The sequence below is a fragment of the Salmo salar genome, chromosome 04 (genome assembly GCF_965601325.2).
Source record: "Salmo salar chromosome 04, fSalSal1, whole genome shotgun sequence".
Taxonomy (NCBI): domain Eukaryota; kingdom Metazoa; phylum Chordata; class Actinopteri; order Salmoniformes; family Salmonidae; genus Salmo; species Salmo salar.
In genome coordinates, this window is record NC_138294.1 from 12691607 (window position 1) to 12744755 (window position 53149).

The following is a 53149-nucleotide window of genomic DNA, read 5'->3' on the forward strand; positions in this document are numbered from 1 at the left end:
TTGTGTTGCCTGTCTAGCTAAGTAGCATGCCAACTACCATAGCCTTACTTTCTCTCAATACCTCTGGTATTTATATTTGTTAGAATAGGCCCATATACAGTAAGTGCTACAGCTTATATCTCAAAAATGATAAAACAATTGCAATAGGACAGTTATTGGTGGAGACAAAATAGGTTTAGTTACCAGTATCTTTGCTAAGGTTAGCTAATTAGCTAGCTTCATATCATTTTGATAGACTGGATCGTAACACTGACCAACCTGAACAAAAGTAGGTAAACTTTACGAACTCTTAACTGTAACTAGCTACACGTAGTTTGCCATGATGTCTGAAGCCATCGTAACCTTCCAGTCTCAGCTCTCCGGGGTCATGGAAACGGTCCTAAAGTCAGCCATATACGAGATCACCAGGCTGGTGGAGGACAGCTTCCTAGAAGAGGTGTTCCGGAGCCGGGAGCAGGTCGAGTCGCTGAAGAAGAGGCTGCAGTGGTCGGAGAACAGTCGCAAGGAGAGGGATAGAGAGGGAGGCCAGAGGGGGAAGTGTGCGGACTGTGGGAGAGCTGACGAGGAGACAAGCTCAGGAACCTCACAGACAGGTGAGGAGTGAGAGACTTTTAAAGACTATATCTACTCAACAAAAATATAAACGCAACCTGCAACAATTTCAAAGATTTTTCTGAGTTACAGTAAATATAAGGAAATCAGTCAATTTAAATAAATTCATTAGGCACTAATCTATGGATTTCACATGACTCAGAATCCAGATATGCATCTGTTTGTTACAGATACCATTAAAAAAAAGGTAGGGGCATGGATCAGAAAACCAGTCCGTATCTGGTGTGACCACCATTTGCCTCATGCAGTGCGATACACCTCCTTCACATCGAGTTAATCAGGCTGTTGATTGTGACCTGTGGAATGTTGTCCCACTCCTCAGAAAATGGCTGTGCGAATTGTCTGGATATTGGCGGGAAATGGAACACAATGTCGTACATGTCGATCCAGAGCATCCCAAACATGCTCAATGGGTGGCATATCTGAGTATGCAGGTCATGAAAGAACTGGGACATTTTCAGCTTCCGGTAATTGTGTACTGATCCTTTCGACATGGGGCCCAGCATTATCATGCTGAAACATGAGGTGATGGCGGTGGATGAATGGCACAACAATGGACCTCAGAATCTCATCACGGTATCTCTGCATTCAAATTGGCATCGATAAAATGCAATTGTGTTCGTTATCCGTAGCTTATGCCTGCCAATACCATAACCCCACTGCCACCATGGCGATCCTTGGGCTAACCTCTACTCTCTTCACTGCCTCAGCATAGGAAACATTCTGTCCCTTTCGAACGCTGGCAATCTCAACCGTCTCTCTCACAGGGCACTTGGGATCCCAAGCTGCATGGGCGTCCCCAGAGTTGACACGCGTGTTTCTCTATCCCTTCGTTACACTCTGTCTGACTATACCCTCCTGCACACTTCTCACATCGTGGGATCACCCTTCTACACACTGCTACAATGTCCAAATCCTTGACACCTAAAGCACCATAGCATGTTCGGAACATGGGCCCTCACAGAATATCAAATATAACCAAACCTGACCTTTATCAGGTAGAAACTCTGTTTCAAAGCTCAACAAGACAGACCGGGTATTCTCAGTCTCGCCATTGCCACCGGGTCTACAACTCACCAAACGGCGGGCATCACAAACACTAGGAGTATTCCTTTTCATCTGATCCACCTCTGCACTCAACGCCACCCCACTGATCACTCCTTTGAGTGGTGTCCTGCTCCAGAGAGCAAAGCACGACACAAGTTGAAACGTGTGATGCGCAGCGCCCCCTGCCTTTGGGCCGAGGATGCACAAAAACACTGAACAATTCCACTTCTCGAAACTTTCACAGATGTAACCGCTCCCAGTTTGTCCTTTACCCAACCTGACACAGCGTACGGGTCGCCCAAAAAGCAGGAATCCACTTTTTCCAAAAATCGCGCTCCTACCGGTCCAAAATCATCTCTGAATGTCTACCACACCTGTAATCGCAGGTACTTCACCCTGGTCTGACTCAACTTCAGAGCGCTACTTCACCCTGGTCTGGCTCAACTTCAGAGCGCTTCTTCACCCTGGTCTGGCTCAACTTCAGAGCGCTTCTTCACCCTGGTCTGGCTCAACTTCAGAGCGCTTCTTCACCCTGGTCTGGCTCAACTTCAGAGCGCTTCTTCACCCTGGTCTGGCTCAACTTCAGAGCGCTACTTCACCCTGGTCTGGCTCAACTTCTGAGCGCTTCTTCACCCTGGTCTGGCTCAACTTCAGAGCGCTACTTCACCCTGGTCTGGCTCAACTTCTGAGCGCTACTTCACCCTGGTCTGGCTCAACTTCTGAGCGCTACTTCACCCTGGTCTGGCTCAACTTCAGAGCGCTACTTCACCCTGGTCTGGCTCAACTTCAGAGCGCTACTTCACCCTGGTCTGGCTCAACTTCAGAGTGCTCACTACTGCTGACTGACTCATGGTTCTCAAAAGAACAAGTACATTTTATAGGTACTTTTACTTGGTTTCTATTCAGGAGACATTTTTACACTTACCCGTCATCGCACTCTGATCTGCTCAGTCTGTTGTTTCAATCTAGGCCCTTTCCTTTTACTTGAAATGAAATGTTCTCTTTGTTTACCTGTGGCCAGGAATGGAGAGGGGGCGTGGCCTGAAGCAGGAGAAGGTACCAGGGGAGGAGTGGAGCAGCTGTGGGGGCGTGGCCGGGGAAACAGCCTTCCATGATCTGGAGGAGGCTGAGGCCACCACCCCTAGGAGAACCTCTGAGGTAAGACTGACTAAACACCAGTGTTACGGAATGTTAGTTTAGAACTATATTGTACAGAACAGATTAGAACTGATTGTCAGGAAGAAAAGGGGACCATCATGTCAGCTCTGTTCAGTCACTGTCAGTTTACCCATCATTTAGTCAGAATCATTTGCTCTTACAGTCCACAGAGGTCAGAGGTCAGAAGCTGGACAGTCTGCTGAAAGAGGAGCCTCTCCACAACACTGAGTTACGGGAGAGATGGGAGTTCTGCCTGGACGGTGAGTTGAGAAGTTTACAACAAACATAACAGACAATAGCCTACCTTTTATGATGATGAGAATGATAAGGAGAGTAGCTTCTAATATGTTGTCATTGGTATTATAACAAGTCAACTTGAAACTTTAAGTTCAAATTGAGCGTTGGTTACTCTACTACAGTTTCTACTATTGCCAATGCCTCATGTCTCCTGTGTTTTTCAGGGGCCGGCGGTTCAGACATCTCGGGGCCCAGTAAGAGTTTCAGTGAGCAAGCACTGCAGCAGTGCCAGGCTGACTGGGGATCTGTTCTAGACCAGGGGCCTAAACCTCCGGGCCCCGAGGGAGACGCAGGGGACCCCACCGACCCTCTCTACCGCCCTCGTTACAGCATGAAGGAACTGGTGGGCGGCTTTGAGAAGTCTGGTTGCGACGGTAGTGGTGGTGGCGGCCATCTTGTAGACATAGAAGGGCTGGATAGGTTTCCTGGTTCTCCGTCTCGTCTGGGGGCACTGAGCTACGGAGCTGTGGGTCACTACCAGGTGGACCTGGGGGGGTCTGAGGGGGGAGACCATCACCATCGCTCCCAGATGCCTGACCCCCATCAGAGCCAGAGGGAGCAGGTGGGGTCGCCAACGCCATCCCCCCACCCGGAGGTGGGAGAACGGAACTGCCTGTTGATAAACGAGGAGGGGTACCTGCAGGACTCCAGTGTCTTGTACCCCGAACATGGTGTGCCGGAGTTGGGTAGTAGAGCTGGCCACAGTGTGCTAACCTCCATCCACTCTGGAAGCTCAGCCCACAACAACAACACAGAGAGCCTGTATGGTGCTGCTGACAACTTTGGACACTCTTTAAACCTCAGAGATCATTCACAAGAACAGGTAAAAGGAGGAGGAGGAGGAGGAGGGGGGAGGTGTCATGCCTGCAATCAATGCACCAAGACCTTCCCAGATTCCGTTTCCCTGAAGGCCCACAAGCAGAAACACGAAATGGGTAGAGGGTTGAGCACAGGGTCAGGGTCTGGACCTCCATACTTGCGCACCCAGTGCGGTAAGATCTTCACCCAGGCCTGCAACCTCAAGGTCCACCAGCGGGTCCACCAGGCAGAGGGACTCCACCTCTGCAGCCAATGCGGCAAGGGCTTCACTTCCTTCTCTGACCTGAAGAGGCACAAGTGCAGCCAGATGACAGACAAGCCCTACTGCTGCTCCATCTGTGGGAACAAGTTCAATCGGCTCTGGAACCTCAAGCTGCACCAGCGCATTCACACACAGGAGAAACCTCACCGCTGCACTATGTGTGACAAGCGCTTCACACGGGCAGACAATTTGAAGGTGCACCAACGTATCCACACTGGGGAGAGACCGTACTGCTGCGCTGTATGTGGACTCCGCTTCAAACAACTGGACCATCTGAAGTCGCACCAGCGCAAACACAGGCCGGATCTCCTGAAATGAATTTGTTTAAAAAATATATACAGTACTATTCAAAACTTTTTGGACACACCTACTCATTCAAGGGTTTTATTTATTTGTACTCTTTTCTACATTGTAGAATTAGAGTGAAGACATCAGAACTATGAAATAACACATATGGAATCATTTAGTAACAAACCAGCTTCACCTGGAATCTTTTACAGCAGTCTTGAAGGAGATCCCACATATGCTGAGCAATTATTGGCTGGTTTTTCTTCAGTCTGCGGTCCAACTCATCCCAAACCGTCTCAATTGCGTTGACGTCAGGTAATTGTGGAGGCCAGGTCATCTGATGCAGTACTCCATCACTCTCCTTCTTGGTCAAATAGCCCTTAGACAGCCTGGAGGTGTGTTGGATGATTATCCTTTTGAAAAACAAACGATAGTCCCACTAAGCGCAAACCTAATGGGATGGCATATCGCTGCAGAATGCTGTGGTAGCCATGCTGGTTAAGTGTGCCTTGAATTCAAAATAAATCACATACAGTGTCACCAGCAAAGCGCCATCACACCACCTCCTCCATGCTTTACGTGGGAACCACTCATGCGGAGATCATCCGTTCATCTACTCTGCGTCTCACAAAGACGGACAGATTTCCACCGTTCTAATGTCAATTTTTTTGTGTTTCTTGGCCCAAGCAAGTCTCTTCTTCTTATTGGTGTCCTTTTGTAGTGGTTACTTTGCAGCAATTCGACCATGAAGGCCTGATTCACACAGTCTCCTCTGAACAGTTGATGTTGAGATGTGTCTGTTGCTTGAACTCTGTGAAGCATTTATTTGGGCTGCAATTTCTGAGGCAGGTAACTCTCATAAACCTATCCTTTGAAGCAAATGTAACTCTGAGTCTTTATTTCCTTTGGCGGTCCTCATGAGAGCCAGTTTCATCATAGGGCTTGATGGTTTTTGCGACTGCACTTGAAGAAACTTTAAAAGTTCTTGAAATGTGCCGGATTGACTGACCTTCATGTCTTAAAGTAATGATGGACTGTTTTTTCTCTTAGCTTATTTGAGCTGTTCTTGCCATAATATGGACTTGGTCTTTTACCAAATAGGGCTATCTTCTGTATACCCCCCACCTTGTTACAACACAGCTGATTGGTTCAAATGCATTAAGAAGGGAAGAAATTCCACAAATTAACATTTAACAAGGCACACCTGTTAATTGAAATGCATTCCAGGTGACTACCCCATGAAGCTGGTTGAGAGAATTCCAATTGTGTGCAAAGCTTTCATCGTTATAAAGGGTGGCTACGTTGAATCTCAAAGATAAACAAATCAAAAGGTATGTTAACACTTTTTTGCTTGCTACATGATTCCATATGTTATTTCATAGTTTTGATGTCTTTATCATTATTCTACAATGTAGAAAATAGTAAAAATAAAGAAAAACCCTTGAATGAGTATGTCGTGTCGTTGACTATCATTAAATGTGAAGACTGTTTAATATCAAATCAATTCTCTATGTAATTTCATTTCGCTATTATACTAAACATGTAACTTTAACTAAGAAGTCGGGGCACCACAGGGAACATGTTTATAGAGTTTCAATTTCCCGAATATAACTCTTCAGATATTTTCATATCTTATCAAAACAGTTGCTTATTAATGAATTTTGACCTCATCAGTCTCATTACTGAACGTCGCAAACCCTTAGATATCTGCACGAACCCTAGCATAGAATCATGAATACGCGATGTATAAATTTGGCTTAATTATTTATTTACTAACTTACTCAATCACACAATTACATAAACACACACAAATAGTTCATACATTGGTTACTAGATGATACAAAGAAAAAGTCCCTAGCGGACAAAACTGATATGACGCTTGGTAGACAAAGGAAAGGGGTGGGAACCGCTCAAGAGCGGGAAACTCATAGAAATTGCTAATACTTTGAACATGAACAACCGCTCATTCTAAAAGAAATTGCAATTTACATATTTCCGAGTGTATGTTTTGTGCTTTAGTTTGTAGATTCCATTGCCATTTCAACGTGGGAATGATCTCCACATTCTCTGGTCTTGTCCTTTGGGAGAGTTGTAGTTCTTAACCATTTCAACATGTAGCTACCGCTTCATGTTTTCTGATCTAATGTACATTTTGTCAGAAGTGGTTTTATACTCTGTAGAAAAGGGGGTGTTCCATGACGCTGTGTCATGGCTGTGCTCACGGGGGCGTGGCCACTGACTAGTTAAACTTTATATGAAAACCCATACTCTCATTTAGAAGGCTAACATCACACTTCATCTTTTCACAAATAGATTAATATGTAATCGTATACGTTTCACAACATTTAGATGTAAACCCCATAATTGAGAAGTGTATGCAACCAAAGACACAGTAATGTGTGTTTCCTGTCCTTCATGAGATCACCAAATGAAAAACACTCTACATGACTGTCCCTTAAGTGTCCATGGACCATTCCCACATTCTCAAAAATATAAATATTGTTTAATTCTCCCATTTTGGGGATTAGGAGTTTTGGCAAGGATATTGTATTTGTTCTCCATAGGCTCTCCCTTCATCCTGAGAGTTTCTACCAGGAATTTATGACCGTTGTAAAACCTGATGTGGGACAGAGAGTGCGAGGGGGAGCCACGATATATACCCAAAAGGGCCACGTCGTTACAGTCCCCCTCTGGTGGGTTCAATCTTGTGATTATCCTGCAAGTTGCAAACCAACATAAAAATAACGACCACGTGATGTCCTGGTTCTGGATCATCGTTGCAGTCCCCCTCTGGTGGTTGAACTTGGTAGGCTCTCTGAGAGCGGAGCAGTCCACCACAAGGATGGGCAGTGGATGTCCAGTTGGTGATCGCCGTTGCGGGCCCCCTCTGGTTGTCGACCCGCGTAGGATTTCTGTAAATGGAGCAGGCCGCCACAAGGATGGGCAGCGGCTGTCCAGATTGGGATCGCCGTTCCGGACTCGTCGTCTGGTCGTCCAGGCTGCTGGATCTAGGCAATAACTTAGGAAGATGTTAACAACACACACTCATGAAATACAAAATTACATTTCTTCCCAAATGAGTGGCGTTGAGGCACTAAGCGATGGTTGTATGGGGAACTTGTTTATGACTCTATCACTTCCTAAGTGTCAACAGAAATAAAACTAAAAGAAATTAAAGCAAAACCAAAAGATATACAAAATATAGTCATCACACCAAAATCATCTAATTGAACTGTATTCTATATATGTCTAAGGTCCTGGCAAAATGACCCTATCATGGCATTGTCTAATGTCATATCTAAGGTGTTCCTAATTTGTAGTGTGTTGCTTAGGGCACTATCCTAAATTGATAACTACATGATAAGTATACAGCTGGAAGGCACCAGCTTCGGGCAGTCTACCTTGGATGACCTATGGACCTCTGTGGAGAAACTGGTGAGTACTGTAGCTGTAGAGTCAAAATGTTCAACTTTACTAAGGCTGGTATTTTGTTCAGACCCTTAAGTGTTCCGAGCATAAATCCTCATTAAATGTTCCATTGTACGTGTGTGTTTGTGCTTACACGAGCGTACATACCAAGGGAAAGAAACCAAGTATCCGGGTAGGCTACAACCTGTTCAGAATGAGTCTGAAGTCATCAGATAATTTCCAGGTCAATGCATGGAGGTCAGTAAGAATTGATGTCGACCTCAAGACCGGTTTAGGTGGACCTGTAGTAGTTTTACTACACGTCAATGTGTCTTACACCATTGTAGTGGTGATAGATATGAAGGAGTCCATTTCATAGCTATGTTATCCACGGAGGAGCTAACATCACGACGGAAGTACTCTCTAAGTACTGAATCAGTCGTACGCGGTGTGATCATGGTTCATAACTTCTAATAACTTTCCTCCTGAATGGTTGGTTCTATTTTTCAATAGAAAAGAAAAACAACGAACGGCGCACAACCGGTCAGGCGCTCAAAACAGCTCTGGTTCATTTAGAGTCCACTGAAAGAATGTTCTCATTCTTCCTCGTTTTACAGAATACAAGCCTGAAACAATGTCTAAAGACTGTTGACATGTAGTGGAAGCCATAGGAACTGCAATTTGGGTCCTATCCAAATACATACTGTATAGGCATACAATAGAAAAGTACATCAAAAATATCCCACTTCCTGGATGGATTTTCCTCAGGTTTTTGCCTGCCATATCAGTTCTGTTATACTCACAGACATTATTTTAACAGTTTTGAAAACTTTAGTGTTTTCAATCCAATACTACCATGCATATGCATATCCTAGCTTCTGGGCCTGAGTAACAGGCAGTTTACTTAACCCAAGAGAGGTTAAAATAAATATTGTGTTGCAAACATTAAAAAGGAAATACATATTGGAATACAAAAGTCAATAGAAAACTACAGCAAGATAAAGGAATGACTTGTGATGAATGCATGAAGTACTATATTTGGTTGTTTCTTACCCAAGAGAGGGAAGACAGTGTGGTCGGAGAAGGCACTGTGACTTGTGACCATACATGGTTGGTTTTCCAATCCATCAGTGGGAGTAACCGATCCATCAAGTCTGCTCCGAGTAGCAGGGGTTCAGATTCGAGGCTGGTAACATACACAGTGTGAACAAGTGATATGTCCTGGAAGTCTAGTTTCAGCATGATTCTCAATGTGAGAGGTGAGGTAGTCTGAGTGAAACCTCGAAGTGTAGAATCGCATCGTTCCACTTTTAACCAACGTTTAGTTGGCTTCAAAGCCATTTTGAGATCATTGAACAATGTTAGAGAGGTGAGCGATATTGTCGCGCCCGAATCAATTAGCACATGACAAGTTAAGCAGTCCACCAGGACTGTTTCCAGGTAAGGTCGTTTAGAGTCACATTTAGTGGACACATTCCCCTCAAAGTGGAGTGGTCATTCGCAACGACGAGATGTGCCATTTCTGTTCAAGGTGAAAACAGATCGACTTCTGATTTTGAGTGGGCTTTGTTTTAGTGAAGCGTTGACCTTTTTCTTCGCAACCTTTGTATCAGTCTATAGACACAGCCTGTGGGCTTGTTTCTTGATCGAGCGGGCCCTGGATAGGGTCTCGAGTGAGAGCGGAAGAAATTTGTAACTTGCTAAGGGTGTTAATTCCTGCGGACCTAGTGTCCGGCAATTCCCTGTCTAGTCCTTGTGACTTATCTTTTACCCTTTTCTAAAAAAAAATCTCGCTTTAGTTCTTCACATAGTGGCGCTTCTAGAGAACATTGGTCTACTTTTTGATCGTCCTTTAACCCTTTGTTACCCTTGTGCTCTGACACTTTGTTTTGGTTGGGTGCAGGAGCGTAGCGAACAGGTCGATTGTAGCGGTAGTCGTTTCGATGGCGACGTACTTTACAGTTATTTCGACCGCGTGGTTATTGGATTCGTGGTAGAAACCGTTGTTGTGTGTCATCTCTCAACGCTCCAATACCTGATAATGCACCCTCTAACTGGAGTGAGTGCTTCTGGTCAAACTTCAAAACCGAGTTGTCAGGGCTCTTAGCATGGCGAGCTTTTGATGCATCAAAAGCTGTGCTTCAAGCTCTCTGAGTTGTAAGATAGGCAAGCCAATGTGGGCTGTAGGGCTCAAGTAGGTAATGAAGGTGGGATACATGTTCAACAGAAACATTTGTTTGAATGGTAACAGCTCTTCCATTCCTGTTTCAGTGAGTAGGCCAAACTAAGCTGAATGAAGCCTATGACAGTAAGCTTGTGGGTGTTCTTTCTGAGCTTGATTGACGGTGTTAGCCAGTGAGCTATCGTGTTTGCGAGTTGCAGAACCACTGAATTCTAATTTCAAAGCTGTGGCAAGTTTAGCGTAGTCGTTTAGCACATGTTGCTGTTGTAGACCAATGAACCTTGTCACGTGTCTATTCCACGTTCACTTCAACAGGTAAACCCTGTCAGAACCTGTAGCGTTTGGGTAGCCATCCAATGCGTCAGCTAGGAACGTCTCAGTATTGTTTGGCTGACCTGGAACGGGGTCAAAGGTGGGGAAATTCTTGATGAGTTTGTCAAGGCGTTCTGCGCCAAGCGGGCGGAGAGGGTTGGCTTCATCCTTTGGGGAAATCGTGGGCGAAAGGCCAAGAGGAGAAGCTTGCCTTTGTTGGCGAAGAGGCGCCATATTATTCAGTGCTGAATGGCCAAGAGGAGAAGACTGAGGGACACATGAGGGAGGCAAAGTCTGAAACCTACTATCGTCTTCACTCCTTTGAGTACCGGGCTACGGTTGCTTGGTTGGGTAGTGACATTGTAGTGCGTGACCGTTCTGGAATTCCACCAGATTGTACCTAAGGGTGGTATTCTGCTGCATTGCAGAGTCCACTTGAGCGCTTAGAGTACTGATATTGGACACATGAGTGTCGCACTTGCTCCTTTTGGTCTCATACTTATCTGTCATGGTTTGCAGACTCCGCTAGTCTAGAAATCACTATTTCCATCTTCATCACCTGAGTTCTCTCATCATTCATTAGGTCAGCAACTTCAATGAGTTCTGCTGATTTGTCATCCAACTTAGTCATTGTGTTCATTAACTGATCGTCTTTGGTCTGCAGCATTTGGAGTAGAACATTGTTACTTTGAATAACGTTCAATCAAACTGCATGCATGTTATCAATTTGCTCACTCCTGTTAGTAGATTACTCGTCGGATTTATCTAGTTTGGTGTGGACATCGTCATATTTAGTGTTGGCTAAATCGAGTTGTTCCTGTAGAAAACGATTTTGTTGAAGAGTTTGTGCTCGTTCGTCGTCATAAGTTTTAGCAATTACATTTAATTGTTCAGTTTACAAACGCAGTTCCATAGCTAGCAGAATGTTTGTTTTTTCTGCTTTTGTCATTAGTTTCGCAGTTCTCTCCACCTGTCCCTTTATGTCTATCGTTTCCTGCTCGTGCTTCGGCTAAGCACTGCAATATTGGACTGATGCCAATCTTGGATGGCAAGACATCAGGACTATACTGGAGAGAACCTTTACAAGGCCTGCGCCCGATGGTTGATTTTTGGAGAGCATTTGTAGTGATTTCTACTGTTTTTCAGCTAATGGCATAGTTAGGGTTGGTATCGCTGCTGAGGTCAGAAGTCAAACCTTTGTGAGTGTTCACTAATTAGTGGGGGAGTGGGGACCACCCCCTCATAGCTTGCACATTATTTGAAAAAATTGAGAGAACTGTTCCTGTTTTATTTTCAAAGTTTGGGTTTGGAATTCGTTGGAAGCTGCAAAATCGATTGAATCTATTTGTAGGCGTTAATGAACCATCACTACTGAATCCGTAATGTGGGAGTTGAACGTGAATTAATTTGCAAAAGCAAATGTAATTGATTAATCGATAATGATTAACCATACCTGGATAGGCTATCTGGGAATTAAACTTTGATTAACCTGAAAGTGTTGCTTCATCTAGGTTAATATGAAAAGGTTAAAATGTCTCATTTACTTGGAAGAACCTGAAAAGGTATGTTCGACAATTTAACTTATTCAATTGAATGAGGCGACGATATCCAATCAATTGAGATTGTCTGGATTATCATAAGTGTAACCAGTAGTTCAAATGTTAGTGTACATTCAGCTGTTTGTTGTTTTCCCCATAACCTGCCCTGTCTGGAACTGTGAGGAGTAACAGGGTAACAGACGTTGCTAGCTACCATGACAAAGACCAAAGGCAGTTGGAGTACTGTTGAAAAGAGTGGTGGCTCTCTATCACACGTGAAGGATCTTTTAAACGAACAAAAAGAGACCTACAAGCAGTTGTTACAACAACAAGAAAATTGTTTCAAGTGTTTTGTCCAAATACTAATAATAGAATGGACGACCTGACCAGAAAGGTCCAGGACCTGAAGAACAGTTTACAGTTCTCCCAGGGTCAGCTCGATGGGTTGAAACAGGAGAAAGGCAAGATGACAGCAATCTATAAGTCATTGAGAGAGGACATCAGTTCTGTGTGTGAATCCATAATAGCAATGACAGATAAATCAAGGCAGAACAACATGGTTGTGGACGGAATTGCAGAATCTCCACATGAGACGTGGACAGAGTCTGAGGACAAAGTGAGGGAAATGATCTCTGAGAAATTTAAGATGGACCACAGGAAGATTGAGGTGGAGTGCGCCCACAGGACTGGAAAACCCACCACCGGCCCAGGTGATAGGCCCAGGCCGATAGTGGTCAAGTTCCTGAGGTTCAAGGACAAGGTAGCTGTTCTGGAAAGAGCCAAGAACTTGAGAGGAACGTACATCTTCCTTAATGAGGACTATCCTGAAGCTGTGTGCCAGAAGAGGAAAGAAATGATCACAGCCATGAAAGCTGCAAGAGCGCGTGGGGACATTGCGTACATCCTCTATGACAGGCTCATTGTCCACCCTCCCTCCCAGAAGCCTGGAAGGGATGAGAGAGCCAAGCCTATGGTTCGAAGCCTCAACCATGCAGCGCGCACACACACACCAATTGATTAATGGACTGCTGATTTATATATATTTTTCTCTTGCTTTGTCTGCTCTTTTCATTATTTTGTCTATCTCTGATAAGCTACCCAGGAAAGGGCTGAAAAAAGCCCATATTAATATATGTAGCCTTAGATAGATTTTTATTTGGATTTCGTGTAATGGACATACACAAAATAGTCCAAATTGGTGAAGTGAAATGAAAAAAATAACATGTTTAAAAGAAAATAGAAATAATTCAAAACAGAAAAGTGGTACGTGCATATGTATTCGCCCTCTTTTGCTATTAAAGCCTAAATAAGATCTGGTGCAATCAATTACCTTCAAAGTCACATAATTAGTTTAATAAAGTCCACCGGTGTGCAATCTAAGTGTCACATGGTCTCAGTATATATACACCTGTTCGGAAAGAGTCCCAGAGTCTGCAACACAACTAAGCAAGGGACACCACCAAGCAAGCGGCACCATGAAGACCAAGGAGCTCTCCAAACAGGTCAAGTACAAAGTTGTGGAGAACTACAGATCAGGGTTGGGTTATAAAAAAATATCAAACTTTGAACATCCCACAGAGAACCACTAAATCCATTATTAAAAAATGGAAAGAATATGGCACCACAACAAACCTGCCAAAGAGAGGGCCGCCCACCAAAACTCACGGACCAGGCAAGAAGGGCATTAATCAGAGAGGCAACAAAGAGACCAAAGATAACCTGAAGGAACTGCAAAGCTCCACAGCAGAGATGGGAGTATCTGTCCATAGGACCACTTTAAGTTGTACACTCCACAGAGCTGGACTTTACGGAAGAGTGGCCAGAAGAAAGCCATTGCTTAAAGAAAAAAATAAGCAAACATGTTTGGTGTTCGCCAAAGGCATGTGGGAGACTCCCCAAACATATGAAAGAAGGTACCCTGGTCAGATGAGACAAAAATGTAGCTATTTGGCCATCAAGGAAAACGCTATGTCTGGCACAAACCCAACACCTCTCATCACCCTGAGAACACCATCCCCACAGTGAAGCATGGGGGTGGCAGCGTCATGCTGTGGGGATGTTTTTTATCGGCAGGGACTGGGAAACTGGTCAGAATTGAAGGAATGATGGAAGGCGCTAAATACAACTAAATTCTCGAGGGAAACCTGTTTCAGTCTTCCAGATATTTGAGACTGGGACGGAGGTTCACCTTCGAGCAGGACAATGTCCCTATGCATATTGCTAAAGCAACACTCGAGTGGTTTAAGGAGAAATATTTATATGTCTTGGAATGGCCTAGTCAAATCCTAGACCTCAATCCAATTGAGAATCTGTGGTATGACTTAAAGATTGCTGTACACCAGTGGAACCCATCCAACTTGAAGGAGCTGAAGCAGTTTTGCCTTGAAGAATGGGCAAGTATCCCAGTGGCTAGATGTGCCAAGCTTATAGAGACATACCCCAAGAGACTTGCAGCTGTAATTGCTGCAATCCACTGTATAGTGGCTATATCCAGGAAAGCCAAAGTTTCAACAGCTGGGCCTAAAATAGTGTATAAGAAATAATACAAAATATTTTGCTGTGACTCTTATGTGGATGATGTTAAAAATACTTGTTGGTCTGATGTGATTAATGAGGAGCATCCAGACACTGAACTTGATGAATATATGAAATTGCTTCTTCCAATTATTGATAAACATGCACCTGTTAAGACTGTTAGAACTGTTAAGGCTCCATGGATTGATGAGGAATTTAAAAACTGTATGGTTGAAAGAGATGGGGCAAAAGGAGTGGCTAATAAGTCTGACTGCACATCTGACAGGCTTGCTTACTGCAAATTGAGAAATTATGTGACTAAACTCAACAAAAAGAAAAATAAACTTTATTATGAGGCCAAGATCAATGATAAAAATAATTATGGGAAAAAAACTTTGGAGTACTTTAAATGAAATTATTGGCAGAAAGACAAATTCAACTCCATCTTTCATCGAATCAGATGGCTTATTCATCACAAAACCATTTGATGTTGCCAATTATTTTAATGATTATTTCATTGGCAAAGTGGGCAAACTTAGGCAGGAAATGCCTACAACAAATAGTGAGCAATTGTATTCATGCATAAAAAACTAATAATGAAAGAAAAGCAGTGCTAGTTAGAATTTTGTAAAGTTAGTGTGGGAGAGGTGGAAAAATTATTGTTATCGATCAATAATGACAAACCTTCTGGCATTGACAATTTAGATGGAAAGCTACTGAGGATGGTAGCTGACTATAGCCACTCCTATCTGTCATATTTTTAATCTGAGCCTAGAGGAAAGTCTTTGTCCTCAGGCCTGGAGGGAAGCCAAAGTAATTCTGCTACCCAAGAGTGGTAAAGCGGCCTTTAGTGGTTCTAACAGCAGACCTATAAGCTTAGCAAACTGTTGGAAAAAATTGTTTGACCAAATACAATGCTATTTCTCTGTAAACAAATTAACAGACTTTCAGCATGCTTATAGAGGGCACTCAACATGTACTGCACTGACACAAATGACTAATGATTGGTTGAAAGAAATTGATAACAAGATTGTGGGAGCTGTATTGTTAGATTTCAGTGCAGCCTTTGATATTATTGACCATAACCTGTTGCTGAAAAAACGTATGTGCTGTGGCTTTTCAACTTCTGCCATATCATGGATTCAGAGCTATGTATCTAATAGAACTCCAAGGGTTTTCTTTAACTTTTTTTTAGGTATGGGGGCAGTATTTTCACTTTCGGATGAAAACTGTGCCCAGAGTAAACTGCCTAATACACGGGCCCAGAGTCAAATATTTGCATATTATTAGTAGATTTCGATAGAAAGCACTCTGAAGTTTCCAAAACTGTTTGAATGATGTCTGTGAGTATAACCGAACTCATATTGCAGGCAAAAACCTGAGAAAAATCCAACCAGGAACTTGTAGTTTTTCTTTCTAATCCCTATCGAAACTACAGTGTCTGTGGGGTCACATTGCACTTCCTAAGGCTTCCATTGGCTGTCAACAGCCTTTAGAAACGTGTTTCATCTGTCTACTGTTACTGGGCAGAGAATAGGCGCTCAGTCAATCAGTGGACTGCCTGGGAGCAGTGAGTTGTTTACTGCGCGGGCACATTGGCGCGCCGCTCCTTCTTTTTCTTCTGTAATGAATACGCTATTGTCCGGTTGGAATATTATTGACGTTTTATGTTAAAGACCCTAAGGATTGATTGTAAACATCGTTTGACATGTTTCTAAGAACGGTAATGGAACTTTTTGACTTTTTGTCTCTGGTTTTATGCTCGTGCATTTTGCCTTTGGATAGTGATCTGAACGCGTGAACAAAAGGAGATATTTGGACATAAATATGGAGTATTTCGAACAAAAAGAACATTTGTTGTGGGAGTCCTGGGAGTGCATCCCGACGAAGATCAGTAAAGGTAAGGGAAGATTTATAATACTAATTCTGATTTTAGTTGACTCCAGAACTTGGTGGGTAACTGTATAGCTTGCTTTGATGGCTGAGCCCTGTACTCAGAATATTGAAAAATGTGCTTTCGCCGTAAATCTATTTTAAAATCTGACACAGCGGTTGCATTAAGGAGAAGTGTATCTATAATTCTTTCAATAACTGTTTTAAAGTTTATCAACGTTTATGATGAGTATTTTTGTAAATTGATGTGCTCATTCACCGGAAGTTTTGAGTGGCAATACATTTTCTGAACATCATGCGCCAATGTAAAATGTTTTTTTTTGGGATGTAAATATGAACTTTATCTAACAAAACATACATGTATTGTGTAACATTGAGTCCTGGGAGTGTCATCTGATGAAGATCGTCAAAGGTTAGTGATTAATTTTAGCTGTATTTCTGGTTTTTGTGATGCCTCTCCTTGCTTGGAAAATGGCTGTGTGGTTTTTCTTGTGAAGTTGATGTCCTAACATAATCTAATGTTTTGCTTTCGCCGTAAAGCCTTTCTGAAATTGGACACTGTGGTTGGATTAAGGAGAATCTTATCTTTAAAATGGTGTATAATAGTTGTATGTTTGAGAAAATTGAATTATGAGATTTTAGCTGTTTTGTATTTCACGCCCTGCTATCACATTGGCTGTTGGCTAGGGGTTCCACTAGCGGAACTCCTGTCCATAACAGGTTAATGGAAGCTTCTCTAATGTCAACCATGTGAAGTGTGATGTACCGCAGGGCAGCTCTCTAGGCCCGCTACTCTTTTCTATTTTTACCAATGACCTGCCACTGGCATTAAACAAAGCATGTGTGTCCATGTACAGTGAGGGGAAAAAAGTATTTGATCCCCTGCTGATTTTGTACATTTGCCCACTGGCAAAGAAATGATCAGTCTTTAATGGTAGGTTTATTTGAACAGTGAGAGACAGAATAAAATAAAAAAAATCAGAATTCATGGTCAAATTGCTGCAAAATAAACAGTACTAAAGGACACCAATAATAAGAAGAGACTTGCTTGGGCAAAGAAACACGAGCAATGGACATTAGACCGGTGGAAATCTGGCCTATGGTCTGATATGTCCAAATTTGAGAGTTTTGGTTCCAACCGCAGTGTCTTTGTGAGACACAGAGTAGGTGAACGGATGATCTCTGCATGTGTGCTTCCCACCGTGAAGCACGGAGGAGGTGGTATGATGGTGCTTTGCTGGTGACACTGTGTGTGATTTATTTAGAAAGGGCTATTTGACCAAGAAGGAGGGTGATGGAGCGCTGCATCAGATAACCTGGCCTACACAATCACCTGACCTCAACCCAGTTGAGATGGTTTGGGATGAGTTGGACCGTAGAGTGAAGGTAAAGCAGCCAACAATTGCTCACCACACGTGGGAACTCCTTCAAGGCTGTTGGGAAAGCATTCCAGGTGAAGCTGGTTGAGAGAATGCCAAGAGTGTGCAAAGCTGTCAACAAGGCAAAGGGTGGCTACATTGAAGAATCTCAAATATAAAATATTTTTAGATTTGTTTAACACTTTTTTGGTTACTACATGATTCCATATGTATTATTTCATAGTTTTGATGTCTTCACTATCATTCTAAAATGTTGAAAATAGTAAAAGAAATAAAGAAAAACCCTTAAATGAGTAGGTGTGTCCAAACTTTTGACTGGTAGTGTGTGTGTGTGTGTGTGTGTGTGTGTGTGTGTATATATATATATATATAAGTGTACAAAACATTATATATATATATTAGTGTACAAAACATTATATATATATATTAGTGTACAAAACATTATACATATATATTAGTGTACAAAACATTATATATATGAACAGGCAAAGCGTCATTATTTATATATATATAGTGAGGGAAGAAAGTATTTGATCCCCTGCTGATTTTGTAAGTTTGCCCACTGACAAAGAAATTATCAGTCTATAATTTTAATAGTAGGTTTATTTGAACAGTGAGAGACAAAATAACAACAACAAAATCCAGAAAAACACATGTCAAAAATGTTATAAATTGATTTGCATTTTAATGAGGGAAATAAGTATTTCACCCCTCTGCAAAACATGACTTAGTACTTGGTGGCAAAACCCTTGTTGGCAATCACAGAGGTTAGACGTTTCTTGTAGTTGGCCACCAGGTTTGCACACATCTCAGGAGGGATTTTGTCCCACTCCTCTTTGCAGATCTTCTCCAAGTCATTAAGGTTTCGAGGCTGACGTTTGGCAACTCGAACCTTCAGCTCCCTCCACAGATTTTATATGGGATTAAGGTCTGGAGACTGGCTAGGCCACTCCAGGACCTTCATGTGCTTCTTCTTGAGCCACTCCTTTGTTGCCTTGGCCGTGTGTTTTGGGTCATTGTCATGCTGGAATACCCATCCATGACCTATTTTCAATGCCCTGGCTGAGGGAAGGAGGTTCTCACCCAAGATTTGACGGCACATGGCCCCGTCCATCGTCCCTTTGATGCGGTGAAGTTGTCCTGTCCCCTTAGCAGAAAAACACCCCCAAAGCATAATGTTTCCACCTCCATGTTTGACGGTGGGGATGGTGTTCTTGGGGTCATAGGTAGCATTCCTCCTCCTCCAAACACGGCGAGTTGAGTTGACGCCAAAGAGCTCCATTTTGGTCTCATCTGACCACAACACTTTCACCCAGTTGTCCTCTGAATCATTCAGATGTTCATTGGCAAACTTCAGACGGGCAGATATATGTGCTTTCTTGAGCAGGGGGACCTTGCGGCGCTGCAGAATTTCAGTTCTTCACGGCGTAGTGTGTTACCAATTGTTTTCTTGGTGACTCTGGTCCCAGCTGCCTTGAGATCATTGACAAGATCCTCCCGTGTAGTTCTGGGCTGATTCCTCACCGTTCTCATGATCATTGCATTATTCTGTTATTCTGTCTCTCACTGTTCAAATAAACCTTCCATTTAAAATTATAGACTGATCATTTCTTTGTCAGTGGGCAAACGTACAAAATCAGCAGGGGATCAAATACTTTTTTCCCTCACTGTATGCTGATGATTCAACCATATATGCATCAGCAACCACAGCTAATGAAGTCACTGAAACCCTTAAAAAGAGTTGCAGTCTGTTTTGGAATGGGTGGCCAGTAACACACTGGTCCTGATCATCTCGAAAACTAAAAGCATTGTATTTGGTACAAATCATTCCTTAAGTGCTCAGCTGAATCTGGTAATGAATGGTGTGGCTGTTGAACAAGTTGAGGAGACTAAATTACTTGGCGTTACCTTAGATTGTAAACTGTCATCGTCGAAACATATAGATTCAATGGTTGTAAAGATGGGGAGAGGTCTGGCCGTAATAAAGAGATGCTCTGCTTTTTTGACACCACACTCCAAAAAGCAAGTTCTGCAGGCTCTAGTTTAGTCTAATCTTGATTATTAAACGACTCTCATCCTGAATTCAGTTCTGCTGCTCTAATGATCGCTCCAGAAAAAACGTTAGTGGGCGTGTCTTTTGGCCGGAGTGATGTGTATGGGTAGTCAGACTAAAGCCAACCGACCAAACTAGAATAAGTATATTTTCTGTTCATCAAGCATCATGCTTGCTTTCTCCCCCAATCACTCACCATATTATAACCATACATTTTCTTACTGTACATAATACTTTATGTTAACTGAATGGAAAATCTTACCTGAACTTTCATCATTGTGTTTCATGGAGTTCTATGGTTGGTCTTTTTGTACAATAAGCATTATACTCCCCATGTATTCAGTTAATATCTAATTCATGAATTCCATTGGTAAATAGGTTTTTAACCATTTCTATATCTTACCTCTATATGTTTTACCTTAGATGAAGTGAAGTAATAATTCTCTTTCCCACACTTATGTACAAGTTGGCACAAACAAAGGGTTTAACTTGTACCAGAACGCCAAGGTAACCTGTATAAATGACTATTCCCCCGCAGCTCTCACATCTGTAGCCATGAAATGCTTTGAAAGGCTGGTCATGGCTCACATCAACACTATCATCCCAGACACCCTGGACCTACTCCAATTTGCATACCGCCCCAACAGATCCACAGATGACGCAATCTCTATTGCACTTCACACTACCCTCTCCCACCTGGACAAGAGGAACACCTATGTTAGAATGCTGTTCATTGACTACAGTTGTGTTCAACACCATAGTTCCCTCCAAGGTCATCACTAAACTAAGGACCCTGGGACTGAACACCTCCCTCTGCAACTGGATCCTGGATTTCCTGACGGGACACCGCCAGGTGCCCAGGTAGGCAACAACATCTACCACACTGACCCTCAACACGGGGACCCCTCAGGGGGGCCCCCATCAGGCACCTTCCACTGACACGGCCTGGTATAGAGGTCCTGAATGGCAAAAAGCTTGGCCCCAGTGATGTACTGGGCCATATGCACTACCCTCTGTAATGCCTTGCGGTCGGAGGCCGAGCAGTTGCCATATCAGGCGGTGATGCAACCAGTCACAGGATGGTCTCGATGCTGCAGCTGTAGAACTTTTTGAGGATCTGAGGACCCATGCCAAACTTTTCAGTCTCCTGAGGGGGAATAGGCATTGGCGTGCCCCGTCGATGAGAATGGGGGCATGCTCGGTCCTCCTTTTTCTGTAGTCAACAATCTCCTTTGTCTTGATCATGTTGAGGGAGAGCTTGTTGTCCTGGCACCACACTGCCTGGTCTCGGACCTCCTCCCTATAGGCTGTCTCATTGTTGTCAGTGATCAGGCCTACCACTGTTGTGTCGTCGGCAAACTTAGTGATGGTGTTGGAGTCGTGTCTTAACCCAAAATAGGTTACTCCAATATTGCCATTGTTTTTAAAATGTAATGTAGGCAAACAAATGAAAACCCACACGTAATCCACAAGTAAAACGTACACGGTTTCACAGAAATGCTCAGATGAAGGTAAATGTTTGAAATTGGCAGATCTATGGCTGATTTAAAATTAACACTTAAACCATGTTACTTTATTTGTGACATAGGCACTTACTATAGTAATTTATTCATGAACATTACACAGCCTTGCAGTCTACCTTTTGGGGTATTTTGTACCAGTTTACATCTTTTGAGACAGGCATGGTCTTCAAGCTACAGAAGATGGCAAAACATTTATTAATAATAATAATTGATTGGGCTTACATAGCACTTTTCTAGACACCCAAAGCTCTTAACAGTTTAAGGGGGAACACACCATCCTAACCTTATTGTATTGTCCCATCCACCACCTCCCATCCACAAAATTAACAATTTTACATGAGTATTTGTTTATTATTTTTTTTACAGATATTTTGTTTTAATATACATTATTCATACACTTGACATACATGTTACTGATAGGAATACAGTTTGATAAACACAGTACACCTACAATGGTACTCATCATGACGTGCTCTGGTAAGTGCTGTTGGATGTTTAGTGACCACAGAGTTAGGCCACCCGTCTAAAGTCCCACCTTCAATTTTATTGAGTAACATTCCGTTGTTAGTTAGTACAGTATTTAAAAAATAATAATAATATGAACTGGCGCACACCCAGAATAATAGTTTGTGTGGAGGTGCTGACTAACGGCGAATAAACTATAAGCTATCAAAATAAAGTCGCACACTCCATGTGTAATCTCCCCGCAATTTAATGGGTATTGACCAACGTTTCGGCATCACTGTGCCTTCCCCAGGGTGAGGCATCACAGTGATGCCGAAACGTTAGTAAATACCCATTAAATTGCGGGGAGATTACACATGGAGTGTGCGACTTTCTTTATTTTGACAGTTAGTACAGTATTAAAATGAAATGTATTTAAAAGTGTACGGTATAAATTCCAATGATCTGTCTTTGAACTTTCTGCCATTTCAGCAGCATTTTTCTCTTTGGCTTTTGTTTGTCCGTCTTTCCCCTCGTGCCATTCAGACGTCTTTGTGCCCACATCTTGAAAAGGAACACCATTGAATGGGAGACTTCTACACTCCCAACTGAGGTTTTTTTTCCTGCCAAAGACTGTGCATCTGTTTGGTTGGGTTTGAGTAGTTTGGCCTTCTGATTTTGTGTTGGTGGTAACTATACTATTGTTTCGAATATAATGGACATGATTGATCAGAACACGTCTTCGGTTTTCAGTAGTTATCACAGCCACAAATGACAAATTATTATATATTTTTTTGTGGGGGGGGGGGCTGGTGTTCTATAATGACATTTTTTAAATTGTATTAACAGGAATGTCCCTGTATTGATGTGTAATATTGTTATTATTGTTAAAATTAAAATATGTAAGATGGCGGAAGTGGATGCCGAGTTCGAATCGAGCAGCGCGTCGATCAAAGTTGGTGAAGATGAATGTTCTGAATGGATAACAGTACTGTCGAACTTTAACAAAAAGGAAATGGTCTATAATTGGAGTGGAGGACACGTGTATGAATGATATTGAATCGCTTCTTGTTGGGATGCGTTTGTTAAGCAAGGATGTATATGTGGGAGACCCGTTTGAGGTGTAACAAATTGTGAAGTAGGCCTATGAGTGACCAAGAGTGGTCTTATTATGATTAACTGTATTTATGAAGAACATAAGAAGATTGCAGTGGGCCTCAAATGAATCCGGACAACATACATTTTGTGCTTTAAACTTCGGGTGACGACATATGTTCAGGTTGAATACCTGAAGATAATTCCTGGTGTGGTTGGTGCCCGGCGTCTGACCCGCTGGGTGAATGGAGAAAAAGAAGAAAGTCTGTCGGTACTGGTTTTAAAAAAAAATAAAGAACACCTACCTATGCATGTGAAGGTTGGTTATGTAAGATGTGCTGTAGGAACTTTTGTCCCCAAACCACTGCAGCTTAAGAATTGTAAAGGATTTGGCCATGTTTCAACGGTGTGTAGAAGGATGGTGTTGCAATTGTGGTGGGGCTCATGATCCCGACTGCCCTGTATACAGAGTGAAATAGGTTGAGGTTGCAAAAGTTATCAATCTCCTATGCGGAGATTGTAGCTCAGTAGGTAGCTCAGTAGGTAGAGCATGGTGTTTGCAACGCCAGGGTTGTGGGTTCGATTCCCACGGGGGGCCAGCACAGAAAAACAAAAAAAAATGTATGAAATGTATGCATTCACTACTGTAAGTCGCTCTGGATAAGAGCGTCTGCTAAATGTAATGTAATGTAAAAATTAAAATAATTGAGAACAATTGATGGTAGTGGAGATATGATAGTGGAAGCACCACAGCCTGTAGTAAATGTGTGCTGCCAGTCAAAAGATGCTGTGTGTGGAAAAAAGGTGGATTTTGTGGCGTTCATTGCCACAGTTATAAATTGTGCTGCTCAAGTCTCAAAGAAGTCTAAGAAACTGGACATTATTGTGGCTGCTGCAGAAACGTTTTTTTGGACTTAAGGATTTTACATCTTTATTATTTTTTATGTTTGGTAGTTTGTTACGCTTTTTGGGAATCCTGTTTCCATCCCTTACAGTAGGTGGCGGGATGCAGATTCAATTGTGCAATCGCCAATATACCATAGAAGAAGATATTTTATATGCGTGTGTGTGGGATGAAAATGGCCGCCGCTAACATGGCGAAAGAGGGTTTTCAAACCCAGTTCGCCTCTGTTATGGAGAAGGTGCTGAAGACGGCAGTCATGGAGACAACGCAACTTTTCGAAACAACTATTGAGGAGCTGCGATCTGAAATATGCAGAATTAAAGAAGAGAACAAGGACCTCAAATCGAGGATTCGATCCCCTGAAAATGCGAAGAAATCGACGGGTGAAAGTGAAAGACAAACCGCAGAGCCTGGAACGAGTCAAAGAACAAACTCAAATATCGGCAAACGTGACATTGGTGTCCAATGTGGTGAGTAGAAAACGGGTTATTTGTTCCCTCCAAACTGTTTTGTTTTGGATTTAAAATTAGTAAATATTGTACAAATGCAGGTTTGCAACAGAATTGGTGGAATGAATACACCTTTGGACAAGCTAGCTAAACTACGTTCAAGTGATCACACATCCTGATAGCTAGCTATTTAGCTGAGCATATGAAGGCTCGAAGTTGAGAATATTTAACAAAACTGCTTCATGTACCTATGTTTAATAGACTAGAATATTAAACAGAACATGTTTGAGAGGTGTAGCCTATATTATGCATTCATAAATTACTGATAACCTTAATAATGCTAGTCACTTTGCAACACAGGATGTTGTCATGTCATCAGCTGGTTTGTAATCTTCACCTCTACATTTCTAGATTTCCTTGTCTCCTAACCACTCTCTCCTAATCTGGTATTTCCAGTTCTGACAGTGCAAGCTTTGCCTCGGTCTGTCACAGACCTGCGTGAGGAGGACCAGTGGACGGAGCTGCACCGTGGGGCCTACGACAAGGAGGACAACCCACAGATGGCCTTTGTACTGATCAAACAGGAGGTGGACTGGGTAAGACAGGGCTTCTAGCTGTCCCAGATCTGTGGGTGCTGTCTTGCCAATTAATCTACCTCTATACTCAACTTGTTGTTGTCACCACAGTGAAAAAAAAAAACCTTAACACTGCTCTCCCTAGAGTCACGTGTGCATTTAAGCGTTCATATTGACCTCACAGCCTTCGTCAGAGTTTCTGTTGACCCTATTGTGGTTGACTTTCCCATTCACCCCCCCCCCCCCAGGAGGCAGACTATTCTGATGACTACTCCCCCGGGTACATACTGCTGAAGCAGGAGGGGGGAGAGCCCCCGACTCTGGTCCGCAGACAACCTCTCAGAGAGTTACCAGGCAGAGGTAGGAACTAGGGAGACCTGCTTCTGAATCACACATCTTATTACAATGTAATAATCAATATTGGGATGAGAACCAGGCTCTAATAATATCTATAGTAATCTCTCCACTGTTATTCTCTCTGTCTTTTGTTCTTTCTGGCTCTCCCTTTCAACTTTCCCCTCTTACTTTCTCTGTCCTGTCAATCTCCCTCCCTCTGTAGCCCTGGTCCCACCTGGAGCTGTCAGTGCCCTGGTCAACCGTTACAGCCAGGAAAGGCCTCCCACCACCCAGTCTACCTCAGCAGAGCCCCCCCTCCAGGGAGATCCAGACACCCAGGAGGCCCCCCAGGCTCTCAGCCCATCCCAGCCCAGGACCAAAGAGGTTAACAGTGGCAGTGCAGGCCAGGCCCCTGGAGCAGAACAGCAGTCACTGGTAATACCAGCAGCAGAGTCTCCATCAACATTAGACCTGACAGAATCTCCTCAATCAGCAGCCACTATCCAGTCTACATCAACTGTTCTGTCTACTGTAATGGCCCAGTCCACGGTAACTACTCTGTCAAAAGAAACTGTCCAAACGACCACAGCGGTCCAGTCGACTGTAGCGGTGAAGTCGACAGCAGCAGCGTCAGAGCGCCCGCCACCTGTCCTCTCTGGGTTACCCAGAACCCCTCTTCAGGATACACAGCCCAGCCCCGTACCCCCTCATCCACCCCCATCTCCTCAACCATCACCAGCACAGTCCCACACAGACGTTCTACCTATAGCTCATCCAATAGCAGTGCCCTCAACACAACCAGCTAGGCCTACAGCTGTACCTGATGGACCACCGGCCGCACCACCAACACAACCACAACCCCCTACACTTTTGGAGCAGCCGGGTGTTGCCACGGCAACTCCGCCAACGCCGGTCCAGTCCGCTCAGTTGCTGACTTTGTCTGAAGAACCTGCCGGCCCCCCTGAGGAGCAGGTGTCATTGGTCACTGAGCATGTGCAACCCTCCCCCACTCTGCCATCACCGAAGTCCCCTGCTGTCCCAGAGAGGACGTCTGATGAAGCCCCTGTACAGCTGTCAGCCCCTGCTGTAACCACACCCTCTGGCCCCTGTCAGATGTTTAAGACACCGTTTTTAGCTCAGTTGTCAGTAGTATCCCAAGTACGCTCCCCACCGAGGCTGGAGGAAGACGAGGAGGAAAAAGAGGGGCAGGAAGATGAGGGGGAGAGGCTTTCCCCCCTCCCTGCCACATCTACGGAAGCTGTGATGACAAGGTCTGTCGCTACGGAGACGACCCCCGCCAGCGAGAATAAAGAGGAGATTGTTGTCCATGCAGGTGGTGGCAGAAAGTCGAGTCGACGCGAATCGATCCTTTCTGGTCTCCGCCTCCGCTTAAGGCCCCGCCCCCGGGACAGTACTCCATCTCCCGTGGTTGCTAAGAAACCCAGAGGAGAGAGAACCGCCCCTCTAGACCATGACTACTCAAAGGTGATGCAGAACAGAGGAGAAAAGTCCAGGGAATCTCACGTTGACCAGGATGTAGTAGAGGACACCTCTAACGGTGAGACGGCTGATGACAAGTCTAGTGGACAAGGAAGTAGTAACCACATCAGTGAGGAAGAGGGAGGCGCTAACACTGATGTGACCTCTCTGACCAGACAGTCACCTATTGTTGGAGGTGTGTCCAAATCCAAGAAGAGAAGCATGACCTGGGTGCAGGCTCAGAGAGGTTTGGCTCTAGCCCAGGCTAAGAGGAGTAGGTCGAAGGTCACTAAGACCTCACAGCGAGGTCAGAGGTCAGAGCTTAGAGGTCTGGTCACACAGACACCGTTTCTGCCTTCCACCCCACAGCGCCGCCCGTCGTACAGCCCCAGCCCTCATGCTGCATCTACCTCAAGCCTCAGCCCACGCCGCACCAGCCCGCGTTGCACCAGCCCTCACGGTGCCAACCCACACCAGGATACGGGGGCGAATGTGAACCCTTCTCCTACCACCCCTCCTCAGCCTCACCAGTTCAAGATCATTTCCGCCACCCCTCGTCGCGGCAGACCTCGTTCGGCTGCCGCGGCGGTTTTGAATTTGAAACGTTCTCCCTCCACCCCTCAACCTATCCCCTTCATTGTCACCGTCAGCCCTCGCTCCAACTTCAAAAAGTCCCCCCCATGCACGCTGACGTTCCAGCAGGCGCAGCGGTATCACAAGTCACAAACAATGTGGTCGCCGCCAGGACCGTTCCAGCTCCAACAGTCTCCCAAGTCTCCACGGAAACGTTTTACCAAGAACCAGTGCGCAGACTGCGGTCGTGTTCTGAGTAGCGCCGCTGCTTTAGAGAGCCACGCATCCCTCCACACGGGGAAGCGCCCGTTCGCCTGCTCCACCTGCGGCAAGGACTTCCCCAACCTCAAGGGCCTCAACCGCCACGCCCGCGTCCACGGTGAACAGCGTGGCCACCAGTGTCCGAAGTGCGACAAGACCTTTGTCTACCGCTTCGGCCTGACCAAGCATGAGCAGATGGTCCACAGCGGCGTGCGCCCATTCATCTGCCCGATCTGTGACAAACGCTTCGTCATCCGGCGCGACATGGAAACGCATCTCCGCGTTCACACCGGAGAGAAACCATTTGCCTGTTCCCTCTGTGTGAAGCGGTTCAAGAGGCGTGTGGAGCTGAATGTTCACCTGAGGTGGCACAACGGGGAGAAGAGACACTGGTGCTCGTACTGCGGGAAGGGCTTTCTGGATTACAATAATCTGAAGAGGCACAAATTTGTCCACACTGGGGAGAAACCTTACACCTGCTCTGAGTGTGGCAAGCACTTCAAACAGACTGGCCATCTGAAGAAACACCTGAAGACAATACACAAAGACAGATAGAGGGCAGGGTACGAGTCTTAAATGACACCCTATTCCCTATATAGTGCACTACTTTGGACTAGAAATATAGCACTATATAGGGAATAGGGTGTCAGATGGTGATGAGGGAATAGTTCTCTCTATTTGCTGTGAATTCGCTTTTGTTTGGAAGAATCATGCCACGAGAGAATGTAGCAAAATGTTAAAAATAAATTTTTAGAATTGAGTTGATTAATTTAATTAAAACTAATTCTGGTTGTCATTTGTTTTTCATTCTATTTATTTGGAAAGTTAGAAGCCTAAAACTACGTTTACATTTTGGTGTACTGTGTTCACATCATGCTTTTTTATGTTCTGCGGGTTTGAAGTTGTTGCTTTAAAATGTGTTTATTCCATTTTATTTGTAAGTAAAAATCTGGTCTGGTTTAGGAAGTTTCACTTGAACAACCGTCGAAGTCGTAATTGTACTTGTGGAGGGGGTTGTTACATTTCACCACTGACCCTATACATTTTCCTCCAAAACATGACGAATCAATTTGACAATTACAACCGCGGATAATGTCGCTAGTTTTATCATATAGTCAATGTTATGCAAACCAGCTCATTTTATTATTAGTAAAGTTAGCTAGCAATCAAGCTAGCTAAAATCTTATTGGTTGAAGAGAATTGGTCAGACTTGAATATGGGGCATTCATGTGCTTGTGGGAAGTCGTAAGTCTGCCATGATCATGTTTAAGTGCTTTTCAAATGTTTGGTAGGTTGGCATGATCATTATGACAGACAATTCCTAGACAGTCTAATCTATGGCAGTGTTTCCCAAACGTTTCCCTCTCAGCCTTAAAAGTGTCCTGCTTGCATCGCCTCATTAGCTAACTGTTGAGGTGGCGCGATCGGCTAAGGCGCTTGAGGGCGGTCACGTGTGTTTGGGAGGCAGAGGTCCCGAGTTCAAGACTGGTATGGGCTGAATCAGGAGGATGTGGTACTCGCTTAGCAAGCAGCATGATGTCCTTTACACTATGGCAAAAACCAAAACGTGGGGACAGAGTTTGGGAAATCCTGATATAAAAGGCGTACATTCAAAACATGGTTAGGATTCCAACAGTTTACATTTTCAATGTCCTTATTAATAAACGATTGATCACAAAAATATTGTTCAATGTCAAAAACAAATCGTGACCAAGGGATCCCAAATCTATTCACGCAGGGGGCCTCCCCCCTTCCAGCATTTGGGAACGCGTACCACATGTTAGGCTCTAATTCTTTGAGTTAATGACTCCACGGAAACTAGGAAAGCTTAACCAAGTTTAATTCTTCCTAAAGGGTCCATAGAGCTGCATTCAGACAAACAACATTTCACACAAGCACTGATATTTAACCCTTTTTCCTAGGCTGAGTCTCCTCAACTCAAGGCTGTCATGGTGATTGATATCAGACGGTGTCTCTTCTCCTCCCAGAGGATCCCTGATGGCTAACAACATATCCTGACATAATGTGGACGTTATACATTACCCTCTCACCCTCAGTGACATTGTTAGGTTCTAAGATCTCCACCCATCTCCCCTACACATTCCAAAGCCATCTAACTGCTGATGTAAAAAACAGTCTCTTTCACTGTTAGATACTATCCTTCTGAGTATAACAATGTTCCAATTTTAACCCAGAATATAACACATCTATTTCTATTGGCACTAGCACTGTTCATGACACGAACTGTTCACACCGCTCTTGTTGGTGGAGAGAATGTTGCCGGGTTCAAAGCTTATTTCCTGCAATTCTACACATTTTGTCATGGGGTGCAAAGGAAATTCTGCCGTTTTAAAGCTAATTTTCTTGCAATTCTATACATTTGGCCATGTCTAATGTGTATTCATGTGTTATTTGAGTGACAAACTTATACTGAACAAAAATTTAACTACAACATGTAGAGTTGATCTCATGTTTCTTGAGCTGAAATAAAAGATCCCAGAAATTTTCCATTCATACAAAAAGCTTACTTCTCTCAAATGTTGTATACAAATGTGTTTACATCCCTGTTAGTGAGCATTTCTCTTTTGCCAAGATAATCCATCCACCTGACAGGTGTGGCATATCAAGAAGCTGATTAAACAGCATAACCATTACACAGGTGCACCTTGAGCTGGGGACAATAAAAGGCCTCTAAAATGTGCAGTTTTGTCACACAATGCCACAGATTGAGGGAGCGTGTAATTGGAATGCTGACTGCAAGAATGTCCACCAGAGCTGTTGCCAGATAATTGAATGTTGATTTCTCTACCATAAGCCACCTCCAACATCATTTTCAAGAGTTTGGCAGTACATCCAACTAGCTTCACAACTGAAAGTGTAACCATGCCAGCCCAAGACCTCAACATCTGACTTCTTCACCTGCGGGATTGTCTGAGACCAGCCACCCGGACAGCTGTTGAAACTGAGTGTTTATGTCTGGAATAAAGCTCTTTTGTGTGGAGAAACTCATTCTGTTTGGCTGGGCCTGGCTCCCAATGGGTGGGCCTATGCCAACCCATGGCTGCTCCCCTGCCCATTCATGTGAAATCCATAGATTAGGGCCTAATGAATTTATTTCAAATGACTGATTTCCTTATATGAACTGTAACTCAGTAAAATTGTTGCATGTTGTTTATATTTTTGTTCAGTTTAAATAAAAATAAAAAACAGTTTACATGGGCTGGATATGGACATTTCTGGAAAGTTATAAATAGCTCTCTAAAGGTATATAATGACTGACATGACGAGAGGAACTGATGATGCACTACCCAATTTCCAAATTGCACCTTGTGCATTCTACTATTACACATTTCAGAGCTGGACTGAGTATATACAGTGCCTTCGGAAAGTATTCAGACCCCTTGACTTTTCCAAATTTGTTATGTTACAGCCTTGATTAAATAAATTAAAATCCACAGCAATCTACACAGAATACCCCATAATGACAAAATTTGTGCAAATGTATAAAGAAATAGTATTCAGACCATTTGCTATGAGACTCGAAATTGAGCTCAGGTGCATCCTGTTTCCATTGATCATCCTTGAGATGTTTCTACAACTTGGAGTCCACCTGTGGTAAATTCAATTGATTGGTCATGATTTGGAAAGATACACACACCTGTCTATATAAGGTCCCATAGTTGACAGTGCATGTCAGAGCAAAAATCAAGCCATGGAGGTTGAAGGAATTGTCCGTAGAGCTCTGAGACAGGATTGTGTCGAGACTCAGATCTGGGGAAGGGTACCAAAACATTTCTGCAGCATTGAAGGTCCACAAGAACACAGTGGCCTCCATCATTCTTCCTAGAGCTGGCCGCCCGGCCAAACAGCAATCGGGTGAGAAGGGCCTTGGTCAGGGAGGTGACCAAGAACCTGATGGTCACTCTGACAGAGCTCCAGAGTTCCTCTGTGGAGATGGGAGAACATTCCAGAAGGACAGCCATCTCTGCAGCACTCCACCAATAGGCCATTATGGTAGAGTGGCCAGACGGAAGCCATTCCTCAGTAAAAGGCACGACAGCCCGCTTGGAGTTTGCCAAAAGGCACCTAAAGACTCTCAGACCATGAGAAACAATATTCTCTGATCTAATGAAACTCTGGCCTGAATGCCAGATCACTGTAGCTGTACACAGCCAATCTGTAAATAGCACACCCAACTACCGCATCCCCATATTGTAATTTATCCTCTTGCTCTTTTGCACACCAGTATCTCTACTTGCACATCATCATCTGCACATTTATCACTCCAGTGTTAATGCTAAATTGTAATCATTTCGCCTCTATGGCCTATTTATTGCCTTACCTTCCTACTCTTCTACATTTGCACACACTGTACACAGCTTTTTCTATTGTGTTATTGACTGTACGTCTGTTTATGTGCTTTGCTTTATATTGGCCAGGTCACAGCTGTAAATGGGTTCTTCTTCTCAACTGGCCTACCTGGTTAAATAAAAAATTTAAAAAGTCAAGCTTCACATCTTGAAAAAGCTGGCACCATCCATACGGTGAAGCACTGTGGTGGAAGCATCATACTGCGGGGTTGTTTTTCAGGATCGAGGGAAAGAGGAACGGAGCAAAGTATATAGCAATCCTTAATGTAAACCTGCTCCCGAGCGCTCCGGACCTCAGACTGGGGCAAAGTTTCACCTTCCAACAGGACAACGACCCGAAGCACACAGCCAAGACAAGACTTGAACCTGATCAAACATCTCTGGAGAGACCTAAAAATAGCTGTGCAGCAACGCTCCCCATCATTATGGGGTATTGTGTGTAGATTGATGAGGGAAAAAAAATATAATCAATTTTATAAGGCTGTAAGTAACAAAATGTGGAAAAAGTCAAGAGGTCTGAATACTTTCCGAAGTCACTCTTATGTATATATGTATATACATACACACACTACCGGTCCAAAGTTTTAGAACACCTACACATCAAGGGTTTTTCTTTATTTTTACTATTTTTCTACATTATGGAATAATAGTGAAGACATTATAATTAGGAAATAACATATGGAATCATGTAGTAACCAAAAAAAGTGTTATATAAAATATATTTTGATTTGTTTTTGAGATTCTTCAAATAGCCACCCTTTGCCTTGATTACAGCTCTTCACACTCTTGGCAATCTCTGAACCAGCTTCACCTGGAATGCTTTTCCAACAATCTTGAAGGAGTTCCCACATATGCTGAGCACTTGTTGGCTGCTTTTCCTTCACTCTGTGGTCCAACTCATCTCAAACCATCTCAATTGGGTTGAGTTCGGGTGTTTGTGGAGGCCAGGTCATCTGATGCAGCACTCCATTACTCTCCTTCTTGGTCAAATAACCCTTATGCAGCCTGGAGGTGTGTTGGGTCATTGTCCTGTTGAAAAACAAATGATAGTCCCACTAAGCGCAAACCAGATGGGATGGCATATCACTGCAGAATGCAGTGGTAGCCATGCTGGTTAAGTGTGCCTTGAATTAATAAATCACATAGTGTCACCAGCAAAGCACCACCACACCATCACACCACTTCCTCCATGCTTCACGGTGGGACCCACACATGCGGAGATCATCCGTTCACCTACTCCGCACCTCACAAAGCTACGGCGGTTAGAACCAAAAACCTCAAATTTGGACTCATCAGACTAAAGGACAGATTTACACCGGTCTAATGTCCAATCCATCTAATGTCATCGACTACGACGGCCTGATTCACGCAGTCTCCTCTGAACAGTTGATGTTGAGATGGGTCTGTTACTTGATTTATTTGGGTTGCAATTTCTGAGGCAGGTATCTCTTATGAACTTATTCTCTGCAGCAGAGGTAACTCTGCGTCTTCCTTTTCTGTGGTGGTCCTCATGAGATTCAGTTTCATCATAGCGATTGATGGTTTTGCGACTGCACTTCAATTAACTTTCAAAATGTATATTGAAAAAATAAATCATTATATTTTTATTTGTTTAACACTTTTTTGGTTACAACATGATTCCATATGTGTTATTTCATAGTTTTGATGTCTTCAATATTATTCTACAATGTAGAAAATTGTAAAAAATAAAGAAAAATCCTTGAATAAGTAGGTGTGTCCAAACTTTTGAATGGTATTGTATGTATATATATAAAAAAAAATTGGGGGGGACCCCGTGCCTCACAGTTTGGAAACCACTGTTCTAGACCACCGCTCAGGCCAGGAAATCCGGCCTGTGTTCGTGCTGGTGTAACTTTAGATGGGCCAGTCGTTTGAAGCAGAGTCCACACACAGCACAGCAGTACGGCCTCTCCCCAGTGTGTGTGCGCTGGTGTACCTTCAAAATGTCCACCCGCGTGAAGCTCTTGTCGCACATAGTGCAGCGGTGGGGTTTCTCCTGCGTGTGTATGCGCTGATGCAGCTTGAGGTTCCAGAGCCGACTGAACTTGTTCCCACAGACGGAGCAGCAGTAGGGCTTGTCTGTCGTCTGGCTGCACTTGTGCCTCTTCAGGTCGGAGAAGGAGGTGAAGCCCTTGGAGCAGTGGCTGCAGAGGTGGAGTCCCTCTGCCTGGTGGACCCGCTGGTGGACCTTGAGGTTGCAAGCCTGGGTGAAGGTCTTACCGCACTGGGTGCAGGAGTATGGAGGCCCAAACCCTGAACTCAACCCTCTCCCCGTTTTGTGTGTCTGCTTGTGGGCTTTGAGGGAACCAGAGTCTGGGAAGCTCATGGTACATTGATTGCAGGCATGACGCCTCCCCCCTCCTCCCACTCTTCCTGTTACCTGCTCTTGTGAACAATCTCTGAGGTTTAGAGAGTGTCCAAAGTCGTCAGCGGCATCATACAGGCTCTCTGTGTTGTTGTTGTGGGCTGAGCTTCCAGAGTGGATGGATATTAGCACCCTGTGGCCAGCTCTGCTACCCGACTCCGGCACATCATGTTCAGGGTACAAGACACTGGAGTCCTGCAGGTACCCCTCCTCGTTGATCAACAGGCAGTTCAGGTCTCCCACCTCCGGGTGGGGGGATGGAATTGGCGACCCCACCTGCTCCCTCCGGCTCCGATGGGGGCCAGGCATGTTGGAGCGATGGTGATGGTCTCCCCCCTCAGACCCCCCCAGGTTCACCTGGTAGTGACCCGCAGCTCCGTAGCTCAGCGCCCCCAGACGAGACGGAGAACCAGAAAGCCTATCCAGCCCTTCCATGTCCAGAAGATGGCCTCCACTACTAGGACTGCCATAACCAGACTTCTCAAAGTCACCCCCTAGTTCCTCCATGCTGTAGTGGGGACGGTAGAGAGGGTCGATGGGTTTCCCTTGGTCTCTCTCGGGGCCTGGTGGTTCAGGCCTCTGGTCTAGACTGGATCCCCACTCATCCTGGCACTGCTGTAGCTCCTGCTGAATAAAACTCTTACTGGGCCCAGAGATGTCTGAACCATCAGCCTCTGAAGAACACAGGGTACATGAGGCATTAGAAGCATTAATATTTAAGACAGGGGTGTTAAACTCATTCCATAGAGGGCCTAGTGTCTGCTGGTTTTTGATTTTCCCTTTCAATAAAGACCTAGACAACCAGGTGAGGGGAGTTCCTTAATAATTAGTGGCCTTCATTCATCAGTCAAGTACAAGGAAGGAGTGAAATCCACAGACACTCCGTGGAATGAGTTTGACACGTGATTTAAGGCATTGACAATATAGAAACAGTGGTAGAGTAACTGTAATGTTAAATGTGTATTTACAGTTTCAAGTTGACTTGTGTAATAATGAATACATTTGAAATGACACAGCATACTATAAGTTACTCTTATTATCATTCTCATCATCATAAAGGTTGGCGATTGTCAGTTATGTCGGTGGTAAACTCAACTCACCGTCCAGGCAGAACTCCCATCTCTCCCGTAGCTCAGTGTTGTGGAGAGCCTCCTCTTTCAGCAGACTGTCCAACTTCTGACCTGCGACCTCTGTGGACTAAGACGAAATGAATGAGTTGATTCTGACTAAATGATGGATAAACTGACAGTGACTGAATAGAGCTGACATGATGGTTCTCTATTCAGAACTCTCCTCTGGAACACCCAGACATCTCACAACTTTGCTGCAGCCCAGAACTGGAACAGTTCAAATATGAGGAGAGGTTTGAAGAAGGCTGCCCAATTCTTCCTCACAGACTATCTGTTCTAATATATCCTTTAAAATGACATTTCTAACTGAACTTTCTGTAACACTGCACCCTCCACCCTTCACAGGTGTTTAGTCCCCTAGATACAAGCGATTCTCCTAGGGCTGGTGGCCTCAGCCTCCATGTGTTTAGTCAGTCCCCTACCTACCTCAGAGGTTCTCCTAGGGCTGGTGGCCTTTGCCTCCATGTGTTTAGTCAGTCCCCTACCTACCTCAGAGGTTCTCCTAGGGGTGGTGGCCTCAGCCTCCTCCAGATCATTGAAGGTTGTTTCCCTGGCCACGCCCCCACAGCTGCTCCACTCCTCCCCTGGTACCTTCTCCTGCTTCAGGCCACACCCCCTCTCCACACCTGGCCACAGGTAAACAAAGAGAACATTTCATTTGGAGTAAAAGGAAAGTAACATTGTGGATAATGGAATCTCCTCACATCAGATGAAGGAAAGGAAACATCTTATTAAGATGCCACCAGCAGCCATGACTGACTCCTTTTTTAAACCAATACCGTCTTATCACTAAAGTTTGGAAGGTACACATTACAGTAGCCCCACTTCAGAGTGAATCTATATTCATCACAGGAGGTTGGTGGCACCTTAATTGGGGAGGACGGGCTCATAGTAATGGCTGGAGCAGAATCAATGGAATGGTATCAAAAACTTCAAACATGGTTTCCATGAGTTCGATATCATTCCATTTTCTCCGTTCCAGCCATTATTATTAGCCTTCCATCCCTCAGCAGCCTCCACTGATTGTATGCATGCATGTACAGTACCAGCCAAAAGTTTGGACACACCTACTCATTCAAGGGTTTTTCTTTATTTGTATAGTTTTCTACATTGTAGAATAATAGTGAAGACATCAAAACTATGAAACAACACCATGATTTTGACTCCTTTCTTAAACCAAAACTGTCTGATCAGTGATCACCAAAGTATGAAAGGTACACAATACAGCAGCCCCACTTCAGTGATTCCTCTATATATATATATATATATATATATATATAGCTCAAAAAAATAAAGGGAACACTTAAACAACACATCCTAGATCTGAATGAAAGAAATAATCTTATTAAATACTTTTTTCTTTACATAGTTGAATGTGCTGACAACAAAATCACACAAAAATAATCAATGGAAATCCAATTTATCAACCCATGGAGGTCTGGATTTGGAGTCACACTCAAAATTAAAGTGGAAAACCACACTACAGGCTGATCCAACCTTGATGTAATGTCCTTAAAACAAGTCAAAATGAGGCTCAGTAGTGTGTGTGGCCTCCACGTGCCTGTATGACCTCCCTACAACGCCTGGGCATGCTCCTGATGAGGTGGCGGATGGTCTCCGGAGGGATCTCCTCCCAGACCTGGACTAAAGCATCCGCCAACTCCTGGACAGTTTGTGGTGCAACGTGGCGTTGGTGGATGGAGCTAGACATGATGTCCCAGATGAGCTCAATTGGACTCCGGTCTGGGGAACGGGCAGGCCAGTCCATAGCATCAATGCCTTCCTCTTGCAGGAACTGCTGACACACTCCAGCCACATGAGGTCTAGCATTGTCTTGCATTAGGAGGAACCCAGGGCCAACCGCACCAGCATATGGTCTCACAAGGGGTCTGAGGATCTCATCTCGGTACCTAATGGCAGTCAGGCTACCTCTGGCGAGCACATGGTGGGCTGTGCGGCCCCCCAAAGAAATGCCACCCCACACCATGACTGAGCCACCGCCAAACCGGTCATGCTGGAGGATGTTGCAGGCAGCAGAACGTTCTCCACGGCGTCTCCAGACTGTCACGTGCTCAGTGTGAAACTGCTTTCATCTGTGAAGAGCACAGGGCGCCAGTGGCGAATTTGCCAATCTTGGTGTTCTCTGGCAAATGCCAAACGTCCTGCACGGTGTTGGGCTGTAAGCACAACCCCCACCTGTGGACGTCGGGCCCTCATGGAGTCTGTTTCTGACCGTTTGAGCAGACACATGCACATTTGTGGCCTGCTGGAGGTCATTTTGCAGGGCCCCGGCAGTGCTTCTCCTGCTCCTCCTTGCACAAAGGAGGAATAAGCGGTCCTGCTGCTGGGTTGTTGCCCTCCTACGGCCTCCTCCACGTCTCCTGATGTACTGGCCTGTCTCCTGGTAGCGCCTCCATGCTCTGGACACTACGCTGACAGACACAGCAAACCTTCTTGCCACAGCTCGCATTGATGTGCCATCCTGGATGAGCTGCACTACCTGAGCCACTTGTGTGGGTTGTAGACTCCGTCTCATGCTACCACTAGAGTGAAAGCACCGGCAGCATTCAAAAGTGACCAAAACATCAGCCAGGAAGCATAGGAACTGAGAAGTGGTCTGTGGTCCCCACCTGCAGAACCACTCCTTTATTGGGGGTGTCTTGCTAATTGCCTATAATTTCCACCTGTTGTCTATTCCATTTGCACAACAGCATGTGAAATTTATTGTCAATCAGTGTTGCTTCCTAAGTGGACAGTTTGATTTCACAGAAGTGTGATTGACTTGGAGTTAGATTGTGTTGTTTAAGTGTTCCCTTTATTTTTTTGAGCAGTTTATATATATATATCAAAAGGTTGGGCACACCTACTAATTCCAGTTGAAGTTGGGTTTCAATTAACAGGTGTGCCTTATTAAAAGTTAATTTGTGGAATTGATTTTCTTCTTAATGCGTTTGAGCCTATCAGTTGTGTTGTGACAAGGTAGGGGAGGTATACAAAAGACAGCCCTATTTGGTGAAAGACCAAGTTCATACTATGGCAAGAACAGCTCAAATAAAGAAAGAGAAATGACAGTCAATTATTACTGTAAGACATGAAGGTCAGTCAATCCAGAAAATTTCAAGAACTTCTCATGTTTCTTCAAGTGCAGTCGCAAAACCCAGAGTTACCTCTACTGCAGAGAATAAGTTCATTAGAGTTACCAGCCTCAGAAATTGCAGCCCAAATAAATGCTTCACAGAGTTCAAGTAACAGACACATCTCAAAATCAACAGTTTAAAGGAGACTGCATGAATCAGGTCTTCATGGTCAAATTGCTGCAAAGAAACCACTACTAAAGGACACCAATAAGAAGAGAATTGCTTGGGCCAAGAAACACGAGCAATGGACAAAAGACCAGTGGAATTCTCTCCTTTGGTCTGATGAGTCCAAATTTGAGGTTTTTGGTTCTTACCGCCGTAGCTTTGTGAGGCGCGGAGTAGGTGAACGGATGATCTCCGCATGTCTGGGTCCCAAAGTGAAGCATGGAGGAAGCGGTGTGATGGTGTGGTGGTGCTTTGCTGGTGACACTGTATGTGATTTATTTAGAATTCAAGGCACACTTAATCAGCATGGCTAACACAGCATTCTACAGCGATATGCCATCCCATCTGGTTTGCGCTTAGTGGGCCTATCATTTGTTTTCAAAAGGACAATGACCCAACACACGTCCAGGCTGTGTAAGGGCTATTTGACCAGTGGAGTGCTGCATCAGATGGCCTGGCCTCCACAAACACCCGACCTCAACCCAATTGAGATGGTTTGGGATGAGTTGGACCACAGAGTGAAGGAAAAGCAGCTGACAAGTGCTCAGCATTTGTGGAAACTCCTTCAAGACTGTTGGAAAAGCATTCCAGGTGAAGCTGGTTGAGAGAATGTCAAGCGTGTGCAAAGCTGTTAAAAGCGGCTAGTTTGAAGAATCTAAAATGTAAAATATGTTGATTTGTTTAACACTTTTTGGGTTACTATATGATTCCATGTGTTATTTCATAGTTTTGATGTCTTCACTATTATTCTACAATGTAGAAAATAATAAAATAAAAACCCTTGAATGAGTAGGTGTGTCCAAACTTTTGACTGGTACTGTGTCGTTAGATGTCTCTCTTCTCACCTGTCTGTGAAGTTCCTAAGCTTATCTCTTCACCTTCCTTGCCAGCTCTCCCACAGTCCCCACACTTCCCCCTCTGGCCTCCTGCTCTGTTCCTCTCCCTGTTCTCCGACCACTGCAGCCGCGTCTTCAGTGACTCGACCTGCTCCCGGCTCCGCGACACCTCCTCCAGGAAACTATCCTCCACCAGCCTGGTGATCTCGTACATAGCTGACTTAAGGACCGTCTCCATGACTCCGGAGAGCTGAGACTGGAAAGTTATGATGGCTGCGGATATCATGGCAAAGTGTCTATGAGCAGCTAGCTACAGTTAAGAGATCGTAAATTTTTGCTACTTTTGTTCAGGTTGGTCAGTGTTACGATTCCGTATATCAAAAGGAAAAATCGCTAAAGTTAGCAGCAAAGACACAGTAACTAAACCACTTTAGTCTGTGATAGTATGCTAGCAAACGTTACTGTTGGAAGTTGTGGTCTCTACCTAATGCAATTTTTTAAATATAATTTCGAGATATAAGATGTAGCATTTACTGTATATGAGGCTATTCGAATAAATACAAATACCAGAGGTATTGATAGAAAGCAAGGCTATGGTATTTGTCTCGGCACTTACTTTACTAGCCAGTCAACACAATAAGCATCACCCCCCCAAAAATGTACTTCCGGAAACAAACCAACGGGTCGGGTAGTGGGACATTCTACGTCGGAACGTTACCTTATTCGAGTTAAAAAGACGACCTTTATTTATTGTGTGTAAATTGTCAGGAAATGTACACGGGAAGCAATTTATCGCAGCCATCACTCAATGCGTCACACAAGCACTGTGCGCTGAGTCCATAAAAGGAGAAGTCATATCACCAACATAGGCCAATTCTGATCAATCCTGTAAATTAAAAAAAAAAAAATAATCGATTGTAGATTCACATGAAAGTGTGGGTTGAAAAGAACCGCTGCCAACAAAAAAGTAATATCAACAGCTAAATGCATGAATTTGGTGCACTTTAAGATGAACATTGAGAGATTACATATTTTTCAGGTAACTAACTTGCATCTTCCCACCTGCAAGAGCAGACATTGCCAGTATTCAAGTACAGTTACTGCTGTGGGTCTCTCTACTCTGGAAAACTCTGGAACAGTCTCCTTTGGAACAGTCTCCTTTGGAACAGTCTCCTCTGGAACACTCTCTACTCTGGAACACTCTCTACTCTGGAACACATACAGTACCAGTCAAAAGTTTAGACACACCTAGTCATTCAAGGGCTTTTCTTTATTTGGACTATTTTCCACATTGTAGAATAATAGTGTAGACATCAAAATGATGAATTAACACATGTGGAATCATTTAGTAACCCAAAAGGTGTTAAACAAATCAAGATATATTTTATATTTGAGATTATTCAATGTAGCCACCCTTTGCCTTGATGACAGTTTGTACACTGTTGGCATTCTCACAACCAACTACATGAGGTTGTCACCTGGAATGCATTTTAATTAACAAGTGTGCCTTCTTAAAAGTTCATTTGTGGAATTTCTTTCCTTCTTAATGCGTTTGAGACAATCAGTTGTGTTGTGACAAAGTAGGTGGGGTATACAGACGATAGTCCTATTTGGTAAAAGACCAAGTCCATATTATGGCAAGAACAGCTCAAATAAGCAAAGATAAATGACAGTCCATCAATACTTTAAGACATGAAGGTCAGTCAATCTGGAAAATGTCAAGAACTTTGAAAGTTTCTTCAAGTGCAGTCGCAAAACCATCAAGCGCTATGATGAAACTGGCTCTCATGAGGACCGCCACAGAAAGGAAGACCCAGAGTTACCTCTGCTGCAGAGAAGAAGTTCATTAGAGTTACCAGCCTCAGAAATCGCAGCCCAAATAAATGCTTCACAGAGTTCAAGTAACAGACACATCTCAACATCAACTGTTCAGAGGAGACTGTGTGAATCAGGCTTTCATGGTCGAATTGCTGCAAAGAAACCACTACTAAAGGACACCAATAAGAAGAAGAAACTTGCTTGGGCCAAGAAACAGGAGCAATGGACATTAGACCTGTGGAAATCTGTCCTTTGGTCTGATGAGTCCAAATGTGCGATTTTTGGTTCCAACCGCGGTGTGTCTTTGTGAGACGCAGAGTAGGTGAACAGATGATCTCTGCATGTGTGATTCCTACCGTGACACATCGAGGAGGAGGTGTGATGGTGTGGGGGTGCTTTGCTGGTGACACTCTCAATGATTTATTTTGAATTCATGGCACACTTAACCAGCATGGCTACCACCACATTCTGCAGCGATATGCCATCCCATCTGGTTTACGCTTAGTGCGACTATAATTTGTTTTTCAACAGGACAATGACCCAACACACCTCCAGGCTATGTAAGGGCTATTTGTCCAAGATGGTGAGTGATGGAGTGCTGCTTCAGAAGACCTGGCCTCCACTATCATCAGAAAATAGTAAAAACGAAGAAAGCCCCCTGAATGAGTCGGTGTGTTCAAACTTTTGACCGGTACTGTACATCTATAGTGTTTTGCCAAAAACCACTCAACAACTTCAACCATAGACTCTGACCTGTGTATTAAGCCAAATTGATTAAAGAATCCCACAGTACTCAATCACCCTCTCTCTCTCACACACTCTCTGGCTCTTTCTCTCTCTCTCTCTCTCTCACACACTCTCTGGCTCTTTCTCACACACACACACACACACACACACACACACACACACACACACACAAATTAGAATGCACAGAACAGCTTTAAGTGAAAAAGTCTACTGTGCTCACCACTCCTCTGCCTCTCTCCATTACTTTCTCTGTGTCATCTGTTGGTATCTCTTGTCTGCCCTCTTCTGTTGCTGTCTCTTAGTATTCTATGTTACTGTCTCTTAGTATTCTATGTTACTGTCGCTTAGTATTCTATGTTACTGTCTCTTAGTATTCTCAAATCAAATCAAATTTTATTTGTCACGTGCACCGAATACAACAGGTGTAGACCTTACAGTGAAATGCTTACTTACAGTCTCTAACCAACAGTGCAAAAAAGGTATTAGGTGAACAATAGGTAAGTAAAGAAATAAACAGTTAAAAGACATTGAAAAATTTGCAGTAGCGAGGCTATATACAGTAGCGAGGCTAAACAGTAGCGAGGCTATATACAGGCACCTGTTAGTCGGGCCAATTGAGGTAGTATGTACATGAATGTATAGTTAAAGTGACTATACATATATGATAAACAGAGAGAAGCAGCAGTGTAAAAGAGGGTTGGGGGGGGGGGGCACAATGCAAATAGTCCAGGTAGCCATTTGATTACCTGTTCAGGAGTCTTATGGCTTGGGGGTAAAAACTGTTGAGAAGCCTTTTTGATCTAGACTTGGCACTCCGGTACCGCTTGCCATGCGGTAGTAGAGAGAACAGTCTATGACTGGGGTGGCTGGGGTCTTTGACAATTTTTAGGGCCTTCCTCTGACATTGCCTGGTGTAGAGGTCCTGGATGGCAGGCAGCTTAGCCCCAGTGATGTACTGGGCCGTACACACTACCCTCTGTAGTGCCTTGCAGTCGGAGGCCAAACAATTGCCATACCAGGCAGTGATGCAACCAGTCAGGATGCTCTCGATGTTGCTGCTGTAGAACCTTTTGAGGATCTGAGGACCCATGCCAAATCTTTTTAGTTTCCTGAGGGGGAATAGGCTTTGTCATGCCCTCTTCACGACTGTCTTGTTGTGTTTGGACCATTCTAGTTTGTTGGTGATGTGGACACCAAGGAACTTGAAGCTCTCAACCTGCTCCACTACAGCCCCGTCGATGAGAATGGGGGCGTGCTTGGTCCTCCTTTTCCTGTAGTCCACAATCATCTCCTTAGCCTTGATTACGTTGAGGAATAGGTTGTTATTCTGGCACCACCTGGCCAGGTCTCTGACCTCCTCCCTATAGGCTGTCTCATCGTTGATTAGGCCTACCACTGTTGTGTTGTCCGCAAACTTAATGATGGTGTTGGAGTTGTGCCTGGCCATGCAGTCGTGGGTGAACAGGGAGTACAGGAGGGGACCAGGCACACACCCCTGGGGGGCTCCAGTGTTGAGGATCAGCATGGCAGATGTGTTGCTACCTACCCTCAACACCTGGGGCGGCCCATCAGGAAGTCCAGGATCCAGTTGCAGAGGGAGATGTTTAGTCCCAGGAACCTTAGCTTAGTGATGAGCTTTGAGGATACTATGGTGTTGAACGCTGAACTGTAGTCAATGAATAGCATTCTCACATAGGTGTTCTTTTTGTCCAGGTGGGAAAGGGCAGTGTGGAGTGCAATAGAGATTGCATCATCTGTAGATCTGTTTGGGTGGTATTCAAATTGGAACAGGTCTAGGGTTTCTGGGATAATGGTGTTGTTGTGACCCATTACCAGCCTTTCAAAGCACTTCATGGCTAAGGACATGAGTGCTACGGGTCTGTAGTCATTTAGGCAGGTTGCCTTCGTGTTCTTGGGCACAGGGACTATTGTGGTCTGCTTGAAACATGTTGGTATAACAGACTCAATCAGGGACACGTTGAAAATGTCAGTGAAGACACCTGCCAGTTGGTCAGCACATGCCCGGAGCACATGTCCTGGTAATCCGTCTGGCCCTGCGGCCTTGTGTATGTTGACCTGTTTAAAGGTCTTACTCACGTCGGCTATGGAGAGCGTGATCACACAGTTGTCCGGAACAGCTGATGCTCTCATGCATGCCATGGTGTTTCTTGCCTCGAAGCGAGCATAGAAGTGATTTAGCTCATCTGGTAGGCTCGTGTCACTGGGCAGCTCGCGGCTGTGTCCCTTTGTAGTCTGTAATAGTTTGCAAGCCCTGCCACATAAGACGAGCGTCGGAGCCGGTGTAGTACGTTTCAATCTTAGCCCTGTATTGATGCTTTGCCTGTTAGATGGTTTCTTCGGAGGGCATAGCAGGATTGAAAGTGGCAGCTCTACCCTTTAGCTCAGTGCAAATGTTGCCTGTAATCCATGGCTTCTGGTTGGGGTATGTACGTACAGTCAATGTGGGGACGACGTCCTCGATGCACTGATTGATAAAGCCAGTGACTGATGTGGTGTACTCCTCAATGCCATCGGAAGAATCCCGGAACATGTTCCAGTCTGTGATAGCAAAACAGTCCTGTAGTTTAGCATCTGCTTCATCTGGCCACTTTTTTATAGACCGAGTCACTGGTGCTTCCTGCTTTCATTCTTGCTTACCAAATGGAGGGCGAGGGAGAGCTTTGTACGCGGCTCTGTGTGTGGAGTACAGGTAATCTATAATTTTTTTCCCTGTGGTTGCACATTTAACATGTTGATAGAAATGAGGTAGAACTGATTTAAGTTTCCCTGCATTAAAGTCTCCGGCCACTAGGAGCGCCACCTCTGGGTGAATGGTTTCCTGTTTGCTTATTTCCTTATACAGCTGACTGAGTGCGGTCTTATTGCCAGCATCTGTCTGTGGTGGTAAATAAACAGCCACGAAAAGTATAGCTGAGAACTCTCTAGGCAGATAGCGTAGTCTGCAATTTATGACAAGATACTTTACTTCAGGCGAGCAAAATCTAGAATTCTATGTTACTGTCTCTTAGTATTCTATGTTGCTGTCTCTTGTCAAGCCTTTCTCGTCCTGTCATGGTTGTTAAAAGTGTAAAAGTAAACAATTGTTTTTATAGTAATTTCACAGGCCTTTTCACCACACCAGCTAATTCTTTGTAAACAATGTTTTACTTTTTCACTGGCTATATTTAACCCGTTATACTTTGTGTAATTAAATCAAACTGACTAGAATCTATAGTGCATCTTGAAGTGATACAGTCTATTGTGTGCTCATCCCACCTCTGTTCTCTCTCCATCTGCCCTCTTCTGTCCCTTTCTGTGTCTTGTCTGTGTGTGGTCGGTTGCTGTCTTGTTTGTTACGGTCTCCTTTGCCTATCCTCTTCTGTTATGGCCTGTTCTGTTCTTCTGGTGTCTCTTTCCATCCAATCCTATTCTTCGGTTGCTGTCTCTGTGTATTGTCTGGTGTGTCTCTTTAGTTTTGCAATCCAAAACGGTCAAGGAGATACTAGGATAGCTTAACTTGTTTTGGGCATGTTTCCTGGGTCACCTAAATCATCCTCTTTGGTACGGTTTGATGTGGGTGTCTTGTGTGTATGTTCACAAGTGCGAAGAGTTAGACAAATTATTTAGCAAATTAGCTTCAGCCGGTTGGTGTGCGACCTGACTTTGACATTGGATATCCTATCTCCGGGGCTAGTTAGGGACCATCAATAAATTACACAATTTAAATGAGACAATAAATTCATTAAATGCTTTCAATATTTGTAGATGAATTTCAACAATTTATAGTTGATTCTAGGTTTTTAAGCTATTGGAATTTTAACTTAAATTGTACTATGTAATTTACCAATATCCAAAGTCCTCCCAAATTTACCACGGGCATTACAATTGGGTTGCATGCAGCTGCACTCTGAATTGATGATAACTTGTGTGCTGCCAACTGTGGGCAGGATTGAAACAAACCCAAGCTTAATTTACTTTGTGATACAATCATGACTACAAGACTCACAAAACTCTTTTGGACGAGACTGACTTTATGACCAAGTTCAGGTAAATGTTTTATTTAAAACATTTAAGGGGGGGGGGGTCGAGGTGAGGAGGAGGATTATTTAAGATACTGTTTGAAGAGGGAGGGTTTCAGATGTTTTTGGAAGACGGGCAGGGACTCTGTTGTCCTAGCTTCAGGGGGAAGATGGTTTTACCATTGGGGTGCCAGGAAAGAGTCGAGCATGGACTGGGCTGAGCGGCAGCTGCCCTCCCGTAGGGGTGGGAGGGCCAAGAGACCTGAGGTGGCAGAACGGAGGGCTCGGGTTGGGATGTAGGGTTTGAGCATAGCCTAAATGTAGGGAGGGGCAGTTCCTCTTGCTGTTCCGTAGGTAAGCACCATGGTCTTGTAGTGGATGCGAGCTTCAACTGGAAGCCATTGGAGTGTGCAGAGGAGCGGGGTGACGTGAGAACTTTGGAAGGTTGAAAACCAGGTGAGCTGTTGTGTTGTGGATAAGTTGCAGGGGTTTGATGGCACAAGCGGGAAGACCAGCCAACAGCGAGTTGCAGTAGTGCAGACAGGACATGACAAGTGCCTGGATTAGGACCTGCGCCACTTCCTGTGTGAGGTAGGGTCGTACTCTACGGATGTTGTAGAGCATGAACCTGCAGGAGCGGGTCACTGCTTTGATGTTTGCAGAGAACTACAGGATGTTGTCCAGGGTCACGCCAAGGTTCTTTGCGACACTTTGGAGTTGTCAACCGGGATGAAGAGCAGTTCTGTCTTGTAGAGCTTGAGGTGGTGGGCTGACATCCAAGTTGAGATATCTGCCAGGCATACAGAGATGCGTGTCACCACCTGGGTGTCAGAAGGGGGGGAAAGGAGAAAAATAGTAGTGTCATTCGCAGAGCAAGTTCAAGTTTGTTTATTTGTCATATACATGGAATATGTTGACTTGCAGGTTAACCTCCCGAAAATGCAACAACAATAGAGCAAGTATGTAGCTAATTGAATAAAAAGAGTAATACAATATACACTGCTCAAAAAAATAAAGGGAACACTTAAACAACACAATGTAACTCCAAGTCAATCACACTTCTGTGAAATCAAACTGTCCACTTAGGAAGCAACACTGATTGACAATAAATTTCACATGCTGTTGTGCAAATGGAATAGACAACAGGTGGAAATTATAGGCAATTAGCAAGACACCCCCAATAAAGGAGTGGTTCTGCAGGTGGGGACCACAGACCACTTCTCAGTTCCTATGCTTCCTGGCTGATGTTTTGGTCACTTTTGAATGCTGCCGGTGCTTTCACTCTAGTGGTAGCATGAGACGGAGTCTACAACCCACACAAGTGGCTCAGGTAGTGCAGCTCATCCAGGATGGCACATCAATGCGAGCTGTGGCAAGAAGGTTTGCTGTGTCTGTCAGCGTAGTGTCCAGAGCATGGAGGCGCTACCAGGAGACAGGTCAGTACATCAGGAGACGTGGAGGAGGCCGTAGGAGGGCAACAACCCAGCAGCAGGACCGCTACCTCCGCCTTTGTGCAAGGAGGAGCAGGAGGAGCACTGCCAGAGCCCTGCAAAATGACCTCCAGCAGGCCACAAATGTGCATGTGTCTGCTCAAACGGTCAGAAACAGACTCCATGAGGGTGGTATGAGGGCCCGACGTCCACAGGTGGGGGTTGTGCTTACAGCCCAACACCGTGCAGGACGTTTAGCATTTGCCAGAGAACACCAAGATTGGCAAATTTGCCACTGGCGCCCTGTGCTCTTCACAGATGAAAGCAGGTTCACACTGAGCACATGTGATAGACGTGACAGAGACTGGAGACGCCGTGGAGAACGTTCTGCTGCCTGCAACATCCTCCAGCATGACCGGTTTGGCGGTGGGTCAGTGATGGTGTGGGGTGGCATTTCTTTGGGGGGCTGCACAGCCATCCATGTGCTCGCCAGAGGTAGCCTGACTGCCATTAGGTACTGAGATGAGATCCTCAGACCCCTTGTGAGACCATATGCTGGTGCGGTTTTGCCCTGGGTTCCTCCTAATGCAAGACAATGCTAGACCTCATGTGGCTGGAGTGTGTCAGCAGTTCCTGCAAGAGGAAGGCATTGATGCTATGGACCACCCGTTCCCCAGACCTGAATCCAATTGAGCACATCTGGGACATCATGTCTCGCTCCATCCACCAACGCCACGTTGCACCACAGACTGTCCAGGAGTTGGCAGATGCTTTAGTCCAGGTCTGGGAGGAGATCCCTCAAGAGACCATCCGCCACCTCATCAGGAGCATGCCCAGGTGTTGTAGGGAGGTCATACAGGCACGTGGAGGCCACACACACTACTGAGCCTCATTTTGACTTGTTTTAAGGACATTACATCAAGGTTGGATCAGCCTGTAGTGTGGTTTTCCACTTTAATTTTGAGTGTGACTCCAAATCCAGACCTCCATGGGTTGATAAATTGGATTTCCATTGATTATTTTTGTGTGATTTTTTTTTGTCAGCACATTCAACTATGTAAAGAAAAAAGTATTTAATAAGATTATTTCTTTCATTCAGATCTAGGATGTGTTGTTTAAGTGTTCCCTTTATTTTTTTGAGCAGTATATATATATATATTTGGCATGCTCCTGATGAGGTGGCCTGAGGGATCTCCTCCCAGACCTGGACTAAAGCATCCGCCAACTCCTGGACAGTCTGTGGTGCAACGTGGCGTTGGTGGATGGAGCAAGACATGATGTCCCAGATGTGCTCAATTGCATTTAGGTCTGGGTAACGGGCGGGCCAGTCCATAGCATCAATGCCTTCCTCTTGCAGGAACTGCTGACACACTCCAGCCACATGAGGTTTAGCATTGTCTTGCATTAGGAGGAACCCAGGGCCAACCGCACCAGCATATGGTCTCACAAGGGGCCTGAGATCTCATCTCGGTACCTAATGGCAGTCAGGCTACCTCTGGTGAGCACATGGAGGGCTGTGCGGCCCCCCAAAGAAATGCCACCCCACACCATGACTGACCCACCGCCAAACCGGTCATGCTGGAGGATGTTGCAGGCAGCAGAACATTCTCCACGGCGTCTCCAGACTCTGTCACGTCTGTCACGTGCTCAGTGTGAACCTGCATTCATCTGTGAAGAGCACAGGGCACCAGTGGCAAATTTGCCAATCTTCGTGTTCTCTGGCAAATGCCAAACGTCCTGCACGGTGTTGGGCTGTAAGCGCAACCCCCACCTTTGGACGTCGGGCCATCATACCACCCTCATGGAGTCTGTTTCTGACCGTTTGAGCAGACACATGCACATTTGTGGCCTGCTGGAGGTCATTTTGCAGGGCTCTGGCAGTGCTCCTCCTGCTCCTCCTTGCACAAAGGCGGAGGTAGAGGTCCTGCTGCTGGGTTGTTGCCCTCCTACGGCCTCCTCCACGTCTCCTGATGTACTGGCCTATCTCCTGGTAGCGCCTCCATGCTCTGGACACTACGCTGACAGACACAGCAAACCTTCTTGCCACAGCTCGCATTGATGTGCCATCCTGGATGAGCTGCACTACCTGAGCCACTTGTGTGGGTTGTAGACTCCGTCTCATGCTACCACTAAAGTGAAAGCACCGCCAGCATTCAAAAGTGACCAAAACATCAGCCAGGAAGCATAGGAACTGAGAAGTGGTCTGTGGTTACCACCTGCAGAACCACTCCTTTATTGGGGGTGTCTTGCTAATTGCCTATAATTTCCACCTGTTGTCTATTCCATTTGCACAACAGCATGTGAAATGTATTGTCAATCAGTGTTGCTTCCTAAGAGGACAGTTTGATTTCACAGAAGTGTGATTGACTTGGAGTTACATTGTGTTGTTTAAGTGTTCCCTTTATTTTTTTGAGCAGTGTATATATATATATATATATATATATATATTTTATATATATATTATTTTTTATATTTTTATTTTTTACAAATAGTTACGTATGGAATGTATGGAAATAAGACATGAGCCAAACATGTTTGCTTGTAGAATGGAAAAGGTTATAAGACTATGATTCATTTAATTTTGTCAGTTCTTCCACCTCAACATTGCTAATTTTAAACAGGGTGAATTATAATGTTTCAGTAAAGTTCATCTTCTGTCCACATGGGGGCACTGTGTCACTGTCAGAAGATATGTGCTTCAGTAAGAAAAACTTTCTCTCTTCTCGGTCTCAGCTAGCTCGTAAGCCAGTAGCTACTGAACTAGCCAGCCAAGCTAGCTACAGAAATGAAACCCATCAAATACACTAGCTGGAAATATACACTTTTCCTAATATCGTGACTTATATCAACATCTTAGCTTGCCCATCCACTTAATATATTTTTAAATAACTCTGACTGACACCCACTAGCTTAAGGATGCTGAGTGCTTAACCATAGCTTATTAGCATTAGCCAACCCTAAAATCAGATTTATGCTTGATCTGAAAATATGATCTGGAGATCTGTGGAGGCCAAATCAAGTTCCTTAAAGGCTTTGCATGGTTAATCAGACGTCTGCAGTGGCTGTACAGCATTTACTGTGATATGACCTCTGCAAAAGTCAGGGCACACATACTTTTTGTGCTTGGCAAAGCAGAGCTGCTGTGAAGGAAGTTGTCAAGGAAGTGAGTTTGTGTTCAAACAGGACCTCACTCCCCCACCTACAGTCAACCAATCATGTCACTGCAGAGCTATATGGATCCCTCCACACTGTAAAAGCCAATTTATGCTTGATCCGAAAATGTGATCGGAGTTTCCATATGGAGGGTGTGACGCAATTGCGGAGCCTCCAGAGGCATGCAGAGGCCAAAATGAGCTCCATTCCACATCACGCCTCCTAACATTTTTAACAATGTGGAGGGCTCTGTATAGCTACGCATTGACATGATTGATTGGAGGTAGGTGGGGGCGGTACGTCCTGTATAAACGCAAACTCCCTCCCTTGACAACTTCCTTGACAACAGCCCTGACTTCTGCAGAATCCGGATCGCAGTAAATGCTGTGTGGCCAACGCAGATGCTGAATTGACCATGCTGCTAGGTTTATGCTGACGGAGACTAGCAAGTTAGTTACCACCAACCCTGCATAAACCTGCATAAACCATAAAACTAGGAAACTCTGTCATTTCTGACTTGCTAATTGGTTAAATGCGGCACGTGTATAACTACAGCCAGTTAGCATGTCGAAAATGTCAGAGTTTCCTTGTTCCAACTAGCAAGTGGCATAATGCCCCGTTCACATCGTGACGTATTTCATTACGCCCTATGCCATCTTCTCCCTACTGAACTAACAAATGTAGTGTTTGTAATGCAAGATGGGGGAGAGCCTGTTTCTCGTCAGAGATTTCATTTATTTTGATTGACTGCAAAATATCGCTTCATTCGAGACAGGATAAATATATTGTTTCAGGTGATAATCAAACATGTTTTGACTACTTACTTTTTCCCCAACATGTTTCTCTAACATTATTACAAGTCAAGCTAGCTTGCACTGCAGAGCAGCTCGCTAGCTATCTGAAAGCTAGGCTAGGTTGAAGATACTATTGTAGCTAGCGACCTCCTCTTAAAAAACTTTATTACCAACAGTCATTTAATATAATTGTCTTACCAGCCAATGTGTATTATTTAACATTACTATTCGAATTGGCTTAACAGCCAATGTGTATGTTTTTGTTGTTGTTGTACTTTTACCCCCTTTTCTCCTAAATTTCATGGTATCTATTTGGCAGCTACAGTCTTGGCCCATCGCTGCAACTCCCCTACTGACGGGAGAGGTGAAGGTAGAGAGCCATCCCTCCTCCGAAACGCGACCCTGCTAAGCCGCACTGCTTCTTGACACACTTCTCGCTTAACCCGGAAGCCAGACGCACCAATGTGTCAGAGGAAACACCGTCCAGCTGAAAACTGAAGTCAGCTTGCAGGCGCCCGGCCTTCCTGATAAAGGAATTCTATATCTTGATGATAATAATCAATACGCCTTGACCAATGCCCAAGGTTTGTAAGACAATGGGTTAAATAATTAGGCAAGGACTCAGCTTTCTGCAAAAGTTTTCTGTAGCTTTATTCAGAGAACGTTCTGAGGTCAGGATAACAAAACAGTCGTTATATAGTTGTTGCTTACTTACGCACATGCATTTACAAACAAACTGTTGGTGACCTGCATTCCCCGTTGACTTCCCACACTGTTTATCACTATCCAGCTCAGCCTGTTCCTTTCCCTCAAGGTTAGGAACCCCTTGAAGTTTTACTCCCTTTACCATCTGTCCCCTGCTCTCTACGCTAATAACATACACACATTTCTTTCCCTCTCCAGTGGTTCCTGGACTTTCTGGGACTAATCAGACCAATCGATCACTACATTGATTATTCATGAACCATGCTGTATGACTAATAATTCATCATGGTTTATTGATTCATTTACCTTTATTAGATCATTCTCTTATCACTTCCACAAGGAGTCGGTAGAGCGCGATGTGACAAGAAAATCCCTCCTGGTCACGGCCGGCTGTGACACAGCCTGGGATTGAACCCGGGTCTGTAGAGATGCCTCAAGCACTGCGATGCAGTGCTTTAGACCACTGTGCCACTCGGGAGGCCCCAATGTGTATTATTTAACATTACTTTTAAAATAGTACTCACTCAAATGGTTAATTGTCAACAAGTTGCTAGCTGTCCCATAAAGCCATCACCCCCGAAAACCACATATTTTCATCTTCTCTGTTTTGGTTACATCCTGTTGTTCGACTGACGTTTCGCAACGGAACCTTGAACCACAAGGGGGCGTTGTGTTTTCACTCCGTTGTGAACGAGGCGTAACTGCTGCTGCTCTTTGACTTTCTGGCTGTTCTGCCCTCTCCACCTTAATCACTAATGCCTCAACCTGCTCCCTTTTTTGGGGCTGGTGCTTACTTGCAGGTTAACCTCTCGACAATGGAACAACAATAGAACAAGTATGTAGCTAATTGAATATAAAGAGTAATACAAATAAAAGCTTAATGAAATATTTATACAGTGGGGGAAAAAAGTATTTGATCCCCTGCTGATTTTGAACGTTTGCCCACTTACAAAGAAATTATCAGTCTATAATTTTAATAGTAGGTTTATTTGAACAGTGAGAGACAGAATAACAACAACAAAATCCAGAAAAACGCATGTCAAAAATGTTATAAAATG

The 53149-nt window shown here is 44.4% G+C and overlaps 3 protein-coding genes across 5 annotated transcripts in view; 2 read left to right on the forward strand and 1 right to left on the reverse strand.

Moving 5' to 3' along the window:
* Positions 1 to 5933, forward strand: part of LOC106610520 (uncharacterized) — a 5978-nt gene extending 45 nt beyond the window's left edge. Inside the window, exons 1-5 of one of the 2 annotated variants that reach the window (XM_014209905.3) lie at positions 1 to 268; positions 350 to 593; positions 2681 to 2817; positions 2981 to 3077; positions 3279 to 5933. The exon at positions 1 to 268 is cut by the window's left edge and continues 45 nt beyond it. In XM_014209905.3, the coding sequence (XP_014065380.1) occupies positions 368 to 593; positions 2681 to 2817; positions 2981 to 3077; positions 3279 to 4513 (1695 nt within the window). In that variant the 5' untranslated portion in view covers positions 1 to 268; positions 350 to 367 and the 3' untranslated portion in view covers positions 4514 to 5933. Of the gene's footprint in view, positions 594 to 2680; positions 2818 to 2980; positions 3078 to 3278 lie in introns of both variants that reach the window. The other variant, XM_014209904.3, reaches the window with a different exon arrangement.
* A 17927-nt stretch (positions 5934 to 23860) lies between these two features.
* LOC106610519 (uncharacterized) lies at positions 23861 to 28197 on the forward strand. The gene is made up of 4 exons (XM_014209903.3): positions 23861 to 24198; positions 24634 to 24773; positions 25001 to 25112; positions 25312 to 28197. The coding sequence occupies exons 1-4, from the start codon at positions 23883 to 23885 to the stop codon at positions 27954 to 27956; spliced, it is 3213 nt and encodes a 1070-aa protein (XP_014065378.3). The 5' UTR covers positions 23861 to 23882; the 3' UTR covers positions 27957 to 28197.
* Positions 28198 to 29224: 1027 nt separating this feature from the next.
* LOC106610518 (uncharacterized) lies at positions 29225 to 40106 on the reverse strand. Of its 2 annotated transcripts, XM_014209902.3 has the most exons (5): positions 40042 to 40106; positions 39435 to 39698; positions 35777 to 35913; positions 35258 to 35354; positions 29225 to 34831 (listed from the first exon to the last, which is right to left on the reverse strand). In XM_014209902.3, exons 2-5 carry the CDS (start codon positions 39661 to 39663, stop codon positions 33606 to 33608), a joined length of 1689 nt encoding a protein of 562 aa, XP_014065377.1. In that variant the 5' UTR covers positions 39664 to 39698; positions 40042 to 40106; the 3' UTR covers positions 29225 to 33605. The 2 variants fall into 2 exon arrangements, with proteins under 2 accessions (XP_014065377.1, XP_014065376.1); XM_014209901.3 differs by having other exon boundaries at positions 39435 to 40092.
* Positions 40107 to 53149: the final 13043 nt, after the last annotated feature.

Coding starts and splice junctions, on each gene's coding strand:
- LOC106610519 (XM_014209903.3), top strand. CDS start 23,883: ATGCGTGTGTGTGGGATGAAAATGGCCGCCGCTAACATGGCGAAAGAG. Junction 24,199..24,633: donor TGACATTGGTGTCCAATGTG/GTGAGTAGAAAA, acceptor TGGTATTTCCAG/TTCTGACAGTGCAAGCTTTG. Junction 24,774..25,000: donor TCAAACAGGAGGTGGACTGG/GTAAGACAGGGC, acceptor CCCCCCCCCCAG/GAGGCAGACTATTCTGATGA.
- LOC106610518 (XM_014209901.3), bottom strand. CDS start 39,711: ATGATATCCGCAGCCATCATAACTTTCCAGTCTCAGCTCTCCGGAGTC. Junction 35,355..35,776: donor CCCCTAGGAGAACCTCTGAG/GTAGGTAGGGGA, acceptor ATTTCGTCTTAG/TCCACAGAGGTCGCAGGTCA. Junction 34,832..35,257: donor ATGGGAGTTCTGCCTGGACG/GTGAGTTGAGTT, acceptor TGTGTTCTTCAG/AGGCTGATGGTTCAGACATC.